Here is a 72,089-nt window from a genome sequence, read left to right on the forward strand (position 1 = left end):
AAAATGAGCCATTTTAATTTTGTCTCTCCCTTCCTTTTGTTTTGATAAATTAAAATGTGAAAGGAGTTGTGTCTTATGACTTCCTGTGATCTTGTAGCTTTTTTGACCATGGTTGCCCTAGTAACATGAATGGGTGACTGAAGATCTGAGAGAAAACGTAAAAATCATCTGCTAAAAAGGGGACTGTTAATATTATGGCCACATTCTTAATATTTATTTATGTGATCAATTTATAAGGGTTATGAGGTTAACAATTGTGTGTTAATCTGAGGGCAGTTCATTGTGTTACTTTGTTTTCAAATGTCACCCCAATGCGTTTAATCTCTGGCTTCTGGGATCAGAGAGACCTTTAAGTCTATTCAATTTGGTGACTAAGTGATTTAAAAGTGTGAATTACATTTCAGTGTAAGTCAAGTACAAAGCATAGAGAAATGAAGTCACAGAGAAAGGTAAGTGTCATTGATATAATTTAGGAATCTAAGTTTTCAGATCCCAAATTGGTAGCGGCATTCTTAGCGGGCAGAGCCTGGGTGTGAGAGTCACGCAGCTCCAATTGTATATTTTGTGGTTCACAAAAAAATCAATTGCTTTGCTTCTTTAGGGGTTCACCCATTTTCCCAGGGTAGACTCATGTGGCTCCAACATAAAAGATTTAGAAATGAATGCAGCTTTCTTTACAAGCTAGGGCACCTGCTTGGTGCTCAGTGCCAGATTATCACTCTTCCCCAGAGAGGGAAAGATTTCTTGATGTCATAGCCTTCCCTGGACCCAGACATCAATTGCCTGAAGATATAAGCAGTGTAAAAAAGTTTTTCTTCATTTTTAGGGTAGGAAAGTGGTTTTGCATAAAATTCATGAAATTGACATGAAAGGCATTGCTTGGATTTCATCATCCTGCTCAGCCATGCACAGACATGGCTTACAATGGTAACAGAGCGGTTTGAAGCAAATAAGTTTAGAAATAACAACATAAAAACTCTCATGCATGACTGGTAGTCAATGCTTTAGACAAATAAATGAAAGTTATATGCCAATTTGTTCCTGCTTACCATGAGACCAAGTTGATAAATTTTGTGAGAAAAAAGGTTAATTCATCCCACAGCACTCAGGGGCTGTGTCCTGTTTCATTAAAGCAGTATACTGCGTTTTTTTTTTTTTTTTTTTTTTTTTTTTTTTTTTTTTTTTTTTTTTTTCTCTTCCTGTATTTGTTTGAGTTTGTGTGTGTTCTCTAAACTATCTTGGAATCTCATTCTCAGTCACTAGCATACATCTTTCTCAGTGACGATGAACATTCACTCACGATAATAATCTACCAGTGGCTTTAACATTCTTGTAGATGTATTTAGACTGTGTGTATTTAAAAGAATTGAAAGTAAGAGACACTGGGAGAGAGTAATGAGAAGTAAAATTTACTATTATTATGAGTGGTTCCAGCCTTCTTGATAGTTCACTAAAGGGTCTATCTGTGACAAGTAAAATTCCAGTCAGCTAAAAAGGTGATCTTTCAACTCTGGCACAGTGGAATATCTTAAAAGTCTTTTTTCTCTTCTACAGATTTGTACAAGAAAACATGGGAGACTGCATAGAGAAGAAACATCTCCATAGAAAACATGTTCAAATGACAGGTTTTTATGGTCTAGACATTCCAGAATTTCATAAGATTTACAAGGATCCAATAAAATGTGGTAGAAAACCTATAAAGCTCCAAGTGGTTTGAAATGAAACATTTTCACCAAGTGGAAATCAACCTGCTTTGATTAAAACACAGTTCAAAGGAACATAAACCAAATTTTGAGAACACAGTTCTTTCTTCACACCCTCCATCATCCTTCTTAGTAAAAAAATACCAGAATGCTGTGAAGAATTAATTATTCATCTATTACCTGTGATGATTCTGACGTAGTATATTAGGAAAGAATATTGTTATAAAAATGGTGGCTTTAGTGGCTGGAGACACACACATAGATATACACACATACACACAGACATACATATTCACAATACACACATGATATACACACATATACATATAGATACACACACTTAACAGTTTCTACTCTTAAGTATTATATGCATATCTCATAATATTTTAGGAGAGTCATTATGTCCACTTTAGGTGTAGTTTCAGTGTTGAGTGAATGGAGAAAGAAGTCAAGGGGAGTCAGTTAGTTGTGGTTTTTCTATGTCAAAGTCTCATCAGAGCTTTATGTTTGGGTGGTGAGCAGATGTCTCTATGTCTGACAACTATGGCTGAGAGTCTCGGTGAAGATGGATGTTACTAAGAAAGTTAGAAGGCTGAGAAGAAATTATGTCCACCCATTTAGGGTTGTTAAGGAGCCCTTGGAATTTATCTTTTACTAATAAAAGTTTCAAGAAATTATAGTACAATAAAAGGTCAATTGTATGTGGAAGGGAGAGTAGTCTGGGACACAGCTATGTTGCCTATTGCTGGTGTTCCGCAGCATCACAGAAAATTCAGCATCCAAAGCTGCTTTTGAGTGGGGAGTTGGACCACAGATTCTTGGACATTTATACACCTCCAACTTTAGCATGCCCGGGAACCACCTCACCAGTTTAAAACCCTGCATGCGAAATCCTTCTTCCAAAGCTTCTCATCTTTCAGAGTATGAAAAGGACCAGATGATTCACACTTTTAGTGCCCATTTCTTGCCACTGCTATGAGTTTGAAACCCCACAATCTCGTGAACTATTTGTTCTTTGTTGTCAGGTATGTGTTTTTCATAATTAGAGTGCTTGCGTCAATCAAGTGTGACTCTTTCCACTGTAGACAGTAGTAAGACGCTCCATAAACTTATCGCCAATACTTTCCTACCTCATCCACCAGACATGTTATTATTGCTAGGTATGGTACTTGCTGAGTATGTCATGGCATAGTTGAGATGATCACAACTTTTTAACTTAATTATCAGGTACCAGTTATGCTTTTGGAGCATATTCCTTAGGTGCTTTGCTTCATTCAACAGGATTTCCAACATTGTGTTTGGGGAATGTTCATTTTCTGATTAGATAATACTTATAGTAGCTCCTCAAGACAAAGCCTTTCCTCTAGATAATCTTTCCTGCTTTCATCTGTTTCACCCAAGGGTGGTATTTTCTCGGCGAGGTTCTCCAAATTGAGTGGGTTCCCAGGTTGTAGTCTCCAATATGTATTGATGATGTGCAACAGTGTGTGGTATTTATTAGAAGATTATTGTGCCCGCAATGACTCCAGGCACCCATACAAACCAGTTTATTTCATTTTTTTTTTTAAGGGAGAATGTGAGACCTCACTAGGATTTGAATCTATAAATTAGAAATCTGCTTGTCTCTCTGTTGCTTTTGCTGCTTACAGTTTGGATGGCTGAGAGGAAGTTTTTCCATCAGTCATGTGTTCTCAGAAGCAGGTGTGATGTTCTCTGTACTTGTGCAGATTTGTTGAGTCCAGAAGGAAGGCTGAGAACAACTGAAATGGAATTGTATGTAGTTCACTGGCTATGCCCATATTGTTGGAGGTCCTACTATCTAAACTGTGGCTTTTTATCCTGTAAAAGAGTGATTAGAAGAAAGTACTTAAAAGGAGAGAACCATTTTGGATCTCTCTCTCTCCTCCTTTTCTCACAGAAATTAATATATTATTGCAGGTGCCTCAATGTTTCTGTGGTTAGGGTGGATGTGATAAAATTCAGAGTGTGTCAGAAGTTAAAAGTCTTTTTGTGTGTGTGTTTGTTCATCAGACTGGGTCTCATTATGTAGCCTTGGCTGGTCTGGAACTTACTATATAGCTTTGTGCGGTCTTACACTCATAGAGTTACACCTGCCTCTCTCTCCCAAGTACTGGGATTAAAGGCATGGGCCACCATACCCTGCCTTGGAAGTCTCATTATGTCGTAAGTTCTGAGCCAAGTATATTAACTGGATTCCCTAAAAAAGCCTGAGGCACTGACCTGAGTATACATGATTGCTGAAAGAGTGTCCTTCAGTCTGTTGCACACACCTTTAATCCCAGTGCTTGGGAGGCAGAGGCTGGCAGACCTTTGTAAATTCAAGGCCAGCCTGATTTACATACTGAGTTCCAGGTAAGCCTGGGCTATGTAGAGAGACCCTGACTCAAAATCAAAACAAAACAAATGAAAACAAAATCCACAGACAAAAACCCAGAAGATTCACACTGGAGTGAGAGAAACAGTAGAGATGGAATTGCAAATCAGAACATATCCTCAGATTAAAGGCATTTGAGACACAGGGGAAGGAGTTAGCATGAGGAAGCTTCACAATTACTTGTATTTGAGACAATGGAGTTGATGGCTTGTAGAGGTTGGTGAGGGAATGGATGGTGGACTTCAAAGAGAACTTGGCCTTCAGCTGAGAAGATTTTTCAGGCCATGGAGGCATCTATAGCATGTTGAGCATTAATATTCACCGCTGCCAAGAATGAGTACCTTGGTCCTAAAGAGATCTGGGTGTAATGTCAAGCTACAATTTCAAATGTAGCATGAGCAGAAATAAATATTATGTTTTTATTTTCTTCTAGTTGGCTTACATATCTACTTTTCACTTAGGGGAGAAATTTGATTATCAATGTAAAAAGTCATCAGTAGGCAACCAAGCTTTCTTCGGCAGTACTAGCAGATTGAGATGGCTTATTTATAGAATAATCACACATTCTCTTAAGCCTCTCATCACAGTGATGTATGCCTGAATTTGTCTAGAAGATAGAAACAAAAATAATTTGTTGGGTTATTTTTCTTTCTAACAAATGATGATTAGAAATTGTATTATTAGATACTAGTTATGTTTTGAATAGGAAGAAATAAAGGAACAGAAGAAGGAAGGGAGAAAGGAAAGGAAAGGAAAGGAAATGTGTGAATGATATTTTTGGTTAATGTAAAAAGTGCTTTAGCTTCAGGGACCACTGTTATGTACTGGGGACTCTATGGGCTTTGGAAAATGTGGATTCAAATGAGATTCTCTGCTAGTGGCTTGACCTTTACCAATCAATTTCTCTTACAGTGCCTGGCACATAGTGCATGCATGAAATGTAGACACCACTCAGTCAAAAAGACCCATTCATTGCTCTAGCACAATAATCCCTATGTAATACAGTCATCAAAGGGTGTTATAGAAAGGTGTATAACATAATGTTTCAAGGGTTGATTAGCCTGACATGGCTACCTAATATAATCCTGGGAAGGTTAAGAAGAAGGACCATGAGTTCAAGAGCAGTCTACACTATGTAGCTAGGTCCTGTTTTTTTGTTTGTTTGTTTGTTTGTTTTGTTTTTGTTTTTTAGAGGAAAAGGAGATGGCACAAACTACCACATTATGAAAAAGTCACTACTGAATAAATATTTGATTAAGGCTGCCTTCAAAACTCCAATATGGGCCAACTTGACATTGACATCTGTTGTTATAAATCAATATTCACCTGCCATTTGGGTCCAATAGACTTCTGAACTATATATGACAATTCAATAACATTCCCCCAAACAATTTCTGTTAATAGAAGTTTCATAAACCTCCTCAAGGAATGATGATGAGGATTACTGTGGTATGTTAATATGTTAATATACCAGAGGAGTACCAAAATTAGATATGAATGCTGAATTTAATTTCCATGAATTGAATTACAGTAAATTAGAGAGTCAAAATTTATATATGAATTTGATTTTAAAATTTTAAGAAAAGACATTATACATTTTGACATTATACATATTAAATAGTAGTTTTCTTTATGACTGAAAGAGAAATTTCTAATGTATCATAAATCAATACTTCTTTTTTGGGGATAGTTTAGCTGGGAATAATAATGGCGTTAAGATGTTTTAACTTTTAAAGGAACAAATAAATATGCATGGAGTACTTTCTATGTGCTAAATAGTTTGTAATACCATTTAAGCTTTTCAATAGTGTGGGAGATATTTGGATCAGTTGCTACCGTTTTCTTACAACTTTTATAGTTCTTACTAATAAAACTCTTGATTTGTTCAGATGAGTGCTATTGTGGAGTGTTTTCCATATGGTGAACAAAGATTCAGCCATGGTATTCTGACCTTTAACCAGGAATGGTTGTAAGGATGAGTATGTGACTCCAATATTGTTAATTGTCCCCAAGGAGATCCCTTCTAGGGACTTCCGGGCAAGACTTTCCTCTTGCTGAGAAGCAAATTATACAAGAGGAAGCCTTTGTTACCTTCTTGAAGCTTTGAGAATTCTGACATGAGAATATAATTCTTGGAGCTCTTATATACTTCTTATCGTCACGAGGGGGAGTCAAGACAATCTGCTTCTGAACAGCTGAGTTGCAGGATCTTTCCTGCAGCTAACAGTTTCTGGAGTATGTGATAGATTATACAAATAAACCCCAGTTGTTTAAGCAAACTATATACAGACACTCTGTTAACTTGCAGCTAAAATAATCCTAACTGATGGGTTCCTACTTTGCAGGTTAGTTCATGGAAGTATAGCTGGGTTAATATTAACAGATATTGGACAGAGAAGAAAAATCATATTTGTCAGAAGCCAAAGCTCAGGTTCTGTGTTGGGTAACAACAACAACAACAATAAAACAAAAAGTTAAAAAAAGCTTCCCTATATTACATTAATTAATTTTTCATTAATTCCCTAACCCTCACCATACAGAACTATTTAGTAACCAGTTGCAGGTTGGTCTGGTGCCATGTATTCAAATGCTAAATTACAGGCCCCAAGATCCGATTGCAGCCCAGAGGAGCACATTCTCATTCTCAAGTATACTAAGTGATGCTGTGTAAACTTTGCTCGTTAATATTCTTTGGTTAAATAAAGTGTGGACAGCCTATAGATGGGCAGAAGAGAGAAAGGCAGAGCTTTGATGCCTGGGCTTAGGGTCTCAGAGGGACCACGAGGCTGGAAAGAGGAAGCAGAAGATGTAGCAGGAAGAGAAGCTGGGAGAGAAGGAAATCGCCATGGGGCAGTGTATACCATAAGCAGGTGGCAATGAGGGCTGGCCTGATGAGGCATAAACAGCCTAGGCAGGAACAATTATGGCAAGTAACTTGGGTCGTATAGGTGGGAAATAGCAAAGTAGCTTAGAGGGTTGATGTCTGCCCATTTATGCCTTAAAGCTTTTATTATTCTAAGAGGCCTCTGTCTCAATTATTTGGGAACTATCGGGGTAGAGAAGCCCTCTAGAATCTAATATCCCTTCCACCAACAGTAACCATCTGTGGTCAAGCATCCATGTAATATAAAAACTAAAACATACATGATATTTCCCTAAGCCAGCCCTCCTCTACAGCAAATTATGTCTGCTACTTACTGACACTTTAATATGTGCATTGTGTTAAGTATTTTACATACATTATTTTATTATAACAATAACCATGTGAACTGGATTGTTTCAGACATAGAAATACATTTTATAAGGTGTAAACAACTTGCCCAAAATTATGAACCTTGGTAGAGCCAAAGTCATGATATTAAATCGTAGCACTTTTAACTCCTATCTTATATTCCTACCAGTCTACTCCACCATAAGGTATATCTGGAAATCCTGAGCAGAAAAAACATTTCTCAGCTTTTTTCTTCTGCTTCTTCAAGGAAACTACACAGTCAGTAGAAATTTTTGCATGAAGAATACAATTTACTTTTGTTAAGACAAAACAAAACAAATGAGAGAGAAAGAGAGAGAGTAAGACAGAGAGAAAAGGGATTAATCTAATATGATGCCCAGATGCTTGCCAATACATTGTAATATTTTAATAGGATGGAAGATTGCGGAAGTCATCTTATCCAGCCTTTTCCTTCCCAGAATGCCCACTTCAAGCAAATATTATTCAGTGTGCACACAGAAACTTTCACTCATTTTGGGGCACCATACTTTGGCAAAGCTCTAGTTATTAAAAAATTCACTCTTCCTATGAAGTGTTTGCAATATCATTTTTGGAGGTTCTTGATCTATCTTCTTTATAAGCACAGGCTTTTGCTGCATAGTGATCTATGTTCCTGTTTTACTAAAATGAAATATTGTCTGCCCTTGCTTAGCCTTAGATTTTTAACTAAAACAAGGAAAACAACCTGTCTTAAGGTTTCTATCACTTTGAAGAAACACCATGACTATATCAATTCTTATAAAGGAAAGCATTTAACTGGGACTGGCTTACAGGTTCAGAAGTTTAGTTCATTTTCATCATGGCAGGAAACATGGTGGTGTGCAGGCAGACATGGTGCTGGGGATGGAGCCTAGAGCTGTGTATCTGGATCCACAGGCAGCAAAAAGAGAGTGGTCCACTGGGCCTAACTTGAGCTTCTGACATCTCAAAGCCCACCTCCTAAGTGACACACTTTCTACAACAAGGCCATATCTCCTAATATTGTCACTAGTTATGGGTCTATGGGGACCATTTTTATTCAAAGCACCACAGAACCTCTAGTACCATTGGGTCAAATTATGAGTGAGAATTGGACCTCAGTCTCTGCTATGTATAAATTTCCAAGTGGTTCTTTGTAACTACTACTTTAAGGATAGAACTTTCTAGTCAGCTGTGTTCATTATCCACTGGAATAGAGGCAATCTTTCTATATTTATGACAGTTCCTGTCATGTTTCAAGGGTGAATCTCATCAGAGACTATACTTGCAGTAGTTCCCATCAGTAAAAAAAAAACACAGGTGCAGGCATAACAGTAGAAACTAAGAGTCCTGCCTAGCTTCCATACCTAATTTAGCATACAGATATGTAATATATTTTAGTTTGTTTTATTAATTTCTTATTTCACTTGAAAACCTTTCAGATCCTCATTCAAGATAATCCAGAAAATATTCACTGTGTGCTCCCTGTGTTTTTATGTTACCACATGTGCTACAACTTGTCCAATGCAGGTGTTTCATTTCCCACACTTTTGGTTGTTTCCTGCTGCCACTAGGTAGCTGTGAATTTGGGTTGGGGTGGGGTGGGGGAGAGGCCAGTTTTCAAAGTTGGAGTCACTCAATTGATTCCAAGATACCACAAACCTAAAATTTTTTTCTACAGCAAAGGAGTCAGAACTATTTCAACCAAGTTATTTCTAGTTCTCACCACTTCAAGTAGCCATTGTGGTAAATCTTTGAAAAACTGAGAGCTCATAAATGTTGCATTGGAAAAGCATGGGAATAAGAACATGCATATCACCATCCTAGCTTTCCACATTTTCTCTTGCCACGCTGTAGACATTGTATTTTAGGCCAGCACAGCCACTATTCTAGCAGCATTCAAGTTTGGTGTGTATTATATTCTCTTGAGGAACAATTTTAAAATTTCTAAATCCTATCCTTAAGTATTCTAATCAATATGGAGCATCAGAAATGACATTTAAAGATAATTTCAGGATGGAGAAACAGTTCAGTGAGAGAGCTCTTGCTCAGTACACAAAGCTATGGCTTCAATCTTCAGTCTGTCTGTCTGTCTCTCACACACACATATAAAGCGGTCACTTTAGAAACAGGTTAAGCATGAAGTTTAGGAATCCCGTATCACCAGCTCAGTGGCTTTTTTTGAAAGAAAACTTGTGGAATCTGCGTGGCCCCCATCTTAAGTTCAGACCCTGAGTTTGCTCATTCTAGTGTTGGCCCTTGTCTTCTAAAGTTGTCACCTCTGGACTTCCTTTGTCAATCAAATTGTCCTCTGTGCTATTAGCTTGTTTTTCACTTGTTTTTGGTTTTCTGGTTCTGGTTTTTGAAACTGTGAATTTCCATTTCTGACTCCCTTGGCTGAACCCATATCACTTGTAGACAGTGACCTGACATAGTTCTAAGTTTTTCTGTTGTAAAATGTATAAAGCACATCTCTCTTTATACACACATGTACATATGTATGTATATGTGTATATGTATGTGTGTGTATATGTATATGTACAGTTAGGGTATCTAATCATCATAGTGACGGTATAAAGTCACTCCTGTTCTTATCTTATGTTTTTATTTAAAATTAGTATATTCCGGGGCCAGTGTAGTGGCTCATCTGGTAAAGGTCCAGGCTATCAAGCCTGATGACCAGAGTTCTATCTCTGGGACCTATGTGAATGAAAGAGAGAGCTGACTCTCACAAGTTGTCATTTGATCTCACACATATGCTGAGCCATGTGTGCTCAAATATGCACACACACACACAAATAAAATAACTAAAAATTAACACATCCTATTTTTAGCTTTAAATTAATTTTTGAATTGATATCACCATGTTGATATTCATATGGCTGAACAATATACTCCTAAAGTCATACATACTCTCATTCTTAAAGAATGAAGTTACAGTGAATATAGATTTATAATGTCAGTGGTAAAGAGTTAATAACACTCAGGCAGGGCGACTCTTGGTGCTGTGTTCTTCAGTGTGTTCAGTAGATGCAGCTATTTCTACAGAGCAGTCTACGGCTCACAAAGTGACAAGGAAACATTTGGAAAATATACCGTTTTTCTGTAATGCTTGTCATATCTTACAGAAGCAATGGGTGAGGAATCTGTAGTTCCCAATAATTTTTCCTTGGAACACTTTGCATAGCATTTAATTCCAGTCATTATGCCCTCCCTCCCCCCGGCTCAAACACACATTTCTGAAGCCATAGCATTCCCTGCTATATTTTCTAAACAAAGAGATCATCTCTGTGATTCTGGGGGTACATTGCATTTTATCAGTGGTGCCTTTGTTGCACAATTCACATTTTTGCTCTTGAAGATACAATAAAAGATTTATGTCTGATGGTCTGTGATGTGGTTTGCATATAAGAGAAAAACAATTCCTTCAAAAAAAAAAAAAAAGAAAGAAAGAAAGAAAAAGAAGAAAATACCATATCCCCAAATGATTTCATAATTGCAAACAGTGTTGACGAGCTCTTTGGCTTAAATGCATTTATAACATATTTGCTGTGTTTTTGTGTAGATTTGTTTTGATGTGCTTGCTAAGGAAAAATAATTAAAAACCCTCTGCCATTTCTAATTGAGAAGAAAGAAATGCAACCCATTAGTTGATGCCTGCCATCATGAGATTTTCTTTTCCTCCCTCATTTCATTCCAGATTTGTTTCAAGGATTAGCTTGTGTTAAATAGTTTCAGGTCTGAACGTCAGCCATGTTTCTCATTATTGGAGATCAAAATGGCTTAATTCCCTTTGTGTGTTTGTGCCACTAAAACACAAGGGAATCTTAAAACTACAAACTTCTGATAGAAGCAGCACATTTTCTTAGTCAATCTGTCCAGCAGAGCTTGTATATTTTCTTCTTCTGTGTTAACGGCTGAAATAGTGCTTTGTGCTAATGACGTTAAAGATTCTGGAGTCTTGTAAAGGCTGGGGAGAATTTCTGAGGATCCATTCTGGCTCTGAAATCCTTGGCACCCATGCACCTACACACATATGATTGATACTTTTGGTTTCTAACACTTTGAATTAACTATTGTGTTCTGCTCTTTGAGGATGGGGTAAGAACCCACTATCGAAACGATTTCAGTGGTCTCTGTATTCAAACAACTTGACCTTAAATTCTGATTCCACTACCAACTCCATGATTCATGAAGAATTTGAAAATGTTTCTTATCTGCAAATTGGGATTAATGCTAGCATTTGTTGAGACACAACATCAAGCCACGATGAAACAGAACTAGTCATACATACTACTTTTATGACTGATGAAAGCAAGTGTAAAGTCAGGCCTGTGTCAATGACATTTTTATCAGAGCCCTACAAGCAAGGAGCAGCTTTTTGGCTAGCTTGGCATCCTAGCCACCCCCTCCCTTGAGAAGCACCTGACAGCTTGCTCAATAGAGGAGATGACACAGGTGAATATGTCTGTTCCAAACTCACTCGTCAAGAAAGGTGAGTGAGGGATGGTGAGGCACTGGGAACATTTTACCAATGACAATCATCCACCTGACAGGAAACTTTTTTTTTAACTTTTATTAATTACACTTTATTCATTTGTATCCCCCATAAGCCCCTCCCTCCTCCCCTCCCAGTCCCACCCTCCTCCCCTTTCTGCATGCATGCCCCTCCCCAGACCACTGATAGGGGAGGTCCTCCTCTCTTTCTTTCTGATCTTAGTCTATCAGTTCTCATCAGAAGTGGCTTCATTGTCAGGGTTCTAGGTTTTCTCCACGGGTAGTCCTTGGTTGGAGTATGAGTCTCTGGGAAGTTCCCTGTGTTCAAATTTTCTTGTTCTGTTGCTCTCCTTGTGGAGTTCCTGTCCTCTCCAGCTCTTGCTATTTCCCACTTCTTACATAAAATTCCATTCACTCTGCCCCTGACAGGAAACTTAAGTGTCTCCAGATTATACTGTCTATTGTCCTAGCACTTGTAGACTTTAAGAAAAAAGTATTGTTTTGAATTATATCTATTTGTTTGTATGTCTATGTGTGGTGTCTGTGTCTGTGTGTGCATGCATATATGTACACATGCCTGTGTGCTACAATGTAGAAATGGAAATCAGAGAACAGCTTTCAGGAATCTGTTACTTCCTCCTACCATGAGGGTACAGACCCTCAAATTCAAGTAGCCAGGTTGGTAGCCATCTTGTTCTTCCTGTATTGCTTTTATATTTTTAAAACATATTTTAAATTTATTCATTGACAATTTCACACGTGTATAATGCATTTTAATAAACTCAATCTCTATTACCCTCTCATATCTCCCTGCCACTTCTATTGGACCCTTTCTCCTTCCTGAAAAATTCTCCTCTTATTTTCATATTTTTGTGTGTATGTGTGTGCACAAGGTGTGGGGAAAGAGAAAGAGAGAGTGAAAGAGTGAGAGAGAGCAAGAAAGAGAGAGACCGTTTGAGTTTAATTATGGTGGCCTATATGAGCACCAGTAGAAAAATTATTTATTTGGGCATAGGCAACTTACCAGTGGCCACACCACTGAGGAAATGATTCTTCCCTAGCAACCATTAACTGCCAGTGGCTCATCAGTGAGGGCTAGGGCCTCATGAGTCCCTTCCACTTCCGTGATAGACTGTTGATAGGCCCAGTCCCACGCAGGTCTTGTGCAGGTAACCACTACTGCTGTGCCCTTGTGAGTGCGGTGGTTGTGTCATATCGAGAAGACAGCATTTCACAGTGCCCCATCGCGTTACTGTTACATTCTTTCTGCTCCATCTTCTTCAGTGTTCCCTGAACTTTGGAGAGGCTGATGTGGATGTCCTGTTAAAAATTGCTCAATAAAGAAAATTTATGGATGGCAGGTGTAGAATTAGCTGTTTTGCTTTACTTGCAGATTAAACAAGTCTATATCCAACAAACTCAGTTTTTCTAGGTGCGTGGAGACCTGGTAGGACAACAACCTCTACACAGGTGAGACTCTTCCTTCAACAATTCCTTCTCCATTCAATTGTCGACTTCAACCATCACTCACACATAAACTACTGCCAAAGTGTTCACTGTAATATAATGGGGGGGGGGGTGACATTAGTTGGCAGTTTGAAAGGTTCAGTTCCTAGTGTGTATTAGCTTGGAAGAGCGGTATTACAAGGCTTGGCACCCTTGCCTTTGTTCGGCTGCTGCACAAATGTCTATCCTTGGTCACCCACGGAACCAGACTAGAGGGTGTAGATAGCTGAATCGGAGCCATAATTACTACTGTGAGGACAACTCGAAGCACATGTGCCGCTGACGGGGGTGGGCACCGCAGGCAACACATGCCCCATGCGTGTGCTCTGAGGTATGTCTTCAAGTCGTCCTTAGCAGGAGGTCCAAGCCACACACATCCGCTTAGAATCTTCCAGTCCGAATGTGTGCACTCGCCGAGGTTCTGCGTGTGCCAGTTCTTTCTTGGAAAGACTCTTCGGAGAGGGCTGGCCTAAAACCGGAAGACCTTCCTCTGTGATGTGGCTCTTCTTCAGCCACTTTCATTCTATAGCACCCATGCCGCTGCTTTTGAGTTTTTAACCCATTTTGCATCTTTCACTAGGCTGTTAACTGTACAGGAGTGGGATATCAGTGTGTTCGTGGGTTTACAGGACAGACTAAGGGGATTTCTCCTTGAGCTGAACTGAAGGTCAGGAGCGTGAGTACGATGGGTTGGAGTGCTGGTTTTGTTCCGGGGCGCCCCCTAAGTCATGTAACTATTCTTCTAGTCGTAACCTTCAAAACATTCCAGTACCCCGAGAAGCTAACCACATTAATTTTATTTGAGATATCTCTACAGAAATAAGATATCTCCATAGCAAAATTTAGGTTACAGAGTTCTTAACTCCCTAGAGTAAAGGAAGTCCTATTTCATCTACATCTGAACTTGGCTGTAGTAGTCTGTGTTACTGACTGTGTTATTTGCAAAGAGATTAAACTTGAAATAAGGTGGAAAGAGTGGAGTTGGTAGAAATGGGAGAGTGATAAGAAGGGATGTGGAGACAGAATAACCAGAATGCATTATATACATGTATACAATTATCAAACAATAAGCTTAATTGATAATAAACAACTACAAAAGGACAAAGAAACCCAAAACTTGGCTTTAGACATGAAATTTTAAAAGTACCAAGCCCCTTAGTAAACAAGATTAATTTTTCAATGGAATATTCTGAAGGTTCAAAATTATTGTAAACTTTTCATGATGAACCAAATTTCAAATTTTTAAACAAAAAAATTTTAGTATTCTCAGTTTTCCTTTTATTTCCAAATGGGTATTCATTGGTTCAACTTATTTCTTTCCAGTCCTAGCACTGTAGAAGACAGCATCAAGGAGGAGTCTCAATTGTGACTTTCCTGTTTTTCATCCATGGCATTTGTGTGTCTGTCTGCTGTACATTTCAGAGGTATAGGAGGATAGGATATAGTATAGGTTTCTTGTAGAATGAAAGATAACAGGCACACACACACACACACACACACACACAAATAAAACATAATCATGAAAGTAGGCAACATTGTCCAATATGTTGGGCTAAAATTAGAAAAAAAAATTCATAGAGAAATGTTGCATATTTAATAAATGAATAACAAAAGGTTGAACCAAATACAATTTAATATGGCTGCAATACTTATTTCTCGGTTGAGCGTGCATGATTTCCTTTTATTGGCTTTTTCCTTTACTGGAATTGATTTTTAAAAGGGCTTTTTCTTAAATTGCTCTGGATTTCTTTTATGCAGCACAGAATGCTGCTGTATGCAAAGTTGCTTTTAATGCTAGCCAATGTGTATGAAATCAGCAAAGGCTCTTGAGAGCGCTGCTCTTTCCCTGTGGAAGAGCTCCCTTCATTTACATAGGAGAACATGAAGCCAGAAAAGAGGGGAAAACACAAACATGAAATCTGCAAGAGCCTCTTGGAAACACGGCAGATAAACGACACTGAAGCGTGACGGATGCCAAGCCGGTTTTGAATTTCTTGCAAAGCAACAGCAGCATCTCCAGCGGAACAGGCTCCCTCCTGGAGATCGTCCAGTTGCTCATGGTAGACACCGAGTTGCTGCTTTTGCTTGGGCTCTGGGCAGGTATGAGGAGGAAGGCGTGTGTCACTATAGAAAAGCATCAGTGTCATTTTGTTCCCAAACCACAACATAAAATGCTGAGAAAACTTTAAGAGAAGGAAGCCTCAGGCATCCCCCTCCTCCCTGCTCCACGGAGGCACAGCTGTAGCTCTATTACAATATCCCCCAAACGTTTTCTTTGGATCTCTTTACCTGGTACCAAGGGTCTACAATTGAAGAAATAGAGAGCTGTTTGGTGGGAACAGAGTACCAATCAGAATGTTGAATCCTCTCCTGGCCCCATTTTGTAGGATGTGGTGTGTCTGTTTTGCTTATGCATGTAAGTATGCCTCACACTTCCATACACATGAGTTCTGGAGGCTCCATCTGCAGGGAGACTTTCCTCTTATGCTGATTGTGGAAGCACACCAAATCTTGGCCTCCAGTCTATGATACAATATGCAAGTGACCTACTACCAAAGACAGGAATTCTAGTTGTGGTCTCCCAGCCACAGAGCTGTAACTACAAGGGAGTACCCTTTTTTTTTCACACAAGTTGTCTCATGGCTGGTTGCACATTAAAAACACCTAGGGAGCTTTAAAAATGTGGATGCCAAGGCCCTACTTCAGTCCTATAAAATTAAATGTCCTAAGGATGGGAAGATGCATCCAACATCTTTTAGAGTTCCCCAGGTGACTGTAATGTGTAGCCAGGGTTGAGCGGCTCTAACTCAGAGCTGGGGCCACAGACCGCCTTTTCTCTCCACAGGATCGGCTCTCTACCCATGCAGCTCTGTGGCCTAAGGTAACAGAAACTGCAGCTGCCTTTCAGTTTAATCTAGTTCAGAGACATGGATTTAATTCAATAAAGACTTACTCAGCTACTTCTCTCCACTTAATTTCTAATTGCATCTCTCATTGGACCAATAAGGTTGCTGTTTCCCAAATAAGAGAGCAAGGAGATTTTAATTTATCTCATGTTTTAAGAGGCATATTAAAATTATATGAGTTTAACAGAGATTGAAAGTTGTTACATTTTTTTTTTTTAAGCGTGGGATCCATGTATCATCTGTTCTCTCCGTCACTCCCCTAATCTCTGAGCGGATATGTAAAGCCTCCACCCTTCTATTTGTTCATTTATTCTGTACCTGCCATTAACTGTTGATGATCAGGGACAATGAAGACAAAGCACTTCACTTCTGAATGTACCATGGACTAACAGGGGACATGTTATTTGAGCCAGGAATTAAAATAGTGTGAACTGTAAGGGTGGAAGAGATAGGTAGAAAATGTGTCAGATTTGTTCAGAAGAGTGACTGTGCCTGGCCAGACAAGGCAGGCTGACAGGAGAGGGATGGAAAAGGTGCTTCTCCGGTGATGCTTTCAGGGACTCGATTCAGGGAAACATAGATGTGGTTTTCAGAGGGAAAAAGTAACGGAGCAGCCCATTGAAGGCTCCAGAGACCTGGGAGCTCCAGAGACCAGGGAGAGGTTGCTCCTGACCCCTGAGCTCTAGCTGCTCCACTATTGTCTCTAGTCCTTGCTTGCCCAATGGCTGCTTTAAAACTGTGAAGTTGCAGCAGGCCTTGTGTTGCCATGACAGAGAGAAGGATGCTGGGTCTGGAAAGGGTAGAGCAGTCCTTCTGGAAAATGATAAAGAAGCTTTGGAGGAAGAACTAAGCAAAGAAGTCCTTAAATTGGCTGGAGCTGAGACTGTATGTACTAGGTAGGAATTTGGAAAAGCTAGTCAACTTCACCTTTCCTAAGTGGAAAACAAGATACTGAAACTAACTTACTAAGTTACCCCCCTTCCCACACACACACACACACACATACCCATGGGTAACTGCATTAGGTATTAGGTGAAAATACACAGCTAACTGACTGGCTCAGTGGGTAACATTTTCTACATTTGTCAATGGTGATGTTTTTCGTGTGTGTGTGTGCATGCCACAACATGTGACGGTCATAAGACAACTTGCAAAAACCAGGTTTCATTCTATTATGTGGGATCAGGGATTGAACTCAGGTCATCAGGCATCTCTCTCTCTCTCTCTCTCTCTCTCACACACACACACAAACATCACCATTGACAAATGTAAAAAATGTCAATAAGACATAGTCTCGGTTGAGACATAGAGTTTTTAATTAAATTCTATTTATTTCTTCATTCATTTTCAAAAATTTAGTTAGTTTTGTGATTCCCTTTCCATTTGTCCTTTTGCTCTTTTCAGCTCTATATTCAGAAGTCCACCATACAAGTGATTAGAAGGAGACTGTGATTTTGAACACAATGTATGATGTGTAAGTAAAATCACAAAAAAGTTCTAGAAAGTTCTTTGAAGGGCTTTTCAAGTCTTTTTTACCCACAGGCTCACTCTATAGTCCATTGTGACTTTACTTCCAAATTAACCAAAATTAGAGCTTTCAAAAAACAAAACCAAACCAAAACTAAAGCAAGACATGGCCATACTCAGCACATTCATTGTTCTTTCTCTACTTCATAAACATGTTGGAGACGATAAAATTGGAGGAAGGTGTTGGGGACCCAAAATACCTTACGGCAGATGGGAGGCATTCAAGTACTGAGCTTACTGTAAGAAACTGAAGGAAACCTCATGAATTTGAGAGAGAAAAATGAGGGTGGGGCCATATATGAGAGGAATTGGAGGGAGGAAAGGGAAAGTTGGAAATTATGTAATTATAATATCAAAAGATTAAAAATCTTTTTAAAAAGAAACAATACAGAACTATATTTAAGAGCAGTAAAAAACAAAGAGTAAAACAGTTATTTTGGAGCATAAGTCTTAAGGCTAAGATAAGTAGAAAAATTCAAAATTTTGGCCGAGGCTACGAATTTTGACTTCAGAATGAAAACACATGGTCATATACAGCCATGAAATAATTGACATCTCTTAGAAACCTGGCTCCCAATTTTCTTTAACATAATGTCATCTCTGCTTTCAACTTTTGTTTGTTTTTTTTTTTTTAATTTGTATTTTTTTCCCCTGGGTCTTCTTGAGGATATTTGTGGCACGGTCCCAATCTTGGCTCACTGAGAGTTCATCTGCTTCTGATGGCTGCTCTTTCTCCACCTAAAGTCACAATCTGTTCTTGGAGGATATTCTCATTTGTACAATGACTGACTGTGGTGTGGAAAGGGAGAATTGTAACATCAGTTGGGGAAATGAGTCGTTTACATGGAAAAAGTTCACTAAAGCAAGGTCCTACTTCTATACATGTGTCCTTAATAATAATGAAGGGGTGGAGGGTAAAATATGTGGGAAGGGGGTAGGGTTGTTTCGGAATAGCTAGTCTGAGGGAGTACATATGATGTCAGCAATTAATTCAGGCCCTACATTCTGTTTTCCTATAAAAATCCTATTTTAGTTGTGGTATCTTTGACGCATCTGCTGGCATAAGCAGGATATATGCCACAAATAAAAATTCAAAAATATCCCTTTCTTGTAGAACTTGGAAACAGAAATTCTGAAATGGGAGGAAACCTACAGAGCATTCAAAAGGATTCCAGGCCCTTTCTCATATGGACAGCACTGCAACCCTAACCTCAGGTGCCCCTGGACTGCAGGGGGTCTAAGGGAAAGGAAGTTAATGACAGCAGGAGTCCAGGCAGCCTTCACCTCACAAAACCCCAAGTGACTGATATCCCTAGAAGAAATAGTGATGCCAAAAAGAGTAGAGGGGTGAGTTTGCTCCCAGCTCCAATAACAAAAGTGGAAACTCAAAGCTTCCTCCTTCTGCTAACAAAGCTTGGGAGCTTGATGGTTGCTTGGCAAGTCATTTTAAAATCTTCTCCGGAAAGCAGTAGGAGAAGGTTGTAGTGGCATCAGGGTGATGATAGTCGCATGCTGTTATACCATCTACTGATGGGCTAACAAGCTATGTTTGTGTACTCTGTGATGTTCTCACAGTATTAAACTTCCCAGATGAAGGAAGCCTTAGCTTAGTCTGTAGAGTGCTTGGCCAACAGGCAAGCAGCCCTGGATTCCCACGAGCCCTCCACTCTGCATAAACCTGGCATGGCGGCATATTCCTACAATCTTTGCACAGAGGAGGTAGAGGCAGGAGGATCTTAAGTTTAAATTAATCCTCAGCTATAAATTGAGTTTTAGGCTTGCCTGGAATAAATGAGATTTTTCTCTCAACAAACAGAACAACCAATGGCTAAAGTTTCTCAGTGATTTATTTCTCAGAACTTACTCCTGCTCGATGATGCATGACTGTGGTTGAAACCCAGATGGCCTCTTTTAAAAACATTCTTAGATACTGATCGACAGACTGCGTTGACCGAGGTGGACTCCAGGGTTCATTGAGATCAACTCCCTCTTGTTTTATTGCAGAAATTGATGTCCAGCTACTTCCTGTTACACACAGGGAGAGAATTCTGGTCTTGCAAGCACTTTGTCCGTTGTTTTAGTGCCCAATATTCTCTTCACATATGATCCCAAGAGTATCCTAAAACTTAGTTGGGTGAGTCCAGAGGTAGGTGTAAGGGAGAATGAGTTTGCTATCTGACCACTGCGGAAAACCTGACGAGGCACCATAAACTGCTGGGAAGGGCAAGTGGCCAACAATCACAAAGTGAATCCAAAGAGTGATGTGGCCAGTTGTGTCCGGCTTTTCTCATTGGCCTCAACAGTTGGGAAGTATAAAATAGGGACTTTGTTTCAAACCATGGGATGAAAAACTTCCTCAAAAGCAACTCTGGGGTATCCTTCTAAGTCAGAACAGCGGGAGGAGGGGAAAGGGGCCCAAATGCCCAGGAATTGTGGACTCGAGAATATAGAGATGTGAGTCTCAAGCCATCCAGCAGCTGTGGGAGGCAAGGGGTGGGTGGTAATGGTGATTACATGAGGACATAGCTGAGGAAACCAGCCACGTCATCTCAGGGACAAGGTGGAGAAAATGTTAATGAAAGTACAAAGAACGGTGGAACCTCTGCAAACAATAAAAGAAACAAAGCCATGTCTAGAACACATGTTTATGAAGATGTGCTTTTCTTCAGTATTCACATCTGAACAATAGCAGAGAGACCAATTCTCAACCATGCTCGGCTTGTCCTTAATACGAGGCAGTGGTAAAGGTAGCACTTATAATCATGGAACACAGATCAGAACAAAGTGCAGAAAGTGACCAGTAGCCTGCACAGAACAACAGTGTAGAGAGAAAGTTGAACTCTTGAATGAGAACTCCTCTCTACTTATAACTTTGTGCTTTGCTAAGGGATAAATTTACGATAAAAATATTTACTGTGTCTTTCTCTAGCATTTGTATTATCACACACACCTGATATAGCTAACTGGTATTAAATAACACATATTTTCATAATCAGGTTCACGTTATCTCCTCACTGAGGACTTTTGATCATCTACATGAAACCCTGTTTTCTAAGCACCATGCAAGGGCCTGTTGGAAGAATGTCTGAAACCATGTGGCTGTGATCAGTGTCTGTGGTGTAGCCACAGCTGTTCCATGAGGACAGCCCGAGGGAGCTTTCTTCTGGGGAGAACGTGCTTGAACAAGACCAGGAACACTCAGGGGAACAAAAAATATCTTGCAATTGCACTGCTCCACCACTAGATGATATGCATGTATAAGCAAGGCAACGATCCTGCCATGTTCTCCTTCCTCCTCAGTGGCCAGTGAGAAACGGACAGGTAAGGTACTGAGAGTTTAATTAGTGATGCTTTTAGGAAAGATAAGCAAAAGGTAAACCTGACCTGTCAGTGTTGGTTAGGATAAGAACTGCAATAAATCTATTGAACTCTCATTGCTTGAACCAGGGGTCCTAACACTATTGCAGTTGGCCAAATCCAGCTCACTGTCTGGTTTTATGAATAAAGTTTTATTGGAATGTGATCACCCTCATTCACCTGTGGTTGATTTTGCTCAGCTGTAATGTAGGCGAAACAGCTGAGACAGAGACTATCTGTATTGCTGTGCAGAAGATATTTTTATCTGATCCTTAATGGAAAAGGTCTAAGCGTATAAGGCTATACTAACTCATTTAGTCATTTTTCTTCTATGGTTCTGGGTATGCATTTTTCTTTATAGATAAAGAAATTGATTAAAAAAAACACCAAATGAAACTAGAGAGTATATTAAAGGAGAAATGCAGGCATGGGTGACCAATTCTAAAACAGTTCATGAAGGACATGCTTGATACCATAGAATTCCGGGAATGGCCTCTGCTTCCAAGTAGGCTGTTGGAGCACTAGAAAGATGTCATTAAGATTCCTGCCACACTCGGCCACTTTTCTGTGTGCTGCAGAGGTAGCTGCTTCTGAACACTTTTCCCCCAAGTAGCATTTTCTCAGACACTAGGAAAGCCTTTTGACATAATAACCCCAAGATGTCACATGGTATAGTGAGAAAGCAGGGGTGGAATTATAATTGATGCCTGTGTGATCAGAGGAAGAATTCAGAGAGAAGGACAGGTTCTTTTTCTCGTCTTCTTTTGTTTTTCTCACTCTCTCTAGTGCAAGGTGGCCTTTGGTCCTTCAATATCAGAATCTGGCTCTCTCTGGTCCCCCATGCTGTCTCCTGTGAAGAGGTAGTAAGGCATGGAGCTGGGGACTCACAACTTTCTAGTCTTCTATGCACCTTCAGAGATCCCTTCCCCAACAGTTAATAATGAACTGTGTTGGCCTAGAAATATTCTGTTGATTCCACACCAGGAAAGGTTGGTCTTTACAACTGTTGCAATTACGGACACTATTTATTACTTTCTTTCTCTTGAAGGGCTTGGGTAGATCATTGCTTTTGGGTCATGGGTTACAAGGAGGGGAAGCCTCAGAAACCAGGTCATTTCCAAACAACTTAATCCTTTAGCCTATTGGACAAGACTGGAGTTAGGCCTTCTGGGGGTTTTCTACATGGAGCCCCTCAGATCTTACCCCTTCCTTAGATTGAGGGAGATCCCTTTTCCAAATCCATGTACGTTTGATGTCTCATTCTCAGGACACCCCAACACTCTAAAGCATAGGGGGGAGAGCTCCTTCCTCTGTTTTGACTCAGTGAGAGGAGGAGGTGTTACTCTGGAGTCTCCTAGTGAAGTGGAAATGTGGGGCCGGATCACAGGAGAGGACAGAAAGAGAATAACTGAGGCCTTGTAGGGGAGTGAGGGCTTCCATTCCACAGGCTGTGGCCTTTTGAGTGAGATTGCCCTTCCCCCACGCCACAGGCTCATATAGTTGAGTTCTTAGATCTCAGCTGGTGAAAATGTTTGGGAAGAACTGGGAAGTATGGCCTTGCTGGAGGAGGTGTCACTGGGAGTAGGCTTTGCATTTTCAAAAGCTCACACCATTTTCAGTGAGCTCTCTGTGCCTCCTACATGTGCATAAGGATGTATGGTCTTGGGAACATGCCTGCTGCCGTGCTTTTCATCATGATGGTTGTGAATGAACTTTTTGGAACTGTGAGTCCCAAATTAAGTGCTTTATTTTATCAGTTGCTTTGGCTGTGGTGTTTGTCGTGACAATAGAAAGGTAACCAAGACAGGGGCTATTTGTTTTTCAGTCTGAACTAGAGGGGCCATCCCACAATAAGAATTCATTTTGTTTTAAAGATCGTTTCATCTGGAGGTCTCCCCTCCCTTGAGAAGAGAGGGAGTGGAAACATAGGGGGAGTTTAGGGAAGGTGAGAAGGAGAAACTGAGCAGAGAGGAGAGAGGGGAAGTTCTGTTTGGGATGTAAAGTAAATACATACATTAATCAATGTAAAAAAAGATTATCCCATTTAGAGTTATGTGAGAAATTTTAACTTCTTCAGTAGCATGACTCAGACTTCTTTTTGCTGTACTGACAAAATAATGATAACCACTGGTTTCTTTTTTTTTATTTTATTTTTCTTTTTAGTTACATTTTGTTAACTCTGTGTCCCCACTGTATCCCGCTCCCTCATTCCCTCCCCAACCCCACACTCCCTCCCTGGTCTTCTCCCTGCCCCTTTCCAAGTCCACTGATAGGGAAGGACCTCCTCCCCTTTCATTTGACCCTGTTTTATCAGGTATCTTCAGGGCTGGCTGTAGAGTCCTCCTCTGTGACCTAACAGGACTGCTCCTCCCCTGGGGGGGGGGGAGAGTCAAGGAACCTGACCTTGAGATCCTGTTAGAAATAGTCCGTGTTCCCCTTACTATGGAAAACTACTTGGTTATTGAGCTACCATGGGCCACATCTGAGCAGAAGTTCTAGGTTATATCCATAGATGGTCCTTGGTTGAGTGTCAGTCTCAGAAAAGACCCTGTGCCCGGATATATTTGGTCCTTGTAGAGCTCCTATTCTTTCCATATCATACTAACTCCCCTTTTTTCATATGATTCCCTGCACAAATTTGCAGGCAAGTGGTGGGATCTAAAAAAGATCATTCTGAGTGAAATATCCCAGAAGGAGAAAGACAAACATGGTATATACTCACTTATATAGACCTACAAGATATGATAAACATAATGAAATCTACACACCTAAAGAAGATAATCAAGAAAGTGGACAGGAGCGAAGATGATCAATCCTCATTTAGAAAGACAAATGGGATGTGCATTGAAGGTATGACAGGAATCTACCACAAAAGGCATCTGAAAGACTCTACCTAGCAGTGTTTCAAAGCAGACACTAAGACTCATAACCACTGGTTTCTTTACCAGGGCTCTTGTATTAGCCCTTGTCTTCCCTGGCTGTAGAACTGACTGCCTAATGCCAACACATACAAGTAAGGCAGTGGCATTTTAGGAAACGAATCTGAGGACTTTGTGTAGGAAGATTTGAAGAAGAGATACAGAAATTACAGGAAATTCAAGGTAAGTGGAAAGACATGTATGCTTCGCCTTTTATTAAGCCCCGCAAGTGAGTGAAATGATCACATTTTAAATATCACTGCTGTCATGACTAGAGTTGCAAATGGCTGACCATGAATCAGCACACAGTGATGTTAATCAGAATTAGGAATTATTTCCTAAATGGTCTGTTTGAACAAGATCTGATTACATGGCTATGTCTTACTGTGCTCTGTGAGGAATAGTCCACAAATATAGGAGAATGACAATAAATAAATAAATAAATAAATAAATAAATAAATAAATAAATAAATAAATAGATAGATAGATATTCAGGAACAGATTTTGTGTTTGCCTCATTCACAATCTTTTTCTAGTTGGTCTAGTAGCTTATGAAATAACCATTACTTTTTATTCTTACTGTCTTCATATGCACAGTTGAGACATCTTCCTTCTTCCTCCTCCTTCTGTTGTATGACATCCAGGTAAGGGCTTAATTAGATATCTCAACAGGATTTCGTTCATTTTTAATTCTTTATTCTATCCCTGGTTCTTGAGGGGGTGTTTGTCCAGAAAGGCTCAGTTTTAAAAATCTCTGTTACTGGGTGGAGAAATGAGGGCTGAAGTCCATCCCGGGTTACGTCAAGGGGTGTCAAATTTGGCCTGCTCTTCTTGCTTCCTGTTGACTCCAAGGGAAAGGCCACAGTTGGCGTCTTACAGTGAAAAACATGAAGCTCTGGGACCAGACTGAATTACTAATCACTACATGTCCTGTTCACTCTGAGCTCTGTCCAAGTGATTAAACAAACTGGCCAGGTCCATGACTCAGCTTCCGATGGGGAGCCGGCAATCCTCACTGACTGCACACCCAGGCTTTCAGCTTCTTAGGTTGGTTCCAACACTTCCCCCACAGGTTATCTCCTTCTTGGACCTTGTCCCTCTCTGGACAGAAAGACAGACAAAGATGATGAAGTGTATGATCTACTGGGAGAGGGCCACCTGACCATGAGTATTTGAGGGAAAGGGTTGCAAAAATGTCGTCTTTCAACAGTTGGTGTCACTTCTTGGAAGCAGACACAAGTGGCTGGGTGTGGCAGGGTGAAGCCTTCTGAAGTTTGAAAGGAGAAAATATATTAGGAGGAAACGCTAAGTCTTTCCTTTTCTGGCTTCACTGCCAACAGTGTGTTTTTCAGTAACTTCTGGAGGTTCTGGAAGATGTCACTATTTTAGGGCAGTAAAATTGCCCAGTTCTCTAAGTGATTAGATGAATTTTGCTGCCTTTCCTATGCTTAGTGTCCAGTTGCCATGAAAAAAGCCAGCATGCAGTCAGTGGTGGAAACAAGGGTGGGAGTCTAGAAGCCGCAGGGGAATGAGCTTCCAGGAACTCCCAGTCTCATATGCAAATTAGATTAAACCACACTGCAGCCAGGGCTGGGAGGTGGCTGGGAGGGGGGAGCAAATAATTTGCTCCCTGACTTTTCATCTTAGCTTTGTCTCCTGTGGGAATAAAGAAGCTGATTCCAATTTATTTCAGCTACTGCCTGGCTTTAGGAAGTACCGTATCTGTCAGTCCACCTTGCTTAAGTAAAGTCCTTAGTCAGTAACGCCTTGAACCCTTAAAAAAGACTGTTTCATCCCTGAGGCAAATACTGCAAGCAACTCAGTCTTTTCTCTCTAGAAGAAGTTGATTCTTTTGAATGGCTGGTGCCACCACATCCTCCAGGCGGTTTTCATACTTGGCATGGAACTTTTAGTCATCTCTCATATTCCCTTTGTTTTGATTAGTCAACACGTGATAAGTTGACAACATTCAAATGTGAAAGCTTGAGGAGGAGGGTAGTGGGGAGGAAAGAAGTCCTTCAGCCAGCAATTCTTCCCCCTTTAATTAAAAAGAAATACTGTTTCTTTTTCCCCTTTTTAAAAGCATGACTATTCCTGCATCAAGGGTAATAAAGGTGAACTTGAAGATCACACCCCAGACCATGACTTGGAATCTCTGAATACACCGTCCAAACCTTTTCTGGAAAGATTGTGTGAGCTGTGTGTGGCTGAGAGTAAACATGCAGGTTTCTCTTTTCCCAGGACCTGAGCACTGCTGTTCCACCCATGGAGCTGGGAGCTGGGCAGCTGGGTGGCGGGCCTGGCAGATAGTGCGTGTTTGTTCTATTTATAGAGGAAGCATGTATTTGTGAGCTCTGCATTTGCATAAGTTTCTTTTTGGATATCTTATTATCTTTAAACTTTTTTTTTTTTTCACCCTAAAACCAAAGCATGTCCGAATGGTTAACATCTCATTCCCACTCCTATTTCTGTCTTTCCCATTTTTCTACTTTTAAATTACAGGGTTGAAATCAGGCCTACAGATGACATGACATGTAAAAGCACATCTGTCACTCATTCTTTCTTTATTATTGCTTACTTATTTATTTATTTTTGTTATTAACATGCTATTTGTTGAGGACCTTCTTTGTTCTGGACTCTATGAAAAAATGCCTAGTGTCTTGTACATAGTGTCCTTATGGTTGCATGTATCTCAGTTTACCGAGGAAACACACAGTGCACATGGTGATACACATACAGCTTTATTTATGACAATTGTTATAGGATGCCTCTGAGTTGTTTAAAACATATATGGACCAGACTGAGAGTTGACAGTTTTCCCTAAGGAAATGATGCTTAAGCCATGACACAAAGGATGAGGATGAGTAAGACTTGAGAAGGTCAATAAAGGTGAGAAGATGCTTCCCTGATAGAGAGAACAGCCTAGGAAGCAGAGTGAGGAAGTGAAGTCAGCGTCTGGGAAGAAGAGGGAGAAGGGGAAGGGACAGGCTGAGAGGTGCCAGAAGTACCTCAGGTGGCTCAGGCTGAAGCTTTGTTTCAGAGGTTATGTGAAATCTATGTAATTAACAATGGAAACAAGAGGAGGGTGGGACTAGGAGGAGATGAGGGAGGCGGCTACAACCAGGATACAAAGTTCATAAACCATAAAAATAATAAATAAATAAATAAATAAACTTTAAAAAAAGAAAAAATGGAAACAAAAACAGGGCAGAAGATGAGGAGGAAGACAACTGGAGACTCCTGTTGTGGCCTAGGCAACATACGATGGAGTATGTTCTAGATACTGAAGGATGGATGGGAAAGAATGAATCTCATGAAAAAAAAAATCTAACATGTAAAAGGCATAGGATATGGGGGTTGAAAGGTCGAGTGGTGTTAAGGATGACCTCAAGGTTTTGGCCAAGGAAATTGGGTAGATAAGTAATTGTGAGAAAGTAGAATGAGGAAAAGATGATATGCTTATTTTATAAAATGTTAAGGTGAGTTGATAGCTTATAGTTAAATCTGTGAGTCTGACTGTCAAACGTAAACTCTGGGTTAGAGCTAAAGTGTTTATAAATGAATTGCATATAATTTAGGTAGCTGGGATAAAGATAATCTTCATCTTTAGCACCCTTCCAGAATCAGATCTCTCTATGCAGGATAATTCAGATAGTCCTGAGTTCTGTCTGAGAGGTAAGTTCATGTCTATCAGGGTTGAACAAAGGAGGTGTGTGGTTAGAAGTTCCTCTGTAGTCAAGTATTTTTATTCTCTCTGACCTGACAGAGGCCCCAACATTGCTGGAAATTGTATTATTCTTGATCTTGTTCTCATTTTATTTTACTTCCCCTTTAAAGCATGCACTGTTATATACAGGTAAGAGGAATCTGACTTGCAGGTCTAAATGACTTAATGACATGTCACACAAAGCAAGAGTGGAGCCAGAATTTGTTATCCAGGTGTCCCTAGTCTAGAGGTGCACTCAGGCTGCCTCTATCATCTCTGCTAATGTCCTCTCTTGATTGCTAGAGGTGACACCTAAGCAGGGCCCATTGGTACGGTCAGTTAATAGTATTACTGAGGAACACATCTACCTGTCCACTACGTGTGGAACCATGTCTTCCATCTTGACTGTCTCATCGATTATTTATATAACAACAACAACAAGATTACAGATGGTCAAGCCACTTTTAATTTCAAGCATTTGGAGGCAGATGTGACTCTCTGCTTCATCATTCTCTGCACTTTCTTGGTCTCCTGCACTTATCTGCCATACAGCCCCAGAAGACACATGAACTCGTAACCTTGTGTTCTTTTAGGAACGAGACAGAACTCAAGAGTTCACATTGTCTCCCACTAGTCAAATATTCTGCCTTAATGCATGTTATCGTTTAGAATGGAATTCTCTTCGAGAGGCTCTCATCTTTGAACACTTGGTCTCTAGCTGGTGGCACTGTTTTGGGAGGTTATGAAACCCTTTGGATGTGGTGTGTAATGTTGAGGCAGAGCTTCTGGGTTACAGTTCATCTCCAATTTGGTTTGAGTCCATGGTCTCTGGTTCCTCTGATTCCTGCTCACCAGTATGTGAGCAAGTCACTTCATACTCCTATTGCCATGGACAGAAGCTATTCTTGCACTGTGCCACACTGCCATCCCTGACATGAAACTGTGAGCTAAAAAAGCCCTTTCCCCATAAATTTGGCTTTGCAATGTATTTTGTCATAAGACTGAGAAAGGTACCTAATATATTAAATAGATGTATGAAAAGAATATAAGAAATATTGATGAAAATCTTAGTATTTTAATTTTTGATTTCAACAAACCTTTATGGATATTTTTTCCCTCCTTGGAGGAACTGATGAGATTGAAGGAAGGAAACCAGGGCAGGAGAGGATCTCCATGGCATAGGCCATAACTACTTAGAGACTACATCTGCTCAATTCAGGGAACCACCTAAGATATACTAATGGCAAACTGTCCCCTCCATGTTGGGTGACAGTTCTGTCTAGATGCCCATGTGTTATTGATATCTCTCTGGAACTTAGAGAGTAAAGTTTTTTTTTTTCCACTTTATTCTGTGTTTTGGTCCTTAGTTTTAATTTCAGCTCCTATCCTGAAATATGTAGTAATGCTAGCATTAATAGCGAACATTTACTGACCACTGTGTGCCACTGTGCTAGAGAGATTTGCACATATTACTTCACTGTCATTTTTGGAACCCTGGAAATTCTCGCTTTATGTATGAGGACATGGGATTGTAGAGAGCCAGCGCTTAGCAATGAGTGTGATGCTTATGGGAAGCAAGTCATGGTTGTCCTCTACCACCAAATCCGTCCTCCTTCTCATCCTCCTCCTTGTTATCCTCCTCTTTCCCCCCCCCTCCTCCTTTTCCTCCTCCTCCTTCTTCTAAGAAAGAGTTTCTTTGTGTAGATCTGGCTATCCTGGAACTTGCCCTGTATAACTCAGAGATTCTCTTGCTTCTGCCTCCTGAGAGCTGGGATTAAAGGTGTGTACTCCCACCGCCCAGCAGAATCACATACTCTTTACTGCTATACTCTATTGCCCATAGGATGAGTGGCTGGATTTCTGGAAGTGGTGGAACAGTAGAAGTTACATGAGAAGCACGGCTAACCAAAAGGTTGCCTGCACAGTGGGTTTAAAAACACAAGGGAGCATACAGGTTTACAAAAATACTAACGTTTGTACAGTAACATGGGCACACAATGGTGAGTGTGTGTGTGTGTGTGTGTGTGTGTGTGTGTATGTGTGTGTATGTGTATGTGTATTTTCACATGCGTAGGGGTTCATATATGTAGAAGTGGAGGTCAGAGGTTGATCTCTATACTATTTTTCTTTGATCTCTATAATATACCTATTTTTTATTATAGGATGAACATGATTCAAGCTTACACTTAAGATGAAGTGCTTAAAAAATTGGGGGTTGGGAGGGAAGGGGAAAGAGTGAGAGAGAGGATAAACTAGAACCAGAATACATCTAAGGGGTCAAGTCAGACAGAGCTGGATTGAACTGTTACTCTGCTCTATATCAGCTGTAAGAACTTTGTCAAGTTGTCTTAGCCATTCAAGCCTTAGGCCTTTCTCCTTTACAATGGAGCTAATAAGACTGTTGTCAGGCTATCAATGACTTGCCATGTGATTGCACTGCTGACAGCACTCCCAGGTTGTCAGCAGTACCTGTTATCCTTGGCCAGTTTCTCCAGGGAGAGGCATTGGTGGATATTCTACGGCATCATGCCATGATCTCTGCTATGTTGGCCACATTCTATATATCCTATTTGAAAGAGAGTGAGATTCCTTTCGGAACTGCTTGCTATCTTGCTACCAGCAAAAGAAACCCATTTCCTCAAAAGAGCAGCAATAACGGGAGCCACTAGGGGCTTATGGGCTCTACAGAGAATGCAGTTCCAAGAAGAAGAAAAGAATTCTGGAGGTCAGCAACACCCTTCAGAGGGGGCCCAGATGTAGGCCAGATGCTGAGGATGTGTGGAGAGGCAGCCTCCACGATTGTTATGCCATGACTTTCATCCATGTGGGCATGCAGAATATCGACTGATCTCACTGAGATGATTAAGAGTGACTTCAGGGTTCTGGAAACATTGGTGTAGGAGGCTGGGACTCAAGGGTGGTCTTGACAATCCTCCCAGTTGAGATGAAGAGTATCTGTAGACGACAGAGCAACTCTAGTGATGAATACTCACTTCACACGCTTTGTCGCATGCCACTGCAGAAGGGTACTCAAGCTCAAACCCTGAAAAGACTCAGCAGAGGCAGCTGGCAATTTCTGCCTCTGTAGAGATTGTTTCTAGTCAGCTTATTCCATGGACACTGGAGTCTGTTTCAAGGTGACTGCATCCTTGCTGGTTATCACTTTTGTGGGGCAGTCTAATTGTACTCATTGTCCCGGAATTTCACCCTTCTGCTTCAGCCATCTCTTTTGCACTTTGATAGGTATGGCTTGTTCTTTCAAGTTTTTAAGGATGGTGAAGTTTTCCATTTAAACAAGGTTCAAATCCAGGAGCTGATGATGGTCTACCCAGAAGATGGTTTCCTCCCTGAATTCAGAACCCTCTTTTCTCCATTCACTGTTTCCATACGGCCAGCATAACATCACTGTGCCCCAGGCTGCTGTGCAAATTTCCATTGCTTCTGTGGCATCACTCAGCAGCTTATAGCCACAGGTGCTGGCAGACTGTCCCTTTCTGGACACTCTTGGGGGCTTCTGCCTCCCTAGAGATGAAACTCTGCTCCCCTTCTGGCTCCTTGTACTTTCCTCCTCCATGTGGCCACCAGGGCTTCACTACTCCAGTGAAGTAGTGACCTCTCTCCTCAGTCACGTCTCCCTGTGACCACAGCTGAGAAAGGGGCTCTGCTCTTAAGGAGTCATGAGATTAGGCTGGACCTAGCCAGGATCGTCTCTCTGCTTCTACCCTCTTTGACCACACTTGAAAGGCTACTTTGCAAAGTTAAGCTTTGTGTTCAAAGACCCGGGATGGAGATGTGGCTATTTTATCTGTCATACTTACCAGCCTGATTTAAGCTTTTTCCTCTCTTCCTTAGGTGATTGGACTGAAGCTGCTATGTAAAACATTTCTCTCTGTGTATTCTTGTTCTTCCTACATCTTCTTTCTTAATATTTCTCTCTTTCGTTCTCATATAACCACACTGGGCTCCCGGTTGTTCCCATAATATGCTACCCACATCCCTGCCTGAGATCCTCTATGCTTGCTTTCCTCTCTCCAGAGATCGTTTTCACTCAGGTAACTCCAGGATTACCTCTTTCAAGGCTATTTAAGTGTATTCTCCTTAGATGACAAACTTATAAAAATGCGCCCCCTTCCTTCCCACTTCAGTCTGTTTATTTACTATTTCGCATTTGTGATAAAAGACTTCTTGTTGTTTTTGTTCTTCCTCTTCTCTTCTCCTCTTCTTTTTTCTTCTTCTTCCTCTTTTTGTTGCCCAGGTTGGCCCCCAAGTTGAGCTTCCTGTGCCTCAGTCCTCCAAGTTCTGAGATTACAGGCACATACTTCTAAACTAGGATTGTTCATTTATAATAATTATTATTATTTATGGTTGCTTAGAAGCCTTTATTTCACTTGCATTTTGAAAGATAGTTTCATTGATTTTAAACCTAGGCTGACAATGTTCCTTTCAGTACTTTAAAGACATAACTTTACTGTCTTCAGCACTGTCTTGTTTGTGAGCAGTCTTTATCTTCTTTATATAATTTGATGCTTTTATGATTCTTTTCTTTGTCACTTGTATCCACAGACTTCTATTAATATTTGTTTGATGTGATTTTGTTTCCTTTTGTGGGGGTTATGCTGCTTTATGGCTATATGGGGTTATATTTTATTCTCAAAATTTGAAACTCTCCAGTCAGTATTTTCATTATCAAATCGTTCTATAGTTCCCTCTTTTTATGTAAGTCCAGTTGTATGCACATTAGTTCACATAACATTGCTCCACACATCTTTAACTCTGTTTCTCTATTTTTGTCCCCTTTAATTCTCTCTTATGTTTAATGTGGTTCTGTCATCATTCCTGATGTCTGCTATTCCTGCTGTAAGTGTTTTTCATCTACAGCATTGATCATGTTTACATTTTCCCTATTTCTGTAAACATAAATTGAACATGTATCATAGCTGGCCTGTATCCTTGCCTGGTCATTCTATCATGTTGCTTCTGAATCTTCTAATGGCTGCCGTTTCCCCTTAGTGATCACATTTTCTTGTTTCTTTTCATGCCCTGTAGTTTTGGTTTGATACAGATATTATGAATTTCATTCTTTATTTTTGAGATTTTATTTTCTATTCCTTGTGTGTGTGACAATGAAGGCCAGAAGCTGATGTCTAGCAGTTTCCTGAGTTGCTCTCCATCTTAGTTTTTGTGGCAGGGTCTCTCATGAAGCTGAGGATCACAAATTTGTCCAGGCTGGGATTATAGGGGTACACATCCATGCCCTGATTTTTCCATGGTGTTAGGGTTTCGAACCCATTCTTGCCCATCAAGTACTCTATGGAGCTGTGTTCCCCTATGGAGCAATGGGAGCTCATAGGACTCCATATGGGAGTCCCCTTATGGGCTGTGTCCCCCAACTGACTTATAATGGACTTTGAAGGTAATGTTGTACTTATTCCTCACTTTGGACACTTGTATCTGTTTGTGGGCTTGTGCCTGGCAGGTTGTCTCCCCAAAGCCTGTTCTTCTGAGGATCTGATTCTGGCTGTGTGTGTTCTTGCTGATGAGGGAAGCAGCCTTCATTTTCCTGGAGGTTTTTCGGTGAACTCTTTATTTTCCTGCTTCTTTCTTTGGACTTTATGGTGTCTCCACTTGCATATACTGCTCCTTAGTTAACAAAGGACTCTGGGAGACCTTCTGGAAGCAAAAAGATACTTTTCTGTTCAGCTTTGTGCTGCTGCAGTCGTACCCATCTTGGGGTCTGGAGGCAGAGCTTCACCCCTCCCTTCCATTCATGGAGAGAGGAAAGCTTTCTTCCGGACCCTTCTTCCTGACCTGTGGTCTGGAAACACTTTTAATTTACAAAGTTGGATCACTTGTTCAGTTCTCTTCTCTCAAAATTGATTATTCTACTATGCCAGTTGTTCAATTTCTGACAAATGTTGTTTTGTGATATTTTGCCCAGTTTTTAAAAATTGTTTGAGATGAGGAATTAAATCTGGTTCTTTTTATTCTCTTTTGCCTTGGGGCACAACTTTTGAGAGTTGTTTGTTCTAAGTCTACCTTTCCTCACATCCTGGCTCTGAGCTCTGCCTCCAGTGTCACCTCTAGCCCTTCTGGAAACTGCTACCTCTCTTTTCCCTGTGTTCATTTGAACTTTCCTTGTTTTCTCCTTTCTTTCTTTCCTTCCTTCCTTCCTTCTTTCCTTCCTTCCTTCCTTCCTTCCTTCCTTCCTTCCTTCCTTCCTTCTTTCTTTCTTTCTTTCTTTCTTTCTTTCTTTCTTTCTTTCTTTCTTTCTTTCTTTCTTTCTTTCTTTCTCTTCCCCCTCCCCTTTTTTAAGGCCTGGATTTGACTTGTCTTCTAGACTCTTTAATTCTGAACATTTCAGCTAAGGGATTCACAGACTTGTTAGGGACCTTGATTTTCCTCTGACTCAGCAATGCTTCCTCCTTTGTTGTGTATGGAAACAAGGTTATGCATTTAAAAGAATTTTATAGTAATTTAATAGGTGAAAATGCAACCATATTTTGACTTTTCTTTCTTTTATTACTGGTGAGGCTGAATTTCCATCAAACATATCCTGTTTATAATTCATCTTTCATGAACAAACACAATTCACTTGCAATTTTCTATTGCTTTTTTTTTTCTGTCTTGGAGGCTCTGTAATAAAGCCTTATTTTCTGCTGTAGTTTAGATAGAGCTATGGGACAGCTGGTCATGCCGGAATCCCACTGTGTGCTTCCTCTAGCAAATGCAGATTTCCTTTCAGCTGAAAAACTTGTATCTTTGGAATTCCTAAAGAGTTCTTTTTGCCCCTTTTACTTCAGTTTTAAATATTCAATGTTAGATGAGAGAGAAAGAAGAGAGAGAGAGAGAGAGAGAGAGAAAGAAAGAAAGAAAGAAAGAAAGAAAGAAAGAAAGAGAGAAATCTTATTGATTTTTTTTCCACATCATTTTACCACTCAAGAGCAAGTGTCAGGAGCAATACCTAATCACTGAATTCAATTTCCTTTAATTAATTTTTGCCCTGAAAGTATATTGGCATCCAAGTATAAATGAAAGGGATATGAAAATATTTCAAGTAATGAGCCCAACAAATTAAAGAGAGTGATAAATGAAGAATCTGGTGTCAGAGTCTATTGGTTAGGACCTCTGGGTGAACTGGTGACACCTGGGAACTTGACCAGCTGTAGGTTCACAATATGAGCACATACCTGAGGATTTATTGAATTTATAGATGTTCACCATTGTTCAAAGTGCACTCTGTTGTGCTACTCCCACATATTATTGTCCTCTGAGCAACTGATACTAATGGTCGTATTAGGGTTGCTTACTTACTTCATTTTTGTCCCATGTCGTCCTCAATACACGAATGTTTCTGAGCATATCTATGGCTATACCATCCTGAGCCCACCTGATCTTACCTGAAGACTCTAGTTATCTCTACATCACACAATGTAACTATCTCTGTATTAATCCAGGAAGACTGTGTTTTCTTCTCCCAATGTCTTTCTAATACATTAAATGACACTGTGTTCTGATACGACAACCAGGGAAGTACCCTTGTTTCAGGTTCTATTCTGGTTTCATGTCAAGACTTAGTGGTTTGCAGTGTTTTTCTGGTCTATATAAATCAATACAGGTTTCTAATGATGTTTTGTTTTTACATAAAGTTCACTTGCTGGTGATTTTGTTTTTGATGGAAGGAGCAAGATATCAATATATAAACGACTCTTTTTGCTTTTCCAGTTGGAGTCTCAGATCAAGTAGAATAGACAGAGACTGGTGGATTGTGTCAATTCTTTGCTGATAAAGTGGAGGAAGTGACATTCATTTACTGGCCAAAGGGAATTTCTTAACACTTCAACACTGCACAGGTTATGTCTGTTTCACTCTCCCCAACCCAGAGTGGGAAAAGCTCAGGTCTTTCTCATATAGGAACTCCTGACGCTAGTGAGAGAGGAAATAGATAGGATCTGAATAAAGCATGTTCATTTTCTTCTCCTAAATCCCATAAGCAGGTTATTCATTCTTCCTGTAGCATGAGGAAAAAGAGAAGAGAGCTAACTCATCACACATGGTCATGTGAGTCATGGAGACTGTGTTTCCACTAAACACAGTGGAATTTTCAGAGTTATCTATGGACCGCAATCAATCCACCTAAGAGTTATTTATTCTTTCTTGGGGAGAGAGCAGTGAGACTGGTGTTTATTATCCTAGGTTCAAAGCTACTTGGCAATGATGTAACCTCTCCGGCCTCTCCTTTCTTGTGAAGTAGAGATAATACTACCAGACATCTTACCTGACGAGAACAGACAGCAAGATAATACATAGAAAAGCCCATCATAGAAAAGCAAGTTATTCTTCAGTGTATTTCTAGTAGTTAGTCATTGGTAAATGTTTTTGCTTCTTGGAAAAAGAAGTTGTAAGAACCATAGATAACTGCATGGGAAGATAGGAAGCCAGGATTTTAACTCTTATCTCTAAGGCTCTCATGGAGGGCAAGCCTGGATAGGTTAAAGACATTTCATGAAGCTGCACTCTGGGGATCAAAGCAAAGCAAAGAGATCCTCCCTTCCTTGTGAACCCATGCTCACCTATGTCTGCTTGGCTGTTTTGTTTTTCTTGTTGTTGTTCATTTTGTTTGGGTCTCACTCTGTAGTGTAGGCTGGCCTGGAATCAATAGGTGGTTTAGCCTACCTTGAAACTCATGGTAATCCTTCTACCTGAGCCTGGCAAGCTCTGTGATTATGGTTGTTGACCTACCACATATAGTTCCTACCTCCACTTCAACTCACCCTGCAGTCCAGAGGCTCACAATCCTCCTTCCTGTGCCGGATGTTAGTGACATGCAGCATTACGTCCATTATAGCTTAGCACCTTCCCGGCTTTGCATGCATGGCTATTCTGACTCCTGTCATAACAAAGGCAGGGGATTGTGGAGGAGTGGAAGCTGAGGCTTGCCATGCCTGGATGTGCCTCTCTCCCTATACTCCTCTCTGCTCATCACTGGACCACCTCTCTTTCCTAGACCCATCCCTGAGAACACTGCTCAGGGATGGGCAGAGAACCTCTTTTTCTCTGATATGCTTGGGGGAATTAAATACAGTAGTTGCATTCCATTCTGGCTTTGTCTCATTAAGAGGTCTCTATAGATTAATTCCCAGGAGATCGAATCTTGTTACTTTACTGTGGCAAAGTGAAATTAGTGTAAAGTAACAAGAAGCCAGATTAATGTGACCCAAGGAAATAATCCATAAAAAACTTATGAGGCCTTTAGCAGGCTGTAAATTGGGTTTCAGACAGGGAGAGGGGAGGGGAAGAATCATGTTAAAAACAATCAGTTTGTAATGAATAGGGATAATATTTTAGCACTTCGGAATAGAAGAAAACACCAGAGTAAATAACTTGGGGCACTCAATGGCAATATTTTCTAACATGTGTAAATAATTGAAATTGTGATTATAATCCTAACTGAATTTTTCTTGCTTTATAGTTGCTGGGAAGCATATTGTTCATTAAACATCCCAGAACACTAAATCAAAAGAACAAAGGGAAGTGGACATCAGAAGAGAGAGATGGAAAGAGAAAAAGATCTTGTCTGAAACGATCAGTTGGCCAGCTTGCTCTGCACGCAGAAGGGTCAGCAGCTCTGGGTTAGTTGTTGCAAAGTGGCCAGGCTGCTGGAAACACATTTCTGGGTCAGGGTTAGCCACAGCAGAGCCTAAAAAAGCAAATAAGCAAACCCTGGGGTCTAAGTTATGTCATTCTGGGATAACTTTTGAAAGTGAGGAGAAGCAGTTTAGGTGCTAATATACTATTTAAACACATTATTTCACACTTCATATTTATTTTGTAGTAAAAGTTTAGAGTGGGGTCACATGTCTGCATATAAACGATATATGTATAATACATATATACATATATATATTCAAAGAAACTTTTGCCGAAACTACCGTAAACATATACTGAATATGTATGTAATTAGTGAATACTTACTAAAGTTAGCAAATAAAGAAATAGCAAAGCTACAAAATACAACAGAGACTTTTTTTTCTGCAGTTCCAGAACAGAGACCTGATAAGTCCTTGGAAGTCACACTTAGCACTCTGTGTCATGACATAAAGAGATGATGTTAGAGTCAGCCTGACTATCATAGGCATCCTGGGACCTTTGCGCCTGCTCACCTTACTGCATCTCTGCAGTCTCCTGGGGCTTGTTCTTGCAGCTTGGCTGTGTGATGCCTTTGACACTGACCTGTACAAAGACCAGGTACTATCCAGCATCCTCAAGGACAAGAATAGATATGGAAAGAATAGATCAGGAAACCAGGCCCATCTTTAAGAAGATATAGGTAGCTTGGGGGCGAGAGACTGTAGTGTGAATTTGTGGGGACTTACACAAATGTCACTTACCCATACAGGGCACTGACTTTAGACCAAAAGAACATTCCCACTCAAGTCTAACTTGGTGAACCAATGAATTCATTGGGTTTGCTTATGGAATCATGGGTAAAGGGTCACTTATAGGAGCTTTGGTGACCCCTGTAGGCTATATCATCAAAAATTTTGGCCCCAGAGTGGATGCTGATGTTCCGTAATTATATCAAAGGAGTCCCCCTTCTGTTAACCTTCCACTGTCTGTGCTTTCTCTAGTACTTCCCAGAATTACATTCAGCTGGAAGGGAGCACAAGAAAGGCTATTAAGGGCCTAGAGAGAGATCCTCTCTACCTCTCTTTTCTGTGACAGAACTTAAACAGGCCCCAGCTTATTGAAGGTCTCTGGTGGATAATCACAGCTGCTCCCATTAATGTGACAATAGCTGGTACGCTAGGACAGAGTTCACAACAGGGAGACGGTCTGAGGCCCACAGGACACTGAGGCTCAAAGGCAGGGGATAAAAAACTTAACCCTCTAGGCTGTTTGGAGCCAGGGTGGACTCTAACTAGGAGCCATGATGACGTCTGTCAATTGTATGAGAAATATTGGAAGCAGAGAATGAGAATCAAGTTTCTTTGTCTAAATGCACTAAAAAGCCCATAACCTAGCCCTGCCTGCCTGCCCGTAGTATTTTGAGCTTAAGCAAGAATTTTTCTCTCTCTTATATAATCCATAGATTAGTGTACTAGCTTAGTGCAATTTAACACAATTTGGACTTTTGAAGGAAAATATCTCTAAAATTTCTGGGAACATTAAATAGGTGAAAATAGCTAATACAATTTTAAAAAATAATAGTGGTGAAGGGTTCTTTTTACATGATCGAGGATATACTATGTGAGACATAAAGGGATATAAGATCTGAATAGGTAGACAGAAAACTAGATTGTAACAGGAAAGTCCGATCTGTTTGTGATATATAGGAAAACTCAATACATGCCAATGTGGATATCACAATGGCAAAAAGAACAGTTTTATTAGCAAAAGAAAAAAATCATTTGTCCTGTAGAAAAAAATTATTGAAATTGTTAGCACTTAAGTGGGAGGAAAGAGAAAAGGACCTGCAGGTGACAGGAGTTCCACAAGAAGATCAACAGAGCCAACTAACCAGGGCCCTGAGGGGCTTGCTGAGATGGAAACATCAACCAAGAACCATGTATGAACTGGACCTAGGCTCCCTACAAATATGTAGCAGATGGGTAGCTTAGGTTTTATGTGTGTCTTCTAGTAAGGGAATTGGAAACTGCATCGGACACAGGCTAACTTGCCAGCTTTTTTATCACTCCCCCCCCTGGCGAGACTGCCTTGCCAGGTCACAGGGAAAGAGGACATGCTCAGTCCTGATGTAACTTGATGGCCTCAGATGAATGGGAAAGGGAGCTCTCCTTTTCTGAGGAATGATAGGTGATGGGGAAGTGGGGAGAGAGGTAGGGTGAGACTGGGAGGGATGGGGCTACAACCAGGATGTAAAGTGAATTAAAAAAAATACAAAAAACAAATTCTTAGCCTTATTACATATCAAAGTTTCTTTAAAAAATGGTGTACAAGTATGTATACTGGATTAAACTACATCCTAAAAGTTACAACTTTGTTACAGCAACCTGAGGAACTTTGCATGTGATTTTAAATTTTAATGGTTTAAATGTAAATTAATTTTAACTGATAAAATATATTTATGGTATGTAGCATGACGTTTTATGTAGATACATATCATATGCATTAATGCCAGAGCCCACTGGCAAAGTCGAACAGAACCTGTGTGGAGAACAAGGATTGAAAGAAATAAAACAAGACACAATAGATCAGCTTGAGAGGACTGTCAGTAAAATCTATAGCAGTCCCGAATTTATTCAGCAACTCCTTTTTTAGGCAAAGCAAAACAAGGCACATCAATACAAGGAAGGGGTTCACGGAGAGGTCAAGCTTTTTTTCTTAGACCACCTCTCTGTATAGCAGAAATGGTCCAAGGTCACACAAAAAAGTTAAAGGAGCTTGAGAAAATGTCCTGTTTATCTCTGTCTGAAGGTAAAGGGCAGGAACACGTGTTTTTTTCTGAATACTCAGTAACAAAGCAGCTTGCCAAACAAGCAGCTCTCCACACTTTAACTCACATACTTCCCTGTGGTGAGAACTCTTATGATCTACTCTTTGTTCTCAGTGTGTAGAATTCATTGTTACTACAATAGTCACTAGATCCTAAGTGAAATGGTTCTTTTGATTGACTTATTGTCAAACTGAACTTCTCTATTCTTAATTTTAATAGATTTTTAATGACCAATTTTCACAATAGAGTGTTGAAGTTGGTAAGTTTGAGGATGATGTTTTCTTGTAACAGTATTGAACAATTCACAAAGCAGCAGTTATTGAAACATGGAGACCAATAGATCACTGGAGAACAAAATGTGAGCCTTGAATGTGGATAAAGCATGGAGGAGAGTCTGGTGCAGCAGGTAACCTGGTTCTCAGCCTTCCTCAGCGTGAGCATCTCTAAGAACAAGGTCAGTGGGGTGGGAGGGTTGTTTGGCCCAGTCTCAGAAATAATGTTGTGTCACTTCTGATTTGCTTGATTGGTCATTTACTCACAAAGTTCTGACCAAATTTAAAGGGCAGAGGCAGTCTTTTCTCTTTCTGGGAAAGAGGCAAGATTTTAGTATAGCATGTGAAATGGAAGATGTCAACATCCTAATTAAACAGGTAGCTAGAGTGAGGATTGGGGGAGAGATTGGGACATCCAGTGTTCTTTGCCTAGGAGCTGTCTGTACTTTGCTTGTAGGATTGTTTGCATTGTGTTTTACCTTTGTACCTTTCTGATCTCTCAAATGTTACCCTCACCTTTGCTGTCCTTTCATTACTTGGGTCAAAGTTCTTAGACACTGGTGGCAGTATTATATTGTGAAGTCTTTGGGGGGAAAATGCCGACTGTGACTTACATCAGGGTAAAAGTGACTGTGGACCTAGTCTCAAGCAAATGATACAAGAACCCAAATGAAAAACACAAAGAACACTGGGGTTTTGATAGTTTTAGGCAATACAAATTTGAGGAATTGTAAAAGTAATTTTGAACATGCCACAGAGCCGCATATGCAATCTTCCAGAAATTTCTAGATGTAGAGTGACCACAAGAATTTTTGAGGTTTCTGCACATTGTTTTGGGGCTTCAAGATCAGCCTCACTCCACAAAACTCAAATCTGTCCAGTTAAATGCGTGGCCTGGGACTTCTGTATCGTAAGTTCTGTGACTTCAGTCTCAAGAAATCCCTTTTGTTCACCACGCTAGGACTTTAATCCTCCTATCTAACTTTTCTCAGCCAACTAACTGTAGCTTTGCTATGTTGTAGGGTCCCGAGGCAACATCAAACAATGAACTAGCAAGCAGCATGGCTTACATAGCCTGTAGAAACTGCCAACTTCTAATTTCCACCCTGTACCACGAGAATCAACTATTCCATGTCATGTCTCCAAGTCAAATTGAAAGAAGACAACTTTGGCAAAAAGATTATGGAAAGTAAGAGCTTTCATCCCTATAGTATTATGGCAAGGGTATCTTTTAACAAGCAGCTGCTTCCTTATCAGAAATGAACTTGTGAAGTTCATAACCTCTATCCCTCGGTGCAATTCTGATGGCTTCACACAAGCGTTTCATGGCCTATGATACTCATGGGCCAATTAGATTTTGAAAGAAGCCATTCAGCTCAGGGTCAGAAAATGCCCAGTACCAACTAATACTATACTCTCTCTCTCTATGATAATGCAAATAAATAATGTCAATACAGAAACTGCAGAGAGGGTACAGACTTTAGATGTATTTGTCCACTCATAAAGAAATCTAAGTAAGAGGGCCACAGCCTCTTAGAAGATGTAAAGAGAGTGTATACGTGTCTAAGTGGATTTTAAGTACGTTGTCTTGAGCTACAGTACCTACAACATATAGGTGACCAACAGATTTGTTGAATAACAAGAAAGAAAGAAATTAAGAATTTAGGATGCGTTAAAAAAATGAAGTTAGAAGAAATTTTGTAGCACAGTGAATGCCTTCACATAATGACATTATTATATTAAGCCGTACATGTTCACTACTGGTGGCTTGTGATTTTAGAACCCCTACCGTTTCCTACCAGGTCATTGGCATTTTAAAGTAAAGCTTTGCTTCAGTTCTTAAGGACCACAACTTGTGCTTGTGGCTGAATTTTTGATGAGTTTTCTTTTTGGTGTGACGACCCCTGCAGAACATTGTTGTTCAATTTTTATGCATCTGATGCGTTTTGCAATCCTTTAATGGCTAGTTCATGTAGGGTTAGCAGGTGCATTTTGGAAGAACGGAAGGAAGCTGGTAATACTGTGTTTCAACTCCTTCTCTACACTTCACAGAGGGTGGGGAAATGCAATTGTAAGAATAATAAATGTGATGGAAAAAAGTCCTTAAAGAGTGCTTTCCCAAGGCACTAGGGACACTTTGAAGATATTAATTAATGCTTGTTAAAGTCCTATGGGATAAGAAGGGGGCAAGGATTATTAACTTGTTTTATAGGGGAAATGAAGCAAGAGAGCTTTAATAAACTCCCAGTATCAAGCAGTAATTATGGAGGATAATAAAGTGTCAAATCCCAAGCCCCCTTTTCTCAGGGCCCTGCTTAGGGAAACATAGTCAGGTTGGCCCTGAATTGCAGTCTTATGTATATTTCAGACAGCCTTGAGCTTACTTCTTCTACTTTTCTATCTTGGAACAGGTGTTGTAAGACTATTTTACATGGTTCAGCCAAGCCCTGTGCTTCAATCCTCTCAATAGATGAAATTACCTCCTATTTCACAGAGATCCTTGAAGCCATATACGGTGAACTCCCAACCTCCCGTTGCTCTGATTCAAAATTTATTTTTATCTTCACCCGTGTTCTGCTTGTTCCTTGTCCTTGTTTCAGAATCTTATCATCTTTAAAAGTTGAGTCTGTCTACCCATCTTTGGGATTGTATGCATTACAACCCTCTGGCAGGGGCAAGGGCACTTTCCACACTGCCACCCCCATCGCTCATATCTTTAATCTCTCCTTTTTCCTTAGCTCTTTCCCAACAGGCTAAAATTGGTCTCAAAACTCTCCTTCCCTAAAAATACTTTTCTTGGCCCACGTTTTCTTTTGTGCAACATCCCTATCTCTCTCTTCCTGTGATTGCTAAATCTCTGGAAAGAGCAGCCTGTGTCCAGTTCCTCCCGGCTCTTTGCAAAGATCCTCTGGGCTGTTCATGTTTGCCCGAGAAGCAGCTGGAGCTTGGAAGACAAGCTGCCTAGATTCAAACCCAATTCTGGCAAGACTGATTCTGTCAGTAATCTGCTATGCCCACAAACAAAGTGATTGCTAACACTCTGCCTCTTCACACCCGGATTTACATCCTTCTTGCAGTGTATGTGGTATCTCTGCTTGGAGAGCTGCCTCCTCTGTTTTATTTTCAGATTTGAATGCATGCCTGAGATCATGATTTATCTTTCCCATATAATTCAGTTGAGTTTGGACATTGTAAGGGGAATGGCTTTCATTTTGAGATTTTAGATTTTTTTTTTTTTAATTCTAACAGGAGGTGGAAGAAAACAGAGCAATGGGAAAAATACATCCTTGTATTGTGGGCTGACCACTCATAGCTCTTCAGTTACTGTCTTGTACCCACAAAGTAGAATGGATACCTGGGTCTTTGGGGTAGCAATTTCTGTGATATTTCAAAACTTAAGGATCCAGCAATAATTAACTTCTGTTACTTGGAAATCTTTCAGCATTTCTTCCCTATATTTTGCTTAAAAACAACTGATTGAGCCCCACGTGGTGGTGTACACCTTTAATCCGAGTACTCAAGGAGGCAAAGGCAGGTGGATCTCTCTGAGTTTGAGACCAGCCTGCTCTAGAAAACGACTCCAGGACAGTCAAAGCTACATGGAGAAACCCTGTCTCAAAAAACCAAACCAAACCAAACCAAACCAAACCAAACCAAACCAAACCAAACCAAACCATACCAAACCAGCCAACCAAAACAAACAAATCAACTGATTGAATGCATAATGGAAATCTTGATTTGTTACACAGATCCATTGTTGGATGGTCAGGAAATGGCTCCATTTAATGGACGAGAAGAATGAACCAGAGGCAAATGAGTGCTATTTGTGGTAGTTATTTAGGTTATAAAAAGACATCATTAGATTGAAAATGAAATGTGATCTCATTTGTAATTAGAGGATGACAATTCAGTTAGGGAAAAGTGGGAAGGTGTCCGTTGCTACCTGTGATTGGTGGCCAGCGGGCAGATGCTCATTTCTCAAACAAACACGGGGAAGCCCCTTCTAAACTAGGCATTGGGAAGGAAGCCCTGTCCCTCATGGAGAAAGAGATCTAGTTCACAAAGTGGCGAGTTAAGCAGCCATTGGGAAGATCAGAGGAAAAGAGGCTCAGTAGCCCACATCTCTGTAAAAAGGTAAATAACATTGGCTTATTTGCTTTCTTTCCAGTTTTGATCCCCAGAACCCACGTTAAAAAGCTGGACGCGGGCACACGTTTGCAATTCCACTGCTGGACAGATGGGGACAGGTGGATCTCAGGGCTTGCTCAACAGCCAGCCTAACCTACTCGGCAAGCTACAGGACAACGAAAGACCTCTCTCCAAAACGAGAAATCTTATCTGGGACTGATCTCTGACCTCCACACACAGGGGCATACAGGCGCACGTGACCTCCCCCCCCCAAACGACATTGAAATATTACCAGTGGCCATAAAAAAATGAGAGTAAGAAATTAAAAAAAAAATCAAGTTAACAATCAAACGTCACAAATGAAAGTTTCTGGTTGAGTGCTGCCCCGGGTCCGCTTTTCCTTTCGGGGTCTCCAGGCACCATTGTGCACCCGGCTGGAAAAAAATGACAGCTAAGCCAGGACAGATCGGTTATGCAGGATCTCAGTTGACATTGAGTGTGGGAGAACCAGCCTTCTCTGAGGCGGTTTTCAGTGAAACAGCTCTGTTCATTTGGGGTGAATAGGGCTATATAAATCTGGGGGAAGTGGTTGGGCGATTTCGGGGTGAGGTTACATCATGGGTTGAGGCCGAGGTGCTGGGAATGCTTCCTTTGCATGAAGCAGAATTGCAAGTGCTAGCTGGACATATCTTTATGAGGAGATAGGAAGTTTAACCTGAAACTTGGCCATGAGGCTACATGACTACCTCAGGGGTGGCAGAGGTGGGCTTGTGTAGGCTACGTGAGTACGGAAGGGCAGGTAGGCCTACAGCATGGAGGAAACAGTCCTACTCCAGCCTGTCTCAGGATGAGATTTTTTTGGAGTTTAGACACGCTTTTGCCTCAGTATGGCTCCCTTGGTCGCATGGCTTTCCAGCCCTACAGCTGAGATGGAGAATGAAACCAGGACTTATAAACTTTGGGGAGATGACTGTACAATAGTCCGTGAGTGGAGCTCAGTGACCCTGATATGAGCACTGCAGACTCAGAGTCCAGTATGCTTTAAATGGTCTTTGCAGCTCCAAGGCTCCGTCCTGATCTCAAACGTGGCATGTTCTTGTATTACACACTCCACTCTGCAGCTTGGCTTATGTTCATCTTTCTTCCTTATGTCTTACTGAGGGCAATGGAAACTAATTGGAAGTCTGGCTAGGTTTGATCCTCAGACACACCTTGCAGCCATAAGGACAGAGCATATACTCCAGGCTGCATTCTTTGTGAGTAGCCTACTTTTCACTCTTCTCTGGCCTTTTCCCTGTGGATGATAGCTCTCACAATCTGAAGTAACTTCCCTTTATAAAAAAAAAAGAGAGAAATTTTCTCAATGAAATTGGCAGTTTTATGAAGAAATAGGCAGTGTTTATAAAGGAACAAAGAACCACTTCTTCACCAGTATTACAGCACATGGAGCAACTTTATAATGCTTGGCAAATGTTCTTTAAACATGGCACTGGGAAGGAAGAAGAAGGACAGCTTCTGAGATCATTGTTTCTCTTTTGTTCAGTTGCATTTACTCCTCTGGGACAGATTTAAACATGAGGCAGTACCTACGCACTCTTTGTGTTCTAGTCGTCTTCAGCCATGTTACAACGGTCAGTTGAGGAAGAGGCAGGAAGTGTTATTATCCCCCTTCCTTCAGAGAAAGAAACTGAAGACCAAAAGGTAAATAAGTGTAACAGATGACATAATAAATTATCCAACCCTAATTGCAGGTTTAATCTCTCTTCATCTACGGTTCAGTTTTCTCACAACACTAAATGCATTCATGCTCTCAGTACACCCTCGTTCTTAAGAACCTTTATTTAGGACCAAGATGTCACGAGTTTCACAGATATGAACTATGCAACAGGTAAGTGTGCCCTTGAGGGAAATTTTCCAATTTACTGTATCTGTGAATTGGCTCCCAGATCAAGACATAAAGTGCCATTGTCTTCCTCAAAAGTGTCCCCATGTTCCTACCTAGGCATGGCCCCTACTTGGGGAACAAAAGTATCTTACTTTTATCATCATGTTACTTTTGACTCTTCTTGCATACAGACAGGTCCTATAGTCTTCTTTCTGGACGTGTCTACTCAGTCTTACGCTTGTAATATTAATTCAAAACGGTGCATGTAATTAGTGATTGCTCATTGCTCTTTAAAATTCTAGGGTATGAATTTCACTCATAATGTTGCTTATAGTTGGTGATTTTTTCATTCTCATTGCAATGTTGTATTCTAGGGAAGGGTTATGTATCACTAATTCATTCCTTTGTTCTTGAAATATCTAGAAGTTTCCTGGATTTGTGATAGAATGATAACTCTTCAAAACCGTCCTCATTCTAATCTCTGTATGTGTTGCTGTAACAGACAAAGGAATTTTTTTTTTACTGAGGGCATTAAGTTGGGGTCTTTCAATGGGGATATTTCCCACAGTCTCCCCACCCCCACAGATCTCTAGGAGAGAAAGGCAAGGGAGTCAAGCTCAGAAAGGAGATGTAATGGCGACAAAGAGCAAATGTGATGTGCCTTGAAGGTAAAGAACGTTTTGAACACAAGGATGGCTGTTAGCACCTAGTGTCCAGAAATAGCAAGGACTTGACTTCTCCAGAGAAACAGAAGGTTCAATGACTCATGATTTGTACCTGGCAGACAAGTTGTAGAATGAAGGACTAAAAAAACTATATATGAACATTATCTGTGTTGCTTTAAGCTATGAAGTTCATGTTAAACTATCAATGAGAAACTGGTACAGGTTGGTTATGGGAAGTGGCACATGGAAAAATCCTAGTTCATGTATTTTGGTATTGATGAGCTATCTCCTCAGAGGGAGATGGCTGAGTCCCAAGGGCATGAATATTTCAGCTGCAGGTGATAATACCAAACAAGTTTCCAGCCTGGGAACACTTAGATGCCCTCCCATGGGAAGGGATGAACATTCTGATGTTTCAAATGTTTGTCAACATTTAAAGTCTGTCTTGGCTAGAAATTCCGTGATTGTATTTTGGTACCACTTTGTGATTTTAACTTGCGTTTTCCTGGTGGTGACTAATGTGCCGAGGTATTCTTTCAAATATTTATTGGATATTTGAATATTCAGATTCAAGTGTTTAGCACAACACTTACTTCTGTTGGTTTTCTACCAGCCCCAATTATTTTGACTACAGAATTCACTCAGATTCATTCTACTGAAACTATATCCTGTACATCAAAGTGGCTAGTCATGAAATAATACTCATGCAAGTCACACTAAATGGACTTAGCAGGTCGTATTTATATGTTGATAATATTTATTTATTATTTTTGTAATTATGCAAGTATACGCACAATGAAACTAATAAAAATGAAGCCATCAATTTGAGAAGAAATAAGCAGGGGTACATAAGAAGGGCTAATGTAAAGAGACCAGGGCAGGTTTGGAGATAAAAAGAGATGGAAGAAAATGATGTAATTATAGTTTAATTAAAAATTTTAATAAAACATTTAAAGTACACTTTTACATTTATTTATTTGTTTGTTTATTTTGTGAGTAAGTACACATGTATTTGCATACATGTGGAGATCAGAGGACAGTTTGGGGGATCAGTTTTCTTTTTCCACGATGTGGATCCTAGGAACTTGAACCATGGTTGTCAGGCTTGACAAGTGCCTTTATCCTCTGAGCCATCCTGTCCCCTTATATCTTTAAAAATCTTTAGTTCCTATACTTCTAGAAGAAGGAACCTATAGTGCTTTAAAAGATCTATTTTTAAATTGCCCTTTAGTGGTTTATAAGATTTGTTTCTATTTAATTTTTGTAATTAATTATTGCAAATTATATTTTAAACAATTTACTTTCTAATTTTACATTGTTAATCAATAGAAATATAATAATTTAATGTTGATATGTCCTGTGCAATATTGATAAGCTCATTTATTTGCTTCAGAAGATTTCTAAAATATATTTATTGAGAGTTTTTATATCTATACATTTAAAAATATTTAAATAGGAAGAGTTTAGTCTGTATTTCATCATTGGGTAGGAAGAATTTTAATTATTTCTTTCTAATATATAGATTCATTTGTGTTCTTTTAACAATATTCTACTGGCTAAGACCTTCAGGAAAATGATCAATAGAAGTGGGGAGAGTGAAAATCCTTGTCTGTTTCTGACCTAAGTAGAAAAGAAGTTTGTTTATCACTGTATTAAACTTATAAGTTTGATAAAACTCCTTGTGTTCTTATTTGCTGAGATTTTTTTTTTTAGTTCATGAATGGATATTAAATTTAGGTCATAGATTTCTTTTGTACCATTTTCATTTGGTTTTATTATCAGAGTGAGGCTAGTCCCATAAAATGTATTGAAAAAGGTTTTTTCTATTTACTGAGATAGTCTGCCCTCTTTGTTTTAAGCAGTGTGAGATTGAGCTCAGGAACCTTACCAGCAAAGCCATCTGGCCCTGAAAATCTCATTCTTGATTTAAAAACCAAACAAAACAAAAACAAAAACAAAATTTCTCCTGTGGGGTGGTTTATAATATTTATTATCTTGGATGAACATTGGTAATTTGTGGATTTGGAAAACTGGTCCCTTTCATATAAGTTAGAACATTTAGATACATAACCTTATGATATGCCACCACAATAGCCATGTGTGTCTAGTGGTGTTGCTTTGTGACTCTGTTGACCTTTCATTTTTCTCACTGTCTTTTTAAGCTTGTTCATCTTGGTAGGAATTTTTAAGTCTTACTAATCTTTCCAATAACCTTGGACTCAGCTATTTTCCTTACCAGTTTTCTATTTTCAATGACATTAACATGTTGCTGGCTTTTATTTTCTGGGTTCACCTTTACTTCTCACAGTCTTATGATGGAAGCTTGCACTGTTTATTCATGAACTTTTATTCCTAGTTTGTTGTATTGTGCTGTAAAACATTCCTAAGTACCATTCCAGGGCTCTAAAGCAAACTTTGATATAGTGTAGTTTCATTTTTGTTCAGCTTTTAAACATTTCAGACATTTAAATATTTATATATTTAAATTACAATATATAGTTTGTTATATTTCTGTAATTTATAATTCAATTCGATTTTGTTGAGGGATATGCTTTGTGTTACTGATAAGCTCATGAGTTTATTTTAAACTAAGGCTATCATTTGTTTGGTGAATACTCCATGTGATTTCAAAAAGAAAATTCTGATTCAATTTGGTACCATTTTGTCTACAGTTAGTGTCGTTTGGCTCCACATCGTTAATGTTTTTTTTTTTTTTTCATATTAGGGAAGAGCATTATTATGCTTCCCAGGTACAGTTGTAGGTAGCATTATTTCTCAGTTTATTCTTGTCCTTTTATGTTTTATGTCTCTTGCAGCTATGTAAGGTAAATGCATGTTTATAACCATCAGCTGTTCTTGGTGAGCTGACTCATCATTCCTTCATGTGTGTAGCTTAATTTTTCATCCATATAAGGAATTAAAAAGCAAGACTAGTACATCATGGATTCTTTATCCTATACTTAATCTTGATTACATTTTGTTCTTTCTACAAGGCTAGCTCATAATGTTCTTGATTCTTTATGCTTATTGGATGACACAGCCCACTTGCTCATATCTTCATGCTAATTGGCTAACATCACATACTTGGAAATGTTGGAGGAGATGGTTACTGAAGGTCAGTCAAGCCAGGCAACTACTACATTGGATGGGATTCTGCATCTTCTCTTCCACTCTGAAAATCACCTGCTCTGAAGGGCTTGGCTCTGGTTTCTGAATGCTGAGTGGTTGAAAACATTGCTCTCATGGCAGTCTTTTATGGTTCGAGTTGACCCATATCTGCCTCTGTGATGATCAGCACATATTCCAGGAGATTGGGAATCTCAGTCTTTGACACAGGAAACTGAGGAAGACGGGCAGAGGCAAGAGGATATGTTTGAAAGCGAGGGATACTGAATGTAAAAATATTTTACTCTTTCCTCGGGAATCTTAAGTTTAGGCTGCTTATAATACTCTGATAGATGCATGATCTGATGGGATATGTCAAATACAATTGTTCCCAGACTCAACAGTAGAAATGACACCGAGCCAGCAGTCTCTGTAAAAGCCTTTCTTTGTTCCTTGTCTGCTATTGAAGTAGGAAATGACCACTCGGGAAAGCCAGGTAGAGGGGAATAAAAAGACATGAGGAAGGTGGAAAAAAGGGCAAATGTTCCTGAAAATACTTTTTTACTTCTTACATATGTCAAGTTAATTAAGCTTCAGCTAAAATAATAGTCATCAAATTGAACGCCATCCTGAAATTCATTCTCAGCATTCAACTGCCATAGATTAACTGCTTAGGTTGGAGCTTTAGTTTATAGCATCAGCATAGCCCTTGAATGAAATACGAACTTGTATTCACTCCAGAACAATCTATTACCCACCACATAACAGAAAATGCCATTTATTGCAATTTGTGCAAACTATAAATCAATACAGTATTACTTAGAGGCATGCAAGCTGTGGCTGGAGTGTTTCTCCCTGTTCTTGGTAATGCATGCGTGTATGTATTAGGGCTTGGGGGAGGAATATAGATTTTTTTTTACACTCCATTTAAGTACTTGTAAAAATTCCCAGTATACTTATAGGTGGTGGTTGTCCCTTTATGTTTAGACGTGGTATTCTGTTTATATTTACCTCTGGGTTTCAGACACACTTGCTATTCCAAATAATAAATCTTTGAGTGTGACTTTAAACTGGAGGAATTGATTGTGTGCATTATAGGCAGTGTCAGAATCATTTTGCCAAGCGTCCAGTGCTGGCTGTAGACTGGAATTGCATAGGAGGTGGAGCAGACCTCGGAAAACACCGACAGCCATGCCAAAACCCAAACCGTTCCAATCCAGACTCTGGGGTGACACGCAGAATCTAGAACGTAAAAGGTGTTATCCGGAGCAACTCAGTGTGCAGGCTAGTTGATTATCTTTGCTGTACAGAATAAGAAAAGGATGAAAACAGAAAATGTAAAAAGAGTATACAGTTTCTGGCTGCAATTTTCTCAAACCAAAGTCAAAATGTATCCTGAGAATTTCAGACAGAAATGAATCCAGGAGATGTTGCTCAGAGTATTTCTATGCACATTTTAAGGAATACAGCAATAATTTAAGCGTCACTGACATAAGTGACAAGAAATCCTTGTTTTCCTCCCTTTAAAATGCAGAAAGCTATTAATAATAGGGACCTAAATTTGTCAATAAGAATACACCATCTTTGCATAAAACTTTATCACTTGTGCTTTATCTTCTTTGCTATGCTTCTTGTTTTTTCCCCAGGTGTACATATGTGTATTCTTGAACCATGAAATGAAGTCAACAGTCAAGGCCAGATATGACTGCTCAGTCTGCCATTTTGTTCTCAGAACACTGGGACAGTTGCAAGACTTACTAGGCACTACTTGACTAAAAGTGTCTCATAACACGGTTTTCATTTTTTTTTTCTGTAAAACATCAAAGAGACACCAAGCCACCAAAATGGATGTTAATGCCATAAAGCAAAAAGTAAAGTTGAATCTGTGCAGGGAATATTATGAGCTACCAACTGTGTCGAAGTACTGTTGTGTGAGAGGATTTTCCTGAGGAGACATAATGTGTGCCTACTCACACGTTATGGAAATTCACAAACACCAAAAGATTGCATCCAAATCTGACTTGGTGAACCAATATGTCTATGTTGGGGTTATTATCAAATATGGGTGAGAGATAATTTGCTGGAATAAGAATGACTCAAAAGCAGGTGCATCCTGGAGACCCTACCCGACATGAGTGATCACTCACAACAGCTGCATCTCTAGAGCTCTGTACAGTGTTCAGACAGCTAATCAGGTCTGAGAATCTCCTCTCTGCAGATTGCCTGGTCAGTTCCCTTCTCCAGAGTTTGCTGATGCTTCTGCAGATCTGAAGCTGGAGATGCTTTGGGAATATTGCAAGTCTCAGCTTTCTAAGTCACATGCAGTCTATTCTACTTCTGTGCTTGGTGAGCCTTTCCTCTTCCTCCTGGGGGGAATGTTTTAATTCAGAGGAATCTGCTATCTATGTTACTGTACAGAAGCAACTTTAAAAAATTTTTTTATTGTATTTTAAGTGGTCATATTGTCTTCACTTCCTATTTTCTAGATAGAAGGTCAAAAAACATGGGAATGCTTAATATTTTGTGTCCATACCACCCACCATGATTCTGTATGCTCCCAGTCATCTCCAGCTGACTTGCCCTCTATTTGCAGTTATTCCCTGTTGGGTTTGCTAGAGGCCAAGCCCTGTATTAGGTATTATACTTCAGCTTCCAACTACCTGAAACTTAATTTTTAAAAAATCTTTGAACACCTATGTTTTATGTTAGAGTAGGGGAAGAGTGTTAAGAGATTGGAAGGATGTAGGTGGCAACAGTAGTTAGTTAGAAGCATGGACTTTCTGTTTAAAAGTGGGGTCCAGTCAGGCACAAGAACATCTTGAGTAGGAACGGAGGTGGTACATGACGGGAGGAGCTCTTTACAGCACTGGCATCTAGGGAGCTAGATTTCCTGTCTTGCTCTGCTGCAAACTAGCTAGTGACTATGAGCCATGAGCAAATATCAGACTGGTCTAGTCAGTTTAGAAATCTACTCTTCGGTCTACCTACAGGGGAATTCTTTTTTTATTAAATTTCTTTCTCAAAGGTAACAAAATAATCTCACAGAGGGTGAGTGAATCTGTTCTCTCTTGGGACACAGTGGAGAAGATATTCAGGAGTCAACCTGTTCTAATTTTGTTTCCTTTTGCTGTGAAAAAACAACCCTACAAGAACAACTTTAATTGAAAAAGTGTTTATTTTGGTTACAATCCAAATCAGGTTACATCTATCATTGTGCAGAAGTTAACACAGTCACTTGAAACAGTCACATCTACAGTCTGGAGCAGAGAGACAAAGAATGTATGCATGCCTACTATCTTTCTGCCTGTCTGTCTGTCTATCTATCTATCTATCTATCTATCTATCTATCTATCTATCTATCTATCTATCTATCTATCTCTGTTTGTTTGGTTTTCTGAAAATGGGTTTCTTTGTGTATCCTTGGCTGTACTGGAACTCACTCTGTAGCCCAGGATGGCCTCGAACTCATAGAGATCTGCCTGCCTCTGCCTCCCAACTGCTGGAATTAAAGGCTTGTGCCAAGACCACCAAGTATGCCCACCATTTAGATCATCTTTTCCTTTGTTCTCTAGCCCAGGATTCACACCCAGGATCCAAGTTCAAGAACGGTGCCGCCACATTCAGAGTCTTTCCACTGCAATTAAAACAAATCAGAAAACATCTTACAAGCACACCCACAGAAACGTAAATGGTACACCTGTCTCCCTGACCACCAGGTTGTACTCTTTTCGGGGTAGAAGAATGTTATTCCTATCTCTTCATCTCTACCCTCATCAATAGGGTCTTGGATATAACCCATGTTCGATAGAAATTTGGTGAATTAATGAAATAATTAGCTCATGATTACCCTTTGCATGACCTCAAGAAAATAACTTATTGTTTTTTGCTTCAAGGACAACAAACCATGATTGATGGTCTCTAACTGTCTTCCAGCTGGAAAACTAAGATTCGACAGTGTCTTTAATCCTGCTGGGCAAATAAGATGTGCCCCAGGAGCCTCAGAAACAGCCCACCTCTGTCCTAGGAGCGATGGTGAGAAGACTGCCAAGGCATGCCTTTATCCAAGTCCTCAGAAAGATTTATTTTCATGTTTGGGTAGTTGAAAGGCAGGAAGGAGAATGAAAGAAAGACTGTATTTGTGCCTCTCTCATTTACAATTATGTTTTTTAAGAATTAGGCATGGAAATGAAGCTCAGTGGTGTCAAGATCACAGAATACGTTTTTGACTGGAATAGGAAGAGTCTCAAGACAGCTTCATGGAAACCCTTGCAGCATGAGCTCTTGGAGTTCCTCTTTATAAGCAGAGAACAGCATTTTGTTGGTGGAGGCTCTTTTGAAAACCACAACTGCAGTCAGACTAAATCATGAACTAGACCATTCACCCTAGAGAGTTAGCTACAATATATTTCAAAGTTAAAACACAGGCTGTGGCCGTGGTATCAAAACCTGTAATTTAGGATGCAAATGAATGGAATAAAAAATGGCCGCTGGCTACTAGGACAGACAGAAGAATATGTGAGTGAAATGACATGGCAGTTATACGAAAGTGGAAGAATAACTGCTCCGGAATAGTAAATTATCATCACAGCTCAACTAGTGGCGTAACCCATAAGGCAAGAGATTGTATGTATGCCACCTCTTTCTTTCTTTCTTTCTTTCTTTCTTTCTTTCTTTCTTTCTTTCTTTCTTTCTTTCTTTCTTTCTTTCTCTCTCTCTCTCTCTCTCTCTCTCTCTCTCTCTCTTTCTTCCGTGGTACCTGGATAAAATTACATTTACAATTTTGTTTGGTCCTCCTTTAAAACCTTAAAATTCCTTTTTGAAAATATGTGTGGAACATAAGGTGACATTTGGAAAAATCCCTGTAAGTTTCAGAGAATACTAAATCCATTAATTCTTATATTACAGATGCCAATGAATTTAACTTTTATAGTGTTACTAGCACATGGCAGGCATAAAATGGACATTCTGCTACTCAGTATTTTCAGCAGCATCGTCAGGAAGTTTCCAAGCTCCAGAAAATGTTCTGAAGAGGATGTTGTGGCATTGAGTTCCATGGGCACAAGCCCTGTGGGAAGAGCACATCAGAATTTCTAGCAACAAGGTCTTATTGGCTGAATGACCTTACGCACATACATAGCTTTTCTTCTCTCTTGAACAAAGGGAGTGATGCCTTTCTCACTGGGACTCAGGAAGCCAGAAAATGATAATATGGGTAGAGGATTTAGCATCACCCTTCACAGAACTGACACTCAGCTGTCATTTCACTTTCTCATGTACACTGTGCAACCTTCAAAAGCCACAAATTCAGGACTAAGAGGTTAAAGCAAACACTCTAGTTCAGTACTTTGTTTTATATTTAACTGTTGCATATATTTGAATTGATTTGATTGAAGATTGTGTGTGCGTAGAGTGAGTTAGTTAAACCCTTAAATGTAGCACTTACACACTTTATACAACTAAGTCAGTGGAAAATATTATGATCGTATAATACTATTTATTAAAATATAAAATACCCAACTATATATAACTGCTTGAAACTTTTTATCACGAATGTTCTGTCTTGTTTCTTTTTATAGACATGATCTCTTGTAGCTCAAGTTGGCTTCAAACTCACTATGTAGTCCAGAATGGCCTGTCTTCCTGATCCTTCTGCTTCTCCTCGCTGAATACTAAAATTATAGGCATGTGCCACCATGCTGAGCACCTATTTTAATTTCTAAAAAATGTGTGTGTGTGTGTGTGTCTAAGTGGTACACACGTACATGTTCACCTGTGTGTAATCAAGTTTGTGGCAACCAGTGGCTCATGATTGGAGTTTTCCTTGATGGGTGTCCACTTTATTCATTTACACAAGGTCTCTTGGTTGAATAGAGACCTTGCTGGTATGGATAAACTACCTTGTCAGCTTGATCTGGGGGGACGGGTGTCTATGTCACACTTTCTGAATGCTGGAATTGTAGGTGGTGTTTACATAGACACTGGGTTCTGAACTCACTTGTTTTGTAAGAACTTTCACCGCAGGCCCTTGTTCACAGCCCAGTGAGTCCTATTTCAGTTAGTGTTATCATTATTTCTTTTTTTCTTTGGTGCTGGGAATGTGGCACAGGGCAATGTGCATGGGCACCATGTGCTTTGCCACTGAACTATGTTCCTAACCCCATGTTAGTTACATAGGTGTAGATACAAAATAAATAGATTTGTTAATTTGAAAATTTGTATACCTACCCCAGGAAGCCACAAACTGAAAGTGGTCGATAATGTGGGTATAAGCAGAGCTTTGGAGTAGGACATACTTGGGTTTGCTTCATGGCTTTTCTTATTGCTAGCTGTGTGACTTGGGTCCAAGTCTCAATGGACTTCATTTACTAATCTGGAAAACCAAAGGAATATCTGTTATACTAGAAAAGTAAGGTCAGGATTAAGAGGGAGGGTGCATACAAATCCCAGGAATGGCACCTGTCTACCTAGACAATGGCTGTTGTTAGGAGACTTATGAAGAGCCTGGCATCTTTCTTGGGTCAGAAGGTACAAATATTTACAAAGTTATATTATACCTGGAAATCAAATAGACATCCAAATGGTTGTCACAAAATAGTTATAAGAATGATGATTCTTTCTGTGTAAACTATAGGTTATTTTTATGACTGGATAGGATTAATCACTTGACATTTCAATATTTATTATTTCACCAAACCCATGCCATAAAAATAAAATTCAAAATTGTAAGTGATCAGCTATACTATGTTTTGAATAACTGACAACTATTAGCTTTTGTTTCAACAAGAAAACTTACTATGTCACTACAAAGAAGTAGACTATGGTCTTTCTTAGCATGAATGGCAACCTTAGTTTGATCCAGAGCACTTTAGTTTCTGAACCTTTCTTTTTTTTTCAACCATAACGCAGTAGGAAAGTGTGAGTAGTGCAAAGGGGTGAGACTGGGCTTGTTAAATGTGAGGAAAACTAGTAAAAAGTTATGGTTTGGGTGAACATTTTTATAGACCCACATATGTATATAGACATGGTTTTCTAACCCAGGATTTGAAAATAGTCTCTTTTGTTATCTAATAATTTTAGATGTGGTCTCTCATTTCTTTTGTTAAAAGGTCTCAAATTCAACAATTTGCATTGGGTTTCCCCTATGATGATTATAACGCATTTCTATAACTCAAGTCATACTCAGTTTGATTCTGTGGTTTCAAGGAGCTCATACATTTCACATTTATTTCCAAGGTCATGAAGTTGTCCCCTGTGGCAAGTATGAAGTGCCTTTGATGTGGTGGGTGTAGCATCTGTGCAGACAGACACACTTAATCCATGCAGTGCTTTGATTTCACATTTTGTTTGAGAGGTAAGGTCTTTTGAACCTATGTACATTGACTGTTAAGTTCCATTTACCAACTGGGAAATGACTATGGCAGTGGTATAAATAGTACCCTGGTTACATCATCCATCCCCAGACAGGTGACAAAAGGAAGGCAGGGCTCCTTGACTGTTGCTATTCTGACACCTCAGTTTGCATGTTGGTCTTAAGTCAGAACCAGTTCTGAAAGTGACACATATTTAATGTAGCAACAATATCTACCCAGATGACAATGTCAGTGCCTTAGTGTCATTCTTAATTTCGTTTCCACCTTCAGTTCCGCATCCAGTGAGCTAACAAAACTAATTAAATTCAAATTGCTCCAAGTTTCCAGTTATTACTTTGTGTCCATCTCTTGGATAATTACTATGATCTAGATTCCCTTCATTGCTTCCCTACACTTACTCTGGTCCTTCTCTTTTATGCCATTCATATCACCTTTATGCTACTTCCTGTGTTCAACAGTCTGAGGATGTCCTGTTGCCTCTTTGGAGAAAAAGCCTGTATCTTTTTATCTTGATGTCCAGGATTCTATATTCTGACTAGCCTATTGCATAAGCGCACTTCACTTTACATCTTTAGGCTATTCTATTCATTTTGTGTGGAAAATATTCTTTAGTCTGCTGCCACAGATAAATTGCACACCTCTTGCAGGGCTTAACAGAGAAACAGTTATCTCTTTCTTGACTGGTGCCTTCCTTGACTGGTGTCCTAAGTTCCAAATCAGATGTAGTCAGGGGTTATCCTATGCACCTTTCACTCACTTCCTGCATAGGCTTTCCCCCCCTGCATTCCAAGTCCTGTTTCTTTTTGCAGATTGAACGCCTCACAACAGGGAAACACTCAGTTATGTTACAGAGTGGCACATTGTCAGATTCCAGAAAAAATTTGTTAATAAATATATTATTTTACATATCCCATCCTTTCACTCTTTCACCTTACAAATATCTATTCTTGATTTCTATTTGTCTGTATATATCTGTCTGCACTGGACATAGAGAAGGCTCCTTCATGAAAAAAAAATGTCACTGGAAAACTAGGCTTCTTTACATTATGAAACATCACAAAAATACACTGGAGCATGAAGCTTTCTATCTGGTCTGCCAGTAGTGAAAATGGAGCAGAACTGATACACAGCTTCTTGTAGAGAATTAGCAAGTGGGGAAAAAAAAGCCCTGGGGTTGTGGGCACTGTGGGGGGGATTTACATACACATCTTTTTTCCTTCCCTGGTTTACAGATCCAAAATGTGGCCTATAGTTGGGTGAGAAGGGATTTCATTTGTCTTGTGTACCAGTAATTTTTAATTGTTTTCATTTATGTCACACTGCATAGGCACCTATGGGAATTTAAAAATAAGATGTTTCCTGTCTTCAAAGATCTTGGGAAGTTTGGAAAACAAGATAGGAATAGAAATGCCATTTAGAAAAGAAATCAAAGCATGCAAGGTCCCCCGGGTCTGTGATCTCAGCACTTGGAAGAGAAGACAGATAGCTGGAGACCAGCCTGGGCTATGCAGGTAGGTCTTGGTGAGTGCGTGCCATGATACTCTGTCTTATCCTTAGTCCTTCTCCAAAAATAAATAGAAAAAAAAAAAGAACATGTTAGAATAGGCTTTATATAGATGGTTGGAACATTTTAGCTGAGGAGTGATGAAGAGATGAAAAAACAAAGAATTATTAATGTCTCACCCTCTGTTCATCATTTTCCATCACACGGAAGCAGTGAGCACTATTCCAATTGTGCGTGCAGCTCTGTCACTTCATTTAGCAAAGCTGAAGACTTTAGGAAGATGGCTTAATCATATTCACTCTAAATGTATTGATAAAAAGGTAGCAATAAGCTGCACTTTACTAGAATACCATGATATAAGGACACTTGTAAATTAACACGACCCACAAAAGTAGCCTGATATTAAAAAAAAAAATTATCAAAACTTAGAGCTCACAACAGATAGGAATTGTGTGTGTGTGTGTGTGTGTGTGTGTGTGTGTACATGTGTGTGGAACGTATGAGTGTATGTTGTATACACATGAGTGTCAAATGGGTGAGTAGGATGTGTGTGTATAAATACATATTCACATATATGAAACAGGCATGTATATTCAGGGATAAGAGGATAAGTTCACATGTTGGCCTTTGTCTTTCAACAACGTGAGATGTCATGTGTACTCTAGACTAGTTGACCTGTGAGTTTTAGGGAGGTTGTCATCTCCACCTCCTCGATTTCCTTAGAAGTGTTGCTATTGCGGATATGCATGCTATCTCGGTTTGTTACCTAATTTCTGGGGATTTGAACTCAGGATCTCATGCTTGTGAAGCAAGTGATTTTACTCAACAAGCCATTGTGAACACCAGGCTTCTACAAGAAGACTTAAGTATGGCTAAGTTTTCTTTTCTTTTCTTTTCTTTTTTTTTTTTTTTTTTTGAGATCTGGGAGGTAACACTGTACATGAAAATAGTATGGATAAGGTTTTCCCAGGACCCAGGAGGTAACACTGTGCCTAAAAGCAGTAGGAAGTTAAAGTGCATTAGAAGCAACCAAACATGTGATGACCGGAACACATGGCAAGTCAGGTACAACAGGTGCTGTCCAAGACTTTGTGAGAAAAAAAATGACGTTCTATACTACAGATAACATTCTGATGTGACCCTCATTGTCCCGTACTTTTGCATAATTCTCTTGAGTGAGGGCGATACCTGAAAATATGATGTAGATTCTTTCCCGTCATAATTTTATGTTATAGGGTGAAAAGGATTTTGCAGAAATAATCCAGGTACATGAATGTATTGATCTCTGGGAGGATATCTTGGGTGGGTCAGATCCCATGATGTGGGTCCTTTGAAGAGGTGCAAAGAGTGTAACTCTCTTCTGTGTTGATCTTGAAAACTCGGTTACCATATCTTTAGATGAGTGGGTCCTATGCTAAGGATGTTGTGGCCATAGAAGTTCAGACATGAAGCCAAAGAAGAATGTAATTAAAATACACTGTATAAAAAGTAATTTTAAAGCCAATCCCTTGCCATGTAGAACATCCAGTAAAAAAAAAAAAAAATGCAGACCTCGGTCATATGATAAGAAAATAAATTCTTTTACCAATTAGTATGTACAGAAAGCTTCTGAGTTGTAAGTAAAACCACAGACTGGAGAACATCTGGCTTTCGGTTTCGGTAGACTAGATGTTAAGACCCTTACTAGTGTCCTTACCCAAGGAAGGAGTACGCATGATAACAAACGTGTGTTGTTCTTAGCGTCTACACTCCTAGTGCTTTGCTCTAAGGAACAAAAACTGAATCCACTTACTACTTCGTGTTTATTCTAGACAGATCTCCTTTGAAGTCCATAGTGTTTCATTCATTCCCTAAGTAAGTTGGAAAGTTACTTCAGATTATTTTTGTAGCACTAAGTTTCAGTTCTGTCTTTCTCTCCAGGAGGAGAATGCCTTAATAAGAAAGTAGGTGTAGTGGAAAAATTTTGAAGTAATGACTGTCTGTTTTCTACCTGGTCCATCAGTTTAATATAACCTGACTTTTGGCTATCTAGTCAACTGTTCCTGTATCAGTTGTTGATTTCAGAATGACAACATTACTAAAGTAGTTGCTCTAACCCAGGAATAATTTTGCACTCCCCAAGGTCATTTTTTGTTTTTTTTATTGTCCCAGCTTGGTGTGGGGAGTGCATCCTTATTTAGCAGGAAGAAGTGTTGCTGAATGGCATATATTGCACAGTATGCTGAAGCCAGGCCACTGGAAGAGGACCAAGCACGCTTAGTCATTGAGCACAGTATATCGACCAGGATTGACAGCAGCATCAAGGCTGAGAAACCCCTCCTCACTCTAAAAAAATAATTATGAAGAGAGTGAAATGACTTTCATAATATTTCATATTTAGGGAAACTGGTTGCAATTGTTTCGTGAGAAGATTTTTAAATTAGTGAGGAGAAATTTTATAAGTGTTTTACAAGTGTTTTTCCTTCCCCCACCAGGTCTCAATATCTTTGCTGGGACTCCCCCATATCATTACATGTATGAAGAGATGTTATACATGAAAATTTCTTACATAGAAACTAATAAAAAAATCACTATCTGTAAGACATATCTGGATCAGCATGTTTCCTTTTGTGTGTTTTATGATTTTTCGTATTTAACTTGTATCTAAGTATCAGGAATTTGCAATGATTACTAAATTCTGGAATAGATAAGCACTCCTTTTTGACAACAGTATTTTCCTGTAATTTATGACTTCCCTAGTATTTCACATCTATGATGAAGTATTGGTGATTTAACATTATAGCAAGACTGTATGAAACTGATAGGACAGTAAGAAACTATACAACCTTGGTTCATGAACTCACTATTACTAAATTGGCTTTCTCTACAAAGGGCTGCCACAAACTCCCCTTCCCTCTCACCCTAGCCTATTAGGTCTCCTCAGGATGGACTTCATTGTCCTCCTCTGTGTCCTGGTAAGGCTGTTGCCCCCACTTAGGGAGAGGCGATCAAAGAGCTCATGTCAGAGACAGTTCCTGTTCCCCTTACTAGGGACACTGAGCTGCCATGGGCTACATCTGTGCAGGGGTTCTAGGTTAGCTCCATGAATGGTCCTTGGTTGGAGTATCAAGGGCTAAGAAAAGACCCCTTAGCCCTGATTTTTTGGTTCTGTTGCTCTTCTTGTGGAACTCCTGTCCCCTCAGGTCTTTTTTTCTCCCCCTTCTTTCATAAGATTTCCTGAACTGTGGCTTTGATTCTCAGCATCTGCTTTGATACCCTGCTGGGTAGAGTCTTTCAGAGGCCCTCTGTGGTAGGCTCCTGTCCTGTTCCCTGTTTTCTCCCTCTCCCAATGTCCATCCTGTTTGCCTTTCTGAGTAAGGATTGATCATCTTACCCAGGATCCTCCTTCTTGCTTAGCTTCTTTTGGTGTACAGATTTTAGTATGTTTATCCTATATTAAATGTCTAATATCTACTTATAAGTGAGTATATACCATGTATGTCTTTCTGCTTCTAGGATACCTCACTCAGGATGATCTTTTCTAGTTCCCACCATTTCCTTTCAAATTTCATGATTTCCTTGTTTTTAATTGCTGAGTAGTATTCCATTGTGTAAATGTACCACAATTTCTGTATCCATTCCTCCATTGAGGGACTTCTGGGTTGTTCCCAGGTTCTGGCTATTACAAATAAAGCTGCTACGAACATGATTGAGTAAATGTCCTTGTTGTGTACTTGAGCATCTTTTGGATATATGCCTAGGAGTAGTATAGCTGTATCTTGAGAAAGCATAATTCCTAATTGTCTGAGAAAGCGCCCAATCGGAAATCAATCGATTTCCAAAGTGGTTGTACAAGTTTACATTTCTATCATCAATGGAGGAGGGGTCCCCTTTCTCCACATCCTCTCCAGCATGTATTGTCACTTGAGTTTTTGATCTTAGCCATTCTAATAGGTGTAAGGTGAAATCTAAGGGTTGTTTTGATTTGTGTTTCCGTGATGACTAAGGACACTGAGCACCTCTTTAAGTGTTTCTCTGTCATTCAGTATTCCTCTACAGAGAATTCTCTGTTTAGATCTGTACCCCATTTTTTAATTGGATTACTTGATTTGTTGCTTTTTAACTTCTTGAGTTCTTTATATATTCTGGATATTAACTGTCTGTCAGATATCTGTTAGAAGAAAAAGTGGTGAAGAGCCTAGAACTCATTGGCACAGGAGACAACTTCCTGAACAGAGCACCAACAGCACAGGCTCTAAGGGCAGCAATCAATAAATAGGACCTCATGAATCTGAAAAGCTTCTGTAAAGCAAAAGACACTGTTGTCAGAACAAAACTAGAGCCTACAGACTGGGAAAGGATCTTCACCAACCCTCTATCTGATAGAGGGCTAATATCCAGACTATATAAAGCACTCCCATTTTTCAAGAGCCAGTTCAAAAACCAGCTTTTTGGAAGGCCTTTAGAAATTACTTTAATGATCATACTATATTTTATCTAAATAAATTTTACCTCTCTGTTTATTTTTAAACATTCAGTGAGCTACAAATATTTGTGTACCCTTTTTCTCTGTTTACTCTTTGTGTTATTTGTTTGTTTTTCTTTGTTTTGGTATTTTTTTGTCTTTTTGGTTTGATTCTTTTTTTTTTTTTGAGAGACAGAAAGACCATGAAGTTGAGTGAAAGAATATAATTATAATACACTGTATAAAAAGTAACTTTAAAGCCAATAAATGAAAAAGTACTTAATATCATTCTACATACAAGTATTATAATAAATAATATAAGTAGATTGCATTCGCTTTCCACACAGTCACCTCAAAGCCTCTATCTAGGGATGGTAGATGCTGGGAAGCTGGGTTCCACACTCTTTCTAACATAAATTCCTTGGTTTAAAAACTGTTTCTTGCATTGAATTGTTTTGTAACCCTTAACAAAAATCAGTTGGTCATGTTTGTGATTGTCTCTTTCTGAGTTATGAATTCTTCCTCATTTACCAGTGTGGCCATCCTTCTGCCAGTATCAGTCCTGATTACTCTAGCTATATAATGGATCTTTAAGGCTTATTTTACTTAGTTTTAGCTAGGCGTGTTTGTGTGGGTGTACGCCATGCATGAGAGAAAGCCTGTGGAGGCCAGGAGAGGCTGCTTCACATCTGAGGATGGAGTTAGAGGCAGTTGTGAGCTCTCTGATGTCAGTGCTGGGAACCAAATTCTTCAAAAGCAGAAGGTACTGTTGGCCACTGAGCCATCCTTCCAACTCACATAATAGTTCTTGAAATTAAATAGACTGATTCATCTCTGCTTATTCTTGTTTGTTTTTTTTTTTCAAAAACTTTTAAAGAATGCTAACTCCTTTGAAGCATCATATAAATCAGATGGCATAATCCTTTGTGCATCTACAGAATATTCAAACCCTATACAGGCCTTGAGAAACAGGTAGTTCATTATTTCAAGCACTCAAATATTTTATTATATTTTAAGACTTGGTTTTTGTGTGCTCATTGCTAAAATGTAGAAATACAATTAATTTTTTAATATATAGTTATTATTCTACTACATTGTTAAGATAATATTATCTCCTGGCTGCAGATTCTGTAGGGTTTTCTGTGTAGATTATGCCACCTGCAAATAAAGTTAGTGCTATTTATTTATTTATTTTACTAACCCATGTGGGTTACCCTTAAAAATTGAATTGTCTTTTTCCTTTGTGTTTGGTTTGTTTGTTTTTTTAAAGAGAGAAAGAAAGGGTATGGAGTTAGGTGGGCACAGAGGTGGGAGGAGCTGGGAGACACTGGTTGTGGGGAAAGCACGATTAGAATCTATTGTATGAGAATTTGTTTTTAAGAAAAATAACATTGCACTGGCTGGACCTTAAGCATTCTGCTGAATAGAAGTGGATGCTCTGGCCCATTTCCTGTCATGGAAAGAAAAAGCTTTTAGTTTAATTGTTTACCATTACGAATGATGTTAGCTCCGTTGGTTTTTTTGTGAGTGCATTTCATCAGCTTGAAGTCACTCTCTACCCGTCCTCTTCTAGTGCTAGAGATGAATTCAGGGTCCTGCAAGGCTTGACAAATTCCTTACCCCTGAACTATGTCCCTACCCCTGACACCACCTTCTACATTCTGCTCTTGACCCCAATCTGCAGGCCTCCAGGTTGTGATATTCCTACACCAGTCTCCCAAGCAGCTGGGATGACTGCCCTTTGATATTAGTCCCTGCTCCATTTCTGTTTTTTGTTTGTTTGTTTGTTTTTCACACAAGTCTTTATCCGTGTGAGTGTGGCATTCTCTCAAATGTTTTTGAAGATTGATACAATCACAACTGTCTTCTTTTGTTTCCTAATAAGAGGAATGGTATTTTCCCAAGTAAACTACTTGGTCATGGTATATGATAATTTTTTAAAATATTTTTGAACTTGTTAATACTTTCTTTAAAAATTTTTACTTTTCCAATTTTTAGGTACATTGTACTATCTGTGACTAGTTTGGGTATCAGAATAATAGTGATCTATTAAAATGAATTAGGATGCTTTTTTTTTTTTTCCATCTTTTCTATTTTCCAGAAGAAATGAACTTTTCAGTAATCTTTAAACATTTGGGAGACCACAGCAAAAAACAAAACAAAACAAAACAAAAAAACCTACCTGAGTTTGTGTACTTACTGTCATTTTTTCCTTTTTGATTGATAATTTCGACTTCCTTAAGTTTAGGGCCGTTCAAACGATCTATTTCATGTTGGATGCGCTTTGACAGTTTACATTTTCAGAGAGTTGTTTTATTTCATGAGTTGCCAGCTTGTTGTGTTCAGTATGGCCTGTACTGACTCCCACATTATCTCTGTGATGCTTGTGGTGTTTGTAGTTAGACCTGTCCTCTCTTCCCTGATATTGCTAATTTGAGTTTCTCTCTTTTCTTTGTCTGCACTGCTGGGGATTTAAGAATTTTATTGATCTTTTAAAAGAAGCATCTCTCTATTTATTTAACTCTTGCCTTTTTGTTTTCAGCGTCATTGATTCCTGCTTTCTACCGTCTCCCCACTTCGACTGTCATTTGGTTTATTTTGTTCTTCTTTCGCCAGGCTGTTTTTATTGATTTAGCTGCTTCTTTCTTTCTTTCCTAAAGTAAACATTTGGTCTTAAGAAATTCCTCAGCACTACTTTTATGATAATACACACGCTTTAACACTGTATTTTTATTTCTACCCAGTTCAATGCGTTTTAAACATTTTCCTTTGAAACTACTTTTTGGACCTGCTGACTTTTTTTTTTTTTTTTTTTTTTTTTTTTTTCTAATTACTGGTATTTTTTTTCTTTCTGGATATTTTTTCATTTATTTATTTATTTCAATTTATTCACTTTGTATCCCAGCTGTAGGCCCCTCCCTCGTCCCCTCCTAATCCCTCCCTCCCTCCTTCTTCTCCTTTCATGCCCCTCCCCCAAGCCACTGATAGGGGAGGTCCTCCTCCTCTTCCATCTGACACTAGCCTATCAGGTCTCATCAGGACTGACTGCATTGTCTTCCTCTGTGGCCTGGTAAGTTGCTTCCCCGACAGGAGGAGGTGATCAAAGAACCAGCCACTGAGAATGAACTCGTTCCCCTTACTAGGATACCCACTTAGAGTCTGAGCTGCCATGGGCTACATCTGTGCAGGGGTTCTAAGTTATCTCCGTGCATGGTCCTTGGTTGGAGTATCAGTCTTAAAAAAGACCCCTGTGCCCAGCTGACTATTTTTAAGTGGGCTATTTAGTTTCCATGTATTTGGAGGTTATCTTCTTATCTGTCTATTATCAATTTCTAGTTTGACTTTCTTGTGGTTGGAGGATGCCCTGCATGAGTACAGTTCCTTCATACTTGTTGAAATATGTTCTATACCTTAGGATATTAGTCTGTCTCATATATTATTTATAGGTACTGGGTATCTGTGTTCTGTTGCTGATTATCTAACACATGTGTTAGATAATATGTGTTGCTTATTATCTAACACATGTTGATTTGGTTCTTGGTGAGTCCCTCAACTCCTTGATGATTTTTTCAGTTATTCCACCAGAGATCGAGAAAGGGATTCAGGTTTAACTTTGGGTTTTCCTATTTCTCTTTTCAGGTCTATTTGGTCTCCTTCTCTGTCTTTCTGTCTGTGTCTTTTGTGTCTTTGTTTCTGTCTCTCTGTTATTCTCTGTGTGTTTTTGTTTCTGTCTCTCTCTCTCCTCTATAATAATCATTTAAGATTGCTCTACTTTCATGGTAACGTAACTTTTTTTTTGAGCATGTAATATTCTTCTCAGTCTTTGGTAGTATCCTTTGCTCTGAAGTCTCCTTTATCTTTAAGTTTTCTTTATTCCATGTAGATATGCTTTATTTGTGCTATACTTTTGTGATCTTTGAATAGAGCATATATGTGGACCATAATTTTAATCTACTGTATAGTATAATTAGACCATCCATTTAAAACAATTTTTTTTCTGCTGACTCGAGCTTGCTTTTTCATATTTCATCTTATTTTTCTCAGGACCCTTCCTTTTTCTGTTTTGTTTTCCTGCATTTCTTTAGATTGCTTGCAATTATTTTACAATGCAGTTTTTAATTTTTTTCTAGTGCTTAGGAATGTATGTTCAGTATCACATTTTTTAATAGCTCCTCTAGGTTTATGGGAGGACTGAAGTGCTACATCTTAGCCAGGTGTGAGGGGTGAGGGTGGGGTTTATGTAGGCTCCCTCTTAGGTCTTTGCTGCACTGCACAGAGATAGATCTACCATTTATTTTCCTATTATATATTTATAGTGTTTGGGTTTTTATTTTTAAATAGAGAAATTACTGTCTGAGGTTTTGTCTTCCTAATATGCCCCGTAGATGATAGAGAAAACATTTTAATTTTTGTCAGGCTCATTGCGCTTCCAGGGTAATAGCTTCTTTGAGCTCAAAGTCTGTATATTCAAAGCCAAACAAAAGCCCTGGGAGCTCAACACTGTGCCTGTGACCCAAGGTCCCTGATGTTTGCTTCATTCTTTCTCTTTCACAGTCTTCTTGTATTTATCTTATATGTATCTTCTAGGGTTTTGACTGTTCTTAAAAGGAATAAGGGAGATCATATCTAGTACATCTTTCTAGGAACAAAAATCATTGAACACTGTAATTATTTTTAAACTCCCTTCATTGGCAAGGGATTTTTAATAAAGGATAAAAGACACAATGGTAGAGAAATTTTTATTTCACTGTAAAGAAATAAATAAGAAACAACATTGTTTTCCTATAATGTAAAATTTTCTTATTATAGAAATCAAGAAACTTTCCATTTTGAGGGGAAATGTAGTTGATTTTAAGACTCCTATTATCTTTTTTCATTTTCTCCAGTGTTTGCTCGAATGAAGTATAGTAGTCAAGATGGGGGATGGCCTCTAGGAAAATAAATGCCCGGTTACACAGACAAATTGATGCTAAAATGAGCAACATTCAGTTTAAACTGAGTGTTAAACAGAAGTATTAGAGAAATACTAATGTGTTTAAGTGAGCACTGCCTCTTTTGCATTAAGGCAGGCACCTCACTGCTTCTGTATTAGATTAGATCAACTCCTTACTTTTATCTGCATCTATCAGATATCAAAGTTGGATAGTTATGAAGATAGCATGTCACAAGGGTGGGTAGTCATATGAATCAGGAGCTTTGCATGTCAAGTTGTCACATTTCAGAAGACTGTTGAGAATTGTTATTCTATCTGGAAGGGAAACGGACAAATGTCATTTTATGACATAATTAATATTTACTTGAAGATTATTTGCAAAGTTTGTTAAGGTAGATTGCATTTGTGCACTTGAAGTCATTTTGTGTTTAGAGATAAATGTTCAGTGGGAGACTGGATTTAGCTCAGTGGTAAAGCCTAGGATTCCTCAAACCTGAACCCATTCCTAGGACTGCAAACAGAATAAAGTGAAACATCGGTAAACATGGTAGTAGTCACGGTCATGCATTCTGGGAGTCTTCCTCTGGCTATACATTTAAATACATGCATGTACCTTTATGACATTTATTTAAAAGAATCCAGACAAATACCTGTTTCTACAACTTTGTTGCAAGGTCAAGCTAAATGCTGCCTTTGCCTGTGCATTTGTTTTAAGAAAGGCAGTTTTCTTCATTTGGTGTTTCCTTGAAGAAATGCTATACTTGAATTGAATTGTTTGAAGTACAGCATAAAAATGATGTTATCTGGCTACATATTTTGGTTTATATTGGTGTTTATTTTGACATTATTTCTATTCTGCTGTTAGAACTACTCAAAAAAAGCACTTCCCTTTTGGGCTTATCTTTTGTTGACTGTTTATTTCTATCTCTGGTGTGTTGGTAGGCTTCTTTTTGGGAAATTCATAAACCTCATTCCATTTAGTGTACCTTGTTTTTCAGCATTAACAACTGGGACCAAACTGTAAGAAAGCTGTTGTAGGATTAATGATGATCTTTCTTGAAGTTCGGGTATTGGATGGTTCTCTTTGGCTTCATTGATGCTAGTTACTTGGTTGTGATTTAGAGAATTGCATAGTTACGTAAATCAAGCAGTCTTATAAACACAGCTGAGGTTTTCTGCAGTTACTGCTCTAGCTTCTGTGACTTACTACATGCTTAAACTAGTAAATTTCTTCCTTGCTTCTTAGAGTTTTCCCTAACATTCATTTACCCAGCTTAAATGTCTCCTTCACAGGGAAACCATTTTCTGTGGCGGGTAACTTTTCTTCCACTTGAAGAACTGCATCTTCTTCTGTGGATAATTAGTAATATTCATATTTACACACCATATGTATTTAACAAACACCTATTACTTGGTAAGCTTTTATTATAGTCCTTCCTGTGCATTAATGCTTTTAATTGTTTCTTTGTATAGATTGGGAAATGTGCACTTACCATGTTTCTATCCACGAGAGGTCAGGAACCCTGTTTCATTGGCCTGATGACCTTGCATCTTTGTTTTAGAATGGTGTCCTGAATATAGTCAGTATTTAGAATGTATTTGATGAGTGAATTGAATGGATGAAAAAATAGGCAGGAACTACCTTTGGTGCTGAGAAAAGACTAGATGCTGTTGTAGGCTACAGGGTAAGTTTTCCTCTGCTGTGGTGTCCACAACACAGTCAATTCCATCACAAACAAATTCAGCCAAACTGAAACTCCTGCGGCATAGAGATGTTTCCTCTCAATCAGGTTATGTACCATTTACCATATACTTCTTGGTGCCAAAATATGCTCCCCTGATGAGCATGACATTTTATTTGCATGCACATAAGCAAGTTCATAGTGTCTAATTTGAAAGTGCAACCCCACTAAGAGGCATTTGTCTGTATTTATTTAGATGCTTTATTTAAATGGGCTCATGGGGAGTGATCTGGGACATGGAAGCCTGGAAAAGCTGATGAAAGCTGGTTCTTGCTGGAAGGCATTTGGGATGAAGAAATGTGACCTTTAATCACCTCCGACCTTTTTTTGTTCTTGTTCCAGAGCATTCTATGAGTAGAAACTCCGAGCCCTCCTCAGTGCTTTGGTTGGGATTTTTATACGCCTTTGGTGTTTGAGATGGGCTTTCTGGAATTTAGAAAGAGTATGTTTGCCAGTACTAACCTTCTAACGTCACTAACAGTTAGAGAGCTGCCATGTCCCTTCAGGTGGGTTTTAGAGATTACCAGTCCAGGATGGGTTCTTGGCATCATCTCAGAGAAATAGGTTTCTTGTTTTTCATATTTTCTTAAAGGATGTCATAAATTCTGTGGATGGAGCAAGTTACTTGCTTGACTCTGATTCAAGCCTGCTTCAGAGCAGCAAGGCTGTCTGTTGTTAGTGTGCTAGGTTGCAAGTATCCCTCAGTTGGGGAAGCATGAATAATAAGAATAAATGGAAGAAGAGAGAGAAAAAAAGAGAAGGGGAAGGGGAGATTTGGAGAAGATAAAGGAGACTTTGCTTCTCTTCTCTGACTTCTTTACGCAGTGTCCGTATTCGGTGTGATAGGCGTGAGAATTTACCTCCCGATCTTGTATGTGGAGAGTCTTCTGTAGGTAATGAAACAGAACCCCAAGGCAAATCTCAGGGGAAGGATATGGATCATTTAACACAGTCTAAGCACCATACAATATTGCTCTCACTTGAAGGCAGTGTTAGCAAAGGAGGCAGTCTCCTCCTTGAAGATATTTATTCAGCAATTAATCAGGAAAAAGGAAATTTTTATGAAGCTCTTCATTTGCGAGCTTGTAATTTAAATGGAAGCTACATGTTTTTAAGATTAAAGGAATTATCAAAAAATTCTCATAGGTTTTATTTCCATAAGGTTTGTAATGGCTTATATTTACAGAAAGATTAACCTATTCGTCTGTAGGCATGTACCGTTTTCTTTTCCATGCCAATTTTAATGTTACAGAGAAATACCTGAATTCAACCACAATATTGGAAGTGAGGGTTGAATATATATTCACACATATGCTTATGTCCCGGAGAGTGTTTTCCTTCTTTTATTCTCATGAAAAGTCACTTATAACCAAACCAAAGAAAACCTCAAGTTACTAGTGTGGTGAGATTTATTATTTTGCCTAAAGTGAAACAGGTTGGAGAGATTATATTTGGCTCTAAGGTTTGTCCAAATCACTGTGGTTTGAGAATCACCTCAGACTTAAGTTTTTCTTTTTCTGCTTACACCAGTGTCTTGTATTCACTGTGATCTGCATGAGGTAAAGGAATTTCAGCAGAGCTTTTGGCTTATGATTTGGAAGGCTATTTAGATAATGTTCTTTCAGCTGCCTGAGATCTGCTCATGTAGGTTGCTGTGTAATGTCCCCCCAGTTTTCTGATGGCTCCCCCTTGCTATGGATATTTAATTTCTTTGTTGTATCTAGTGCTGGTTCCCCAGGAAATGTGAATAAAGTTGGTCAATTATGTTTACCATCCAGAGGACAGTAATTATAATAACCTACTTTTGTGTAGTGCTGTAGGTTCGTAAGCACTTTCACATAAT

This window comes from Psammomys obesus, unplaced genomic scaffold (genome assembly GCF_907164565.1).
Source record: "Psammomys obesus unplaced genomic scaffold, mPsaObe1.curated_primary_1811, whole genome shotgun sequence".
In the NCBI taxonomy this organism is placed as follows: Eukaryota; Metazoa; Chordata; class Mammalia; order Rodentia; family Muridae; genus Psammomys; species Psammomys obesus.